General features: G+C 43.3%; 1 protein-coding gene and 1 long non-coding RNA gene across 6 annotated transcripts; one reads left to right on the forward strand and one right to left on the reverse strand.

The window, feature by feature from the left end:
* Positions 1-5,572: 5,572 nt before the first annotated feature.
* Positions 5,573-47,376, forward strand: LOC126997292 (nucleolar protein 16-like). 3 transcript variants are annotated; one of them, XM_050858293.1, is made up of 7 exons: positions 5,573-5,739; positions 9,741-9,858; positions 18,441-18,546; positions 38,310-38,369; positions 44,735-44,857; positions 46,240-46,384; positions 46,482-47,376. In XM_050858293.1, exons 2-6 carry the CDS (start codon positions 9,752-9,754, stop codon positions 46,369-46,371), a joined length of 528 nt encoding a protein of 175 aa, XP_050714250.1. In that variant the 5' UTR covers positions 5,573-5,739; positions 9,741-9,751; the 3' UTR covers positions 46,372-46,384; positions 46,482-47,376. The 3 variants fall into 3 exon arrangements, with proteins under 3 accessions (XP_050714250.1, XP_050714249.1, XP_050714251.1); XM_050858292.1 differs by having other exon boundaries at positions 46,240-47,376; XM_050858294.1 differs by having other exon boundaries at positions 5,603-5,723; positions 46,240-47,376.
* A 155-nt stretch (positions 47,377-47,531) lies between these two features.
* On the reverse strand, positions 47,532-51,681 carry LOC126997293 (uncharacterized). 3 transcript variants are annotated; one of them, XR_007751993.1, is made up of 3 exons: positions 49,153-51,681; positions 49,091-49,121; positions 47,532-49,028 (listed from the first exon to the last, which is right to left on the reverse strand). It is a non-coding gene; the product is annotated as an uncharacterized LOC126997293 (long non-coding RNA). The 3 variants fall into 3 exon arrangements; XR_007751992.1 differs by having other exon boundaries at positions 47,532-49,059; XR_007751994.1 differs by having other exon boundaries at positions 47,532-49,121; positions 49,153-49,183; positions 49,277-51,680.
* Between the last annotated feature and the right edge of the window lie 20,408 nt (positions 51,682-72,089).

Consider the following 72,089-nt stretch of genomic DNA (forward strand, 5'->3'; position numbering starts at 1 on the left):
AGAAGAGGAGGAGATAGAAATAGAAGTGACCAGTGGGATCAGACAGGGATGTATTGCCTCAACTACACTGTTTAAGATGATTACATTTAAAATAATTCAGGAGCTAGAGGAGCTAGACTGTGGGTATAAAGATGAGGCGTTTAGGATTACCTCACTCTTCTTTGCAGATGATGGCATGCTTTTGACAAATGGTGTAGGGGAAGCAGTACAGGTGATAGAGAAGATGGAGACTATAGCAGAAAAGCAATATTATCATTTTTAATATGGAAAACAAACCAGAAAGTATAGGGGGCATTAGTGTTGGGGATAGAATTAGATATTTAGGAATAATAGTTAATGACAAAAGAAACTGTTTTCAAATGCAAAAGGAAGAAATGTTTAGGAAAGCGAGAAGGCTAGCAAATATGACATACAATGTAATTGAAAAGAGCTGTTCAAAAATGTTAACAGGAAAGAGTTATTGGAAAAATGTTGCACTGCCATCCATCCTGTACGGTGTAAATATAAGAAACATAACGAAGACAGACATAAGAAAGTTGCAGAGGGTAGAGAATGCTCAGAGTGGGGTGTACAGGAAGATTTTGAGGGCACCAATGGATGCACAGGAAGCAGCTCTCAGGGGGGATATGAAGCTCCAGTGTAAAAAACAGGATAAGGGAGGGACAGTGGAAGTACCTAAGGTATGTTCTAGTGCAAGGAAATGATTTGGTGAGAAGGGTGGGAGAGGAGATGATAGAGAAGAGACAAAGTAGGTGGGTGAAAGATTTGCTGAATGAACTGAGAGCAACAGAGGGACTGAGTGTGAGTGTGAGGAATGAGACAAAGGAGAGTATAAATTAGAGAATGAGAGAGTTGGATACAAGAGAGTGGAAGAGGCAAATGGATAAGAAATCAAGCCTTAAGATATATAGAAAATAGAGACAAGAGTTGGGAGGGCAAGAGGAGGTATACACCTACAGCCAAGACTCGGAGGTGCTATTCAGATGCAGGACAAACAACATGCAACTAAAAGACAGAAACAGACACCGGCAAGAGGAAACCAAGTGCGACATGTGCGAAGCTGAAAACGAAGACCTGCGGCACTTCCTGCTCTGGTGCCCGGCCTATGCAGAGGAAAGAAAAAAGTGTGTGAGGCTGCAGCAGCCATACGTGGAAGAAGAGGACGACACCATTGGAAATTCTTTATTTGAAAATGAACACACCGAAGAAACAAAAGTATCAGTACATAAGTTTTGGACAACAGGAGAAAAAAGAATGAAAGAAAAAGAAAAAAATAGACCCAGACAGTAAAAACACATCAGGGAGTGCCGTTAATTAGGGCGGACACACATTATACGATGCGGCCTGTCCGGCGGCCGAAAGTGGGCGGAGCCTTGTCGGCCGGATGAAGCACACACTATGAGGCGGCCTCACGGAATACCGGGCGGCGGCCGTCACTCTGAGCCCCACCGCCGCAGTGACGACAACACAATTTATGTTTATGTTCCACAAACATGGATGGCCCTTGTACAGATCAATAAAACAGATCCAAAAATCTTTATTTATCCAGACGTCAGACATCATGGAGCGTAGATAATGTGTACACCGTAGGCCTTGATACACCACGGCTGTCAGCGTCGCTCTGAGATAATTCCCGCTTCAAGGCAGCGCCGCAAGGTGACACACACTGTGAGGCGGCGGGCCGCGCCCGGACGGAATTTCAAACATAAACAGAAGGCCATCCGGCCGTATCGTGAGGCCGCGCCGCACAAATTACACGCACACACACACACACACACACACACACACACTGCCTCAAAACCTCTAGCTCCGCCCACTTTCCGGCCGCCGGACAGGCCGCATCGTATAGAGGTTTTGCAGCTGACGTCATTAGTGGGGGTGCGGGGGTAGCGCGGGCCTGCACGGCCATCTTGGTGGTCACTTATCAAAGCAAACCTTGGTGGCGGCTGCACAAGTGCGCTCTGTGTGTTCGTCATGGGATACGTATGTTGTGCGGTTGGATGTTCTAACCGACACGGGAGAGATTCTGTGTCATTTTATAGATTTCCAGCGAATCCAGAAAAGCAGTGGAAGTGGATAGCAACTGTGAGGAGGGAAAACTGGCGGCCGTCTGCTTCATCTCGACTCTGCAGTGCTCATTTTGTCAGAGGTAAATATTACAGGCAAGACTGATCAGATTATTACATGAGGTAGCCTAACACTCATTTAGGTATTGCCCCGGGTCCCCTAGCTTATTGTGTGGCGACCAGCCAGACAGTCAGCCAACCAACCAATCAGCCAGTCAGCCAGCCAACCAATCAGCCAGTCAGTCAACCACCCAGTCAGTCATCCAGTCAACCAGTCAGCCATCCAGTCGGTCAGTTAGACAGACAGTCAGTTTACCAATCAGCCAGCCAATCAACCCACCAGGCAACCAGTCAACCAGACAGCCAGCCAGCTAGACGGATGTAGGACATTTGACCACATTTTCATTTGACCAGAGTCACTTGACCAGGTGTGGAGTGTCACTTGACCAGGGGTGGAGTGTCACCTGACCAGGTATGGAGGATCAATTGACCAGATATAAATTAAGAATTTCTGTTACTCAAATATTATATATGGTTCCCAACTGTATATTGTTAGTCTGAAATGTGAAAAAAATGGTAACAAAAATGAAGTCCAAATCGGGCCAATCCTGCTTCATGTCTTTTAATATTATTATTATTTTTTTTTTTAGTATCATGAGCATAGGTTTCTCAAACTAGAATCTGATGCATTATGTCACAATTTCGCTTTTTTTTTCATTTCTTTTAGTACGTATAATTTTAGCTCCCAAAGGTGTATTTTTTCATTTGTTAGTATCATGAGCATAGATTTCACAGCTTATGGCTTCGAATGAAACTGAATCAAAGATGAAATATCGACACTGCTTTGAAATGTAATGGAGTGACACTTATGGCTTCGAATGGAACTGAATCAGAGAGGAAATATCGACACCGCTTTGAAATATAGTGAAAATTAATGGAGCTGAATCAGTGTCTACATAGGCCATAAGTGTTCTCCTTACACCATGAACTCCACTCTACCTACTCAGGGCCCAGATGCGGAATCTACTAGACTCCAGTCTCCTGCTGCTCCACCTGCTGCTGCCAATGTGGTCGACACTGACACTGACATCCCGGTGGATGCTCATCCGCCAACTCTGCAGGATGACTTCGACATCTCGGTGCCATTTGTTGCTGCTGACCAGCCGGTGGAGGAATCCAGCAATCATCCGCTATAGATGTTCCTGAGGACGAGGAGGTTAGCTACGAGGTCCTGCCAGGGGCCTCACGTCGGGGTGGCGAACTACTTGCTGATACTCTGGGCTACACGTACGTCATCTGGACAGCGGGCAAATGCAAGACGACCTAAATCCGCTCTCAGCGTAACAGCAAGGGTTGCGAGGCAAAGGTTGGGTTCCGAGACGGTTTCTACATTCGTGAAGGTCCCGACCACACTCATGCTCCAGAAGTTGCGTTTGCCATACGTGATAAGCTGGGCAAGATCATCCGTGAGGCGGCGAGGAAGGATATCTTCAGACATGCCGGTCCCATCGTCGATGAGGCTCTTGACCAGTTGCCTCCTGGGGTCCAGCTTCCTTCAATTGACAACCTGCCGCGCGTGCACCGTGCGCCCCCGGCGGTCTTCGGCTGACTCACCCACAAGACAGGACGGACTTAGAACATGCCGCCATGTCTGGCGACTTTCTTTCGCGAGATGTCATGCACATGAGGGGAGCGGTTCGGTTCCTGATCCGATTAAAGAGCAGAGCGGAGCTTCTGACTGACTAAGGCGTGGTTCACTGATGGCACACATTAAAGTGCAGCAAGGAGCCATCTCTTCATCTGGCTACTTCATGGCGTCTGGTGTGCGGGGTGGAGACTTACCATGAAGCCCAGTGTGCTTGTCGCAATGCTGCGCCGCATGAAGGCAGACTAACGCTACAAAGCTGAACGGTCTACCATCGCACACCTGGTCGCCGGTCTGACTTCAAGTCTGCCGTTTGGTCAGCAGTGCGCTCTGTCCTGAAAGTCCCAGTGAAGGGCTGCTAGTTCCACTGGAGCCAGGCTATCTACCATTGCATCATCAATGCTTGTCTTCGTGCTGCCTACCGGAAGCCTGGCGAGATCCAGGCCTACGTCCGCTACATGATGGCTCTACCTCATCTGCCTCATGAGCACATCCCCGGTGCGTTCCAGCAGCTGAAGGACCGGTGCCCTGCTGACGAGTGTCTAGCTGAGCTGACCAACTACATCGAGGTCAAGGATCAACCACAAGCACCGTAAGCCTGACTACCTACCATGACAATGCATTCCAGTAATCGACCCCCCTATGGCTAAAGAAATATTTTCGTAAATCCAACCTACACCCTTGTTTCCTAATTTTCCTATCTGTTTTCCTCCTCGAGTGTAAAGAAATTATCCACATCTAAGTAATCGCAATCTGAATTTTTTTTATATAGCTCTATCATATCCTCCCTTAGACATCTCTCAAATGAAAACATATTTAGGTGTAACATTAACTAACTTCTAGTCCTGAGGTATCTATACGTACCTAAGTGATCTATTAAAAATTAAACTTTAAGTGCCTCAGTAACACTATCTACACCCTCCCTAAGTACCCTAGCATGCATCTCATCAGGACCACTTGCTTTCCTAACATGTACTAATTCTAAAATGTACTTCCTAATGATCCCCATTTCTATATTAATAGTATCTAATACTTCTAATTAAGCTACCTATCATGTTACCTGAACCGAGGCTTCCTATATTTTCCTTAGTAAATACTGAAGAAAATTGTTCGTTTAATAATTCTATCATGCCCTCATCCTTATCTGCTACTACCCCGTCCTTCCTAAGTGGTCCAATCGTATCCTGATTTTTCCTATCACTGACCTAGCTTATAATAACTAAATAATGTTTTGAGATCTTTGCTCCCATTTCCAGCTAATTTAATCTCTGACTCCCTTTTACTTCTCTTGATAATCCTATTTAGGTCGTCCCTAATCTGTCTGTACCTAATCAAGTCAACTTCCTCCCCACTGTTCTGTAACTTACTAAAAGCCCTCTTCTTCTCTCTGATTTTCCTACCTATCTCCAGAGTCCACCACAATGACAACTGCTTCGAATGCGTGCGCTGGTAGGGGGAGGGGAGGAAAGGGAGGGACGGTAGACGCCGGAAAATCTGGCGGGACAGTATTGCACCATCGTGTGTAATTATAGTCTGGGGGGGGGGGGGATATGTTATGTTATAGGTTGTGATTAAGGATACCTTCTTACATATCTATGATGGCCTTATAGTGACTTATAATTACTCATAACTACTTATGCTCACTTATAACTACTTGTAATCACTTATAATGACTTAACCTACGTCTTTTCCTTATACTTCTAAGTTTCTTCTCCTGCCTTCACATCCCGGCATCACACTAATACTACAGCACGTCGCGCCTGTATTGGCAGCCGCGAATGGCCAGGTGTAAGGCCGCCTTTAATAACACAGAGAAGAAACAGTGCACGAGATCAGGATGAGCCGTTGCAAAGACAAAGCCTCTGAGGCTCTGAGCCAACATCAGATCATCGTCACCATCAGGCCGCTCCGCCACACAACAACGTGGTCCTGCTGGTCCTGGGCACGCCTTACACGGGTCACCTGAACCAGAGAGGCTCGCCGCGGCCCAAAACAACAACAGCACAAGAGAGGCAAGAGGAAAGCACAGTAAGCACTACATTGGCATTACCATACGGTATTATTTGGGCCGAGGTCATCCTCAAGCTAGACAATTCTTACCTGTCGGTGTAGATTTTGTGATTCTGAATCTTTTGCGTCCTATTATATTAGTCCGCGTGCCGCCCTAGCCTAGCCTGCCCCGCCACGGGACGACAGCGGTGTAGCGTGAAGCCTGCCATATGTACTGATCGTAAAAAAAAAAAAAAAATAACAACCTAACCAAACTTATTGTTGCTAACATGTCGGGTATACCTATGGTAAGTGTGGGCTGTCTGGCTTCCCACACACATTTCATGGCTATTTTCGCATTTCTTTTGATCTCAACACTTACTCATCTGACATTCTTTTCTTGTGGGCCTCCCAGTATTATTCCAGAACATCACCCAGGTAAAGATTCGTTTTAGGTCCATGCCAGTATCTCATAATTTACTTTATGAAACATCATTATCTCTTCATATATCTTTTCTACAAACCTTCAACAGTCATGGAAACGCTTTGAAAATCCAATTCAAGGCCTTTTTTTTTACTCTTGAAAATAGGGAATAATGTTTACGTAAGCGCGTCGCCTCCTCTGGCGGCAGCCGCGGCAACGCTGCAGTCGCCGCGGCCTCAAAATAGCTCACAGAGGGCTTAGGGTCGAGGAGCATATTTAAACTACCAAAAAAAGTCCTTGAATTGGATTTTCAAAGTGTTTCCATGATTATTGAAGGTTTGTAGAAAAGATATATGAAGAGCTACTGATGTTTCATACGGTAGGTAATGAGATACTGGCATGGTCCTAAAACGAATCTTAACCCATCACCCGCCTCATAACAAAAAATACCTTGGTGCTATATGAAGTTTTTATTTATTTATTTATTTATTTTTCATACATGTACGCCTACAGCGCAGGTAGGCTTTCTTGTGGGGCCTGGATGGTAGTCGGCCCCAGTCCGTCATGGCGCAGGTAAGTGTTTATAGTGGCGCCATCTTCTCTTGGCTCACGCTGCCCCCCCTTCTTGATGCCCCTGCCCCTCCCTCTCTCCTCTCATGGCAAAGTGTGAGGCTGTTACATCCCTGCCTTAGAAATCCATTTTTTTTTTATTCGATCGTGATGGTAGAATGAAACCCTATTTTCCCTATTTGATTATAGTCCCGTCGATCGCAGATTCGCGGATCATGGGAATCTCGCGGAACCAAATACCTGTAAACGGCGGGGGGCTTCTGTATATAAAAATCATTTTACATGTAATTTCACAGAATTAAAGTAATTTTAATAACAAATAGCAATTATAAATAATATGGAACATAATCAATGTGTTACGGTTGTTACGGAGACTCCCACAATTGCTAGCTACACTCAAGGGGTAGGCTTCTCCCCGGGATTTAGCAGCTGCAGTTTCCCTATTCTTGAGGCACCGGAACTATGTTCGACCACCAACGTGAAGCTAACCTGATGTATCGTCCGAAATGGAGGGTGAACGGGAGTCACTCGCGTCCAGGAGGGCATACAAGATGCCAAGGCTCGCCCCCTGTTCCTGTTGCGAGCATAGTATTCACCTATCCTGTTTTTTCTTTGCAGCACCATCCCTTTTAACCATCTTTCTGAGGGACTTTGTTAAAGCACAAAGAACTTACACTGTAGTGCTGAAAACATGCTGTCGTGCTGAAAACATGACAAGCGCACGGATGCTATTTCTACAAGTTTACAACGTGGACTGAGACTAGAGCCGTCTTCTGCCGGTCAAGAATTACCCTAGGCCGAGCAAGAATTAACCCCAAATCTTGCAAAATTCTTGTTTCTTGTTCTGGTGTATCAGATTTTAAAGAATTCCCCACAATTTTGCATGAATCGTGGGTCCTGTGCAAGTCGCGGAGGGGCTGGGTACGGCCACTGTCTTTCTTGACACACCTCCATAGGCCTGTGGCGATGGCCATTTCCTGAGCTTCCTATGGGTAACCCTGCCAGGTGGGGGTGGACATAGAGTTCACGAGGTTACTGTTGTGTTACTGTTGCACCACAGACCATTTTAAAGCATCACTGTAGGATAAGTAAGAACTTCCCGGTATGAAAACATCATCGTCATTGTTAGAAACAAGGAAGTGAAACGATGCCATTTGTCAATATTTTGTAGAGAAAAAGGACATTTTAAGATACTCCATCGCATGCAATGACGCTAAGTAGAAATGTGTGAAATACTCCTAATGAACTGCAAATCCCGCAACTGTGACTACATTAACGCATTTTGTCCTTGAGTGACAAAATGAGAAATATTGTTGATTCATTCAATCATATGGACAAGATAAAGTGCTCTGGTGGATCATGAGAGGGAGGTTAAAAAGTCTCAAGAACGGGGTTTCGTTCAAGAAGGCCATATATCGCTAGATGATGCCTTAGGGTTGCAAACTTGCCACCCTTTCCTTAAAATATGGAATGCCATTTGTTCCGCATTAGCCTGTTTGAATGGTTAAGCCTATAAAATTCAGTATTTTAAAAATGTAGTGAGCCCATTTTTCAGCGAACCACAAAACCAGTCCATGAAATTATGTTTGTCAAGGGTCGTCCTGAAATACATGTAAAATATGCGTCATAGTGTCTCTTACCCCCTTCCTCTTGCCTTCATTAGCAGTGGCTGTCAGTCATGGCTAGCAGAGAAGTTATAGGGTTGCCATCAGTTCCTAAAAATAAGGATTTGTTCTGTATTGGAGGATGGGATGTTGCGTTCCTTATTTGTTTTAGATCAAGGTGGCTGCCCTAACTGAGGCTCTATTGCCATTGTTTTCTGCTCTGAGCACTCTCGTCTTGCAGCGAACAAAGGGAACCCACGCTAAAGACTTCGACTTGTACAAAGAGACACGCCAGTCTTCGTCGAAATACCGACTTGGTCGGGTAGGCTGATGTAAGTCGATAGAGTCGGTCTATCGGCATCATCCCCTCCCCTTCATGAGCCATCACCTGGCAGGGGTTTGTGCTTGACCATGACGGCCTCCATATAGCCCGTGTCCCCCACCCAGGTGGTGGTGACCAAAAAAAAAGGAACAAACAGGATACTCGTATACCAAGTCACCGCTCGTAAATCAAGGCATTTTTGGTGGGATTTTTTTGCTCATAAATCAAAACACTCGTAAACTAAGGCAATTGTAAACTGAGGTGTGACTGCATTACCTGCATAGTCCGTCAGTGCCGATTTTGGCTATACGGGCTTGTGGCACGTTACCCTGAATCTGACCTTGCTCTTTGGGTTGTCTCTGTGAGAGACAGTCCTGAGTGGAGGAGGCCAAGGAAACACCGATGGAGTTAGTGACTTGAGCAAGTCGTTGGATCCTGCCGAGAGGTACTCAGGATGGGAAAGGGGCCTGCATGGAGACTTGCCCGGAGGGATCCCCAGACTTGGCGTCGTAGGGTGGATGAGGCGTTGCGCTCCCCGGTGCATTCCCCCATTGAGTGATTGTTTGGGTTAAGTCTGTTTAGTATCCTAACATTTATTGGTAACTGGATTTGTGCTTATTGAATATTGTTACATCCCTCACCAAGAACATTTAGTAAGAAGAAAGATAATTTCATTCAGACCTTTGTTACATGTGTAGTGCAGTGACGGCCTGATGAGTGAGCCTCCCATTACCCATTCAGTGAATGGGATACCTCTTTGGCCGACTCGGTAAGGAGTGGCTCTCCCGTTACGCTGGTCGCGGGTTCAATCCCAGGTAGCCGGGGAATACCCTCTCTTAGTTGTGATTAATTTCTCGTGTGTTTTGATACACGCAGAGGACGTGTGGGACCGAGAGAGTAATAGAAAAAGAGAATAGAAAATCTCTTCATTAAACTTGCATCAAGTAATGTTAATTCAAACACTGTTAGCTCGTGTATTCCCAAAATTTGTGCACTATTCTAGAGCTGACTGTGATTTTATACAATTTAAATTTTTCTAATAGATTTATGCTCTTTTTTTCATCACTCTCCTCCTATCATCTTCCTACTGTGCAGTAATTTAATAAGCCTTTTTTTCCAGTACCTCAAGTTATGGGTGTAAGGTCAAGAAAGAAGTCTCGTAACAAGTCCCGATATCGCATCGCCTCTAAGAGACGCAAAGCAAGTGCAAAGAGAAAGATTAACCCAAACATAGAATGGTAAGTATATTGAGTGAGTCATATGTACAGATCTGAAGTAAAGTGAATAGGTTGTTTCTTTTAACATATACAGTTGAGCCTCACCTTTGCATGGCTGGCAGGCACACATTGGATGCTGCTTCTTCAGGGTGTACAGTAGTCCCTCCATATGCACGGCTCAGCAGGCTAGGGGAGGACAGAATGGAGGAGGTGACTGAGTTTAAATATTTAGGGACAGTTTTATATAAGCATGGAAGTATGGAAGGTGAGGTGAAGGAAAGAGCAGTGAAGGGCAGACAAGTAGTAGGTTCATTGGAGAGAGTTATGAAAGGAAGAAGTGTGAGCATGGAGGTAAAGCTCATGGGCCGTATGCACCAATATTCTAAGAATATTACTAAGCCCTGCACTTAACAACTTTTAGCTAAGCATAGGCCCTTAAGTATTACTTAGAATTCCCCTTAGCGGACTCTAAGTTAAGTATTATTTGAGCAAAATATCGGTATGAAGTGCATCGCCTAGCAAAACGACCACATGCAAAAGCATTGTATATAGCTACCACAGTACATATTATGCAAAGATGAAATAGCTATAATGAATTCAACATGTTATCTATCTGTACACAAAAGCTTGTTTGGAAACAATAGACACAACAATGGAGTAAATGATCGACATAAACGAGCCTTCTTCTTCTTCCTCTTGTGGTCTTTATTGCCTATGATCGTTATATAGGTGCATCTTTTCATGTTTCCGGTGTACCTCCACTATTCTTTTATGTCTTTTGGTAAAATATGTATATTACTGCCTCGACGTCGTCTCCTCAGCTGCCGGTGACAACAAAGGCGTAGCGCGAAGCGTATCACACGGAATTACCAAATAATAAAAGTAGACAAGTCAAAAACAAACTAAATCTAACCAGACCTGACCAAACCTAACTATACCTAGCCTATGACCAACCTAACCTGACCCCTCTACTTCCAAAATGCAATGTGCTAAGATGCGTTAATTCACACTCTTCAATAGTTTGAAGTTTCTTCAATATTCAAGCTGTTTGTCACTGTACTGTATTCAGAGACCAACATACAACACATAATGCATTAGCCTCACGTGAGATGGCTACCATAATTTCAGTCTCGTGTGTTCAGTGACTTTCTTGTTTATTTATTTTGATATATATCAACTTTCAGTCAGGTTACTCTGGTATATCTTTGCCTCAGTGGGTCAAGGCACACAATCACTAGTACTATTATAAAATGTTCTAATGTTTCCCGAGCTTCTACACCTATCTGCTGTACTATAGATAGGCATAGGTACTTCTCCATTCATGGAGGCCACTCTTCTCAACTATCTTTGACAGGTCTTCCATGCACATTGTTTCACTCTGCTCCAGTGTCATCATATGCTTTCCCTCTCTGTATATTTCCTTTCTCCAAAGGGGATTATCTTGAATTTCTTGTGTTATATTAATTTGGCCCACTGGTGTTCACTCATTTCCTCTCTTTGAAACTCAGCTTCCCCTTTGTTAACCTTTCTCAGAAGCTCCACCCCATTTCCTGAGAGCATGTGAACATTATCGTGCCAACTGGTTTTGAATGACTTCTAATCTCCCGACATCTTCAGTGTTAGTCCTGCTGACCCATACAAGATAGCTGTGGGGTTACTACCTTCCCCATCCAAAGGCAACTTCCATATTCATACTGGCTAATTTCCCTCCTCTGCCACTGATGTTAACACCCGTCATTTTCCTTACCTTGGCTTCATTTATTTTTCTTTGTGCCTTCTCCTATGGCCTCCTTGCTTATCTCAAATGCTAAATAACCATGTGTTTCTATTACCTCTAAGATATTGTTTCCCAGCATTCACTGTCCTACTGCTGGTGTGAATTTCCATTATTTTGTTTAAAGATAAGTTTCCATTCCATACCAAAGTCATTTAGGATCAGGCAAAGTCCTTCCACTAATACTACATCATCTGCATAACCTAGGCAAAGCAATACAACTTCTGATGTGTGGGACTTTATTACTTTTGCCTATAATATCCACATACACACATGGAGGAGGGGGAATGATTATGAGCAGAAAGGATTAATTGATTATGTGGCAGTAGATGGAAGACTGAGAAAGGATATTTGTGACGCGAAGGTAGTAAACGGAATGTTCGATGGCTCTAACCATCTTGCAAAAGTGGGTGTTTGAAAAGAAAGGTGAAGTAAAAAAGGAAATACTGAAGATAGAAAAGTTACAGGAAAAGAAATAAAAGATGAGTATAACATGAAATGGCAGAGGCCTTAAGTGAAAAATGGGAAAGTGTGAAAGATAGTACAGATAGATATTGAAAAAGTTTTTGGAACATTCAAAGTAGTGTTAACTACAACAAAAAAGTGGTAGGAATGAAAGTGGTGAGGGATGGAAAAATAAAAGGAAATTCATGGTGGAGAGAAGATAAGGAGGATAGTAAAAGAATAAAGGGAACTTTTTAAGAAAACTCAAGAAAGAAATGTGGCTGAGCAAGTAAAAAGGGAAAGGTAAAAGAAATATAGAGAATGCAAAATGTAATTAAAACAAGCAATAAAAGAAAGCAGGAAGAGAGATGACGAAGACTTTGGAAAAAGACTAAGTGAAAAATATAAAGGGAACAGGAAATCATATTGGAAAGAAGTAAAAAACGAAAGAAATGCATCACCCCAATAATATCTCCCCAAGGAAAATTAATGAAGTTATGGATGAGAATGAAAAGATGTTGAAAGACGGGGAAGCTGTGAAAGAGAGATGGAGAGAATATTTCAAAAACTTAATGAATTTTGAGGATGGACGTCCAGCAGCTGTAACAACAACAGTTTTGAGTGGAGGTAGAGGAGGAGTATATAAAGAAAGAAGTATAATATATGAATAAGTAAATCAAGCAATGAAAAGATTAAAAAATGGAAAAGCAGCAGGAACTGATGGAATCAATCAGATATTTTCCTTCAGGATGGTAGTAGAGAAACTAATAGCAAAAGGAAAGAAACTATACGCTGCCTTCATGGACTTAGAAAAAGCTTATGACAGAGTCAATTGGATTGGATTGCATTTCGGGATGTTTTAAAGATTTATGGTGTGGGAGGAAAACTGCTTAGTGCAATAAAGTCTTTCTATGAGGATGCATCTGCATGTGTCAAAATTAGTGGAGAAACAAGTGAACATTTAGAGTTAAAAGTGGGCTTAAGGCAGGGGTGCGTCATGTCACCATGGTTATTCAATATCTATATGGATGGTGTCATGAGAGAAATGAAGGCCAAAGTTGAGGAAGTTGGAGTAAAAATGTATGCTGAGGGGAGGAAGTGGGTGATGAATTCAATCCTGTTTACTGATGACACGGTGCTCATTTTGATAGTGTCTGGAAAAGGAGAAAGCTGAAGGTAAATGTCAACAAAAGTAAAGTGATGGTTTGTGAGGGGAGCAGAAGTGAGGTCCCAGCAGACTCGACAAAAGCCATCATGGTCCCAGTTTACAAGGGGAAGGGCAGGAGAGGGGAGGTGGGAGTTGAAGGGGTATAAGTCTGCTGAGTGTAGGCTACCCGGAAAGGCATATGGAAAAGTCCTAATTGAGATTGTGCAAAGACTTACAGAAGAGAAAATCAGTGAAGAACAAGGAGACTTCAGGGAAGGAAGGGGATGTGTGGATCAGATATTTTCGTTCAAGATGGTAGTAGAAAAAATATTAGCAAAAGGAAAAAATACTATGCTGCCTTCATGGTCTAGGTATTCTTGAGAAAGTTTATGACAGAGTCGATTGGCTGGCATTGTACATGAGACATCTTAAAGATATATGGTGTGGGAGGAAAACTGCTTAATGCAATAAAGTCTTTCTATGAGGATGCATCTGCATGTGTCAAAATTAGTGGAGAAACAAGTGAACATTTTGAGATGAAAGTGGGCTTAAGGCAGGGGTGTGTCATGTCACCATGGTTGTTCAATATTTATATGGATGGTGTTATGAAAAACGAAGAGCAAAGTTGGGGAAATTGAAGTAAAAATGTATGCAGAGGGAGGGAAGTGGGTGATGAATTCAATCTTATTTGCTGATGACACAGTGCTCATTGCAGAACATTAAAGTGACTTACAAAATTTGGTCAGTGTTTTTGATAGTGTATGTAAAAGGAGAAAGTTGAAAATAAATGTCAACAAAAGTAAAGTGATGGTTTGTGAGCAGAGTAGAAGGGAGGTTGTAGATTTTGTATGCCCATATAGAGTGGGCATTGAATGTGAAAAAGAATGCCAAATAATTTTGAATGGTGAAGAAATGGAGGAGGTTAATGAGTTTAAGTATCTTGGATCAGTTATGTGTAAGCATGGTGGTACAGAAGGAGAAAAAAGAGAAAGGGCTTTGCAAGGATTGATTGATTGGAGAAGCTGCAGATCCATCTCTGGCATGCCATCTCATTGTTGGGGGCTGAATTTCTCCACGGCATGGACTGGACCTCTGCCGGACAGCTGGAGAAAGCTGCCATGGCACAAACCCGACTGGTGGAGACAACTGATTTCTTCTTCCACATCATGTTTGGCCCTGAAATATGAATACAAGTTCAAATAAACTATATAATATATATAAATATCTATATCTATCTATATATCTATATCTATATATCTATCTATATCTATATATCTATCTATATCTATATATCTATCTATATCTATATATCTATATCTATATATATATATATATATATATATATATATATATATATATATATATATATATATATATATATATATATATATATATATATATATATATATATATATATATATATATATATATATATATATATATATATATATATATATATATATATATATATATATATATATATATATATATATATATATATATATATATATATAAAACTTTAAGCGCGTTTTTCCGCATTTAAAAAATGGCGCTTTATATTTTTTTTTGCTCGACCTCATATTATATATATATATATATATATATATATATATATATATATATATATATATATATATATATATATATATATATATATATATATATATATATATATATATATATATATATATATATATATATATATATATATATATATATATATATATATATATATATATATATATATATATATATATATATATATATATATATATATATATATATATATATATATATTAATTGGTATGTTTTTTCTTGATTAGTGTACTATACTAAAAGAGGTTAACCTGGTAGCTGCAGGGATCATGTTTCTTAAAGGACCCTCCGAGCAAGAAAAATGAGAAAAAATCATCACTCACGCAAACCATTTCATAATATGTATCAACGCATTTGTGATCAGTTTATGCATCATCTATTTTGGGAGGTTTATATCATGGCAAAAATGTGGCCTGTCGCTGGTACACGGTAAAGCCACAAATTTGGCCTGTTGCTGCTACCAGGTTAAGCTGGACTATGAATGGACAGATGTTGTTTTAAGAGCATCTGAAATAAACTTATGGGAATGATATATGATAATTAAATCTTTATTATTTATTAACATGTGTGATGTGATTTAATTGGCAAAGAATTGCAAAACAGAAGCTTAGAAAATAAAAGTATTGAACTGACTGACGTATTGACACAGGAAATGGTAGTCGGAGAAATAAGAATGGATTAATAATTAATATACCCGAAGCAAGAACTAAAAGACATTGCATCGACATAAGTATGTGATAGAATAACAGGCATTATCTACATGAGTTAGTTACTGCACAGTGCACACTATATGGGCTGGCAACATTGTCTTATTTTCTAGCAATTGAAGTTTCTTATATTGTGCATTATATCCTTGCATGGGAATGATTGCTTGATGCTGGATGACGAAAACTAAATGATTAAACAATAATGTTATGTGGTGAATACCAGCTTGAGGTCACTCTAGGTCTAGGAGGACTTGCTCGTTGTTGTCAATGTCATCACGATCACTGCAAATAGATACATTACAATTAGAAATGCTTTGGTACCTGGCCTATATCTATATCTATACTTGTCCAGAAGTCAAAACTCTTGACTCATGGACCAATTTGCAATTTTTTGGGGTTCATAAAGATTTTAGCATTGTTGATTGACTTTTATAGCTATTTGGGAGTAAGACTAAGAATAATCATAAAATTCACTTTTAGATCTTCATAAGAAAGGAAGCTGCAAATAACAAAAGCCATAATATACTGTGAACTAATTAATTTCAAATGTGAAAAAAAGACATGACCAAAACAAATAAAACAATACTACAGTGCTAGCTAGCATGGGTATTAGTATCATTTTGCAACACCCAGGGATTCCTGGGAGGTATTTTACAGGAAGGATAGCTGCTGTTCATTAAGTAGGATCAATGAGGTCAGGTGACGTTTATGCTTTTTTGTTAGGTTAAAATAAGGCAACATCCTGAATGATAGTTAGTTTGGTAAAAAAAACTTATGTCCAAAATCATAATGTTAGGTTAAAAAATAGTCAGTAACACAAATTAGAAATTTATCTGAGTTAGGAGAGGTGAACTTATATTAAGTTGGGCTTGTCAGAGCAAGGTTTCTAAACATGTTGATTTAGGATTAAAGGAAAAAAGTCATAAGTGATGCAAGCTTGAGTACTAGAGCAAGTTCGCTTTAAGAGCTACCGGTACGTCAGATTGATTTGGTTTGGTTACTAAAAATAAGCAAAGGAAGGTAATTTTGTTAGGACACTTCTGACATTTAAGTTAGGTTAAAAATATCAACTTTTCTAAATAATAGTTGATTTGGTTAAAACTGGCTATCTTAAATAACAGATTAAGTTGAAATAACTATATGTCAATGATAAATTTACCCAGGTTAGGTTAATATGATATGGGAGGTTAGTCAAGTAAAAATTAAATAACAGACACTAGTGACCCAAATAGGTATTGTTTTGGGTTTGGTAAGGTTGGTGGGAAACATTTGTTGAAGTCAGTCACAAGATTAACAGATGTGTTGGCTTAAAAGAGTTGAATATTGTAAAGGATAAGTCTGGGGAGGTAAAATATTGGCTCACCTGTGTTCGTTCCTTGGGCGGGAGTCTGTGTCTGCCGGTGTTGATCACAGGTAAGATACACGTGCACCAGTGATGACTGGACCTTCACAGACTACCTAAGGTGAGTGATAACAGACACTGAATGTCTCCAGGCGATGGCTGGGGACTGTATAACGCCAGCCACACACTGCGGCCCGCGGGCTTCCAGCAAGGTTACTCCCAGGGCTCCTTGTGTGACAGCCTGTGGATGGTGGCAGGCGGTCACCAGCCATCGCTTGGAGGGTCTCCAGTGTCTGTTATCACTCAATCTCTGTCAGTCTGTGAAGGTTGCACCTGTTTTACCTGTCGGCGAACACTTCTTCAGTCGTGATGGCCATGTAGGTGTTTCCAAGGTCTGCCTCGCTGAACCACTCATCTCAGCACTGTCAGCACAGTCCACAGATATTTCAGGATAAGTTTCAAACCATTACACGCCTCCAATTTGTCTTGACGAGGGCGATATGTTCGGAGGTGATGCCTTTCCTCCCGCTGTAATCAGCCATGTTGTAATACTTATGCCTTTCTAACGGTGCTATGGGAGCCTTCTCCCCACCTTAAATTTTTCGCCCGATTAGTGTGGCAGCTCCAGTGCTTAGCCGTTAAGTGCACTTAGCGATGCTAAGAACGTTTGTGTATACTGCCCCTGGGTAATAAGGAACAGTATCATCCTGGCAACTCTGTCGTATGCATCAGAGACGTGGACATGGAGTGCAGCACAACAATCGAGAACACGTGCAGTGGAAGTGAGTTAGTATACAAGAGGTGCATGTGGTGTGTCAGGATGGGATGGAGAAAGTAATGAAAGCGTGTATGAGAGGTTTGGTGTGGGTGTGACAGCAAAAGGAGTGGAGTGTGGAGTGGTGGAGTGGGTGAAGCGTGGTGCGTTGAGATGGTTTGGACACGTGATGAGAATGAGGGAGAACGAATTTGTGAAGAGAGTGTACGAGGGAAGGATTGAGGGAGGGGGTGTCAGGGTAAGACCACCTGTGAAGTGGATCAATAGAGTGAGTGAGTATTGGAGCGAGAGAGTTGGAAGTGGAAGGAGTGAGTGTTGTGAGAGGGAGTGCCAGAACAGGGAGAGGTGGAGACACTTCAGTTGCGGCCACACCCTGGAGGGAAGTTCCCATGAAGGAGCGGTGCGTCGGAGATATAGACAGATAGATAGATAGATAATTGTCAGTGCATAGTAGCGAGACTAAGCTACATGCCTTTCCCTAAGACAATGAACTGGATCATGTATTTTGCATTTTATCAAAAATCTTTTTTTGGACAATTTCTTATAATTTTAGGTCTTTTCAGAACTTTGCTCATTTCCTAAGAAAAATGTAGTCTTTTCCTGATGCCAGCACGGAAAGATGTACAGTGTCAAGCTCAACTGTGTCAGAGACTTCCTTCTTAGGATATTGAGTCTCAATTAGCCACAGCCATTGCCATACATTTATGGCATAATTTATGACAAACATGTTTCTAAATGTTACATTACTTTTCATGCTCAAATATTTTGAGTTTTGTTTTTACACTTCAACTAACCCAATATCTATTTTCCTCCTCTAGTTCAGCCGTGCGGGCAGAATGGGACAAAAGAAAACCAGCCTCCACCAATGTGTCTAACATGGGGCTTGTCTACAACCTAAGCAAGATTGGTTTATCAGGAATTAAGGTGAGATAACAATGTAAAGAATCTATTTGTATTGGGATTGTATTTATTTGTATTTTGTATTTATTTGTATTATGTGTCTTGCAGTCATTTCTACTGTCAGTTTCCTGCTTATACTAAATGAAAGAACTTGATAAACTTGAGTGCTGAGTGACTGAGTAGTTACTGACAACACTTGAATATGAGAGGCTGCCACCACTCCACAGAGAGAGAAAAAACGAGCACTCAGCCAGCAGAATGACACTAATCAAGAGGTAGCGTGATCGCGGCGTTGAGCAATAAATGTGAGGCCGTGAGAAGGCTTTTCCTGTATTATACACAAATGGAAGGGATTTAAAGTAAAAATGTGATTTAACCCTTTTAGTGCATAATGCAGCATGCGCACTGGTGCCTATGTGTGCGGTTGGGCAGGGTGGGGGGGGGGGGTGTCTCTTTTTATCTCCACATCTCTGTAACTGTGCATTGTAGTAGACATCCAAGCATGTCACTGGAAAGAACAAGGCTAGTACTAGACAACTGGCTTAACCCTCTCGTGCACCGTAAGTTTCCAATAAGTTTCTGTTCCACTCACCATGCATTTCTCAGGCCCGACTGGCCTTTTTTTGCCGCCGCGATACTCTACATTCCTGGACGTATTTTACCCTCACAGATATATCATACCTCAATAAATTTGGTATCAATGGCTTCATAAAGATTTTTACTAGAACATGTGCAAATAAAAATAGAGGAAAATTTATATATAAACAATACAAACTTGTTTAAGTCTCCGTATTGAGTATTGTAGACAATAAATCGAAATTTTGTGGGCCAACTTTTTTAGCCGAATATATGTTTCAAAGCGGAATTTAGTGAGGATTCTTATGGTATCCTCAAAATCCTCATATGCCCATTAGTTCCCGAGTTACACCGAGAAAACTGTATTTTTCTCCTCTCCCGTCAGAGTAGGCTAACAAATAAAAACCGCTCAAAGCTCCTCATCAACGCTCCTTAGAAAGGTTGCCATATGTTACCATTAAGAAACCTATCCCAACAAATGACACACCCAAATTTGACGCACTTTCACTGAAAACTTAAATTTTAATAAATTTTTAAAAACTTTTATGACGCGTTCCCCGTCATCGTGCGCCAGGACCTTTTACCCTTTGATGACGCTAAACGCGTCATCGTGCAATATTTCAAATGATGACTATAGTCACACTGACCGTCAGTGGCGAGAGGGGGCTCCCTCACCTCCCCCTCAGAATGCATGGGATTGGCTATGGGTGGGTGCAACTTGGCCAATGGGAAGGCATGAGATAGAAAGTCATTTTTCCTACTCTGGCTTTTGTTTATAATCCCTATTCCTGCTGGTATTGTGGTTTCTTTGCTCATCCCTATTACTCTGATTTTCTCTCTCTCTCTCTCTCTCTCTCTCTCTCAGCCACCCCACTCCGCTCGCCACCCTGTACACCGCTATCAGGTCTCCTCTTTCTCTTCTTCTTTCCAGGGTTTTGAGCCCCATTCTATTGAGTCTCCCCTCATATGTCCGATCTTGAAGTTCCGGTACCATCATAGTTGCCACTCTCTGCACTCTTTCCAGCTTCCTTATGTTCTTCTTTAACTGAGGAGACCAGACCACTGCTGCATACTCCAACCTTGGCCCTATCATTGTAACTATTATTTTCTTCATCATCTCCTCATCCAAGTACACAAATGCTGTCCTTATGTTCCTCAGCAAATTCAGAGTTTGTCCCGTTATCCTGTTGATGTGTTTGTCTGGTGACATGTTCTCTGAGACAGTCACTCCCAAGTCTTTTTTCTCCACTCCTCTGCATATTATCTCACTTCCCATCTTAAAATCATATTCACATCTTTTACCACTCCTACCATATCGAAAGCCTTCGATAGAGTCTGGCACAAGTCTTTGCTTTCTAAACTGCCCTCTTTTGGATTCTATCCCTCTCTCTGTTCCTTTATCTCCAGTTTCCTTTCTAGCCATTCCATCTCTGTGGTGGTAGACGGTCACTGTTTCTTCCCCTAAACCTATCAACAGTGGCGTTCCACAGGGCTCTGTCCTATCACCCACTCTCTTCCTGTTATTCATCAATGATCTTCTTTCCATAACAAACTGTCCTGTCCACTGATACGCTGATGACTCCACTCTGCATTATTCAACCTCTTTCAATAGAAGACCATCACAACAGGAAGTACACGACTCCAGACTGGAGGCTGCAGAACGCCTAACCTCAGACCTTGCTATCATTTCCGATTGGGGCAAAAGGAACCTTGTGTCCTTCAATGCCTCAAAAACTCTATTGCTCCACCTATCAACTCAACACAGTCTTCCAAACACCTATCCCCTATTCTTCGACAACACTCAGCTGTCACCTTCTTCAACACTAAACATCCTCGGTCTATCTTTAACTCAAAATCTCAACTGGAAACTTCTTATCTCCTCTCTTGCTAAATCAGCTTCTTCGAGGTTGGGCGTTCTGTATCGTCTCCGCCAGTTTTTCTCCCCTGCGCAGTTGCTATCCATATACAGGGGCCTTGTATGGAGTATGCATCTCACGTGTGGGGGGGCTCCACTCACACAGCTCTTCTGGACAGAGTGGAGTCTAAGGCTCTTCGTCTCATCAGCTCTCCTTCTACTGATAGCCTTCTACCTCTTAAATTCCGCCACGATGTTGCCTCTCTTTCTATCTTCTATCGATATTTCCATGCTGACTGCTCTTCTGAACTTGCTAACTGCATGCCTCCCCCCCTCCCGCTGCCCCGCTGCACATGACTTTCTACTCATGCTCATCCCTACATTGTCCAGACCCCTTATGCAAGAGTTAACCAGCACCTTCACTCTTTCATCCCTCACTCTGTTAAACTCTGGAACAATCTTCCTTCATCTGTATTTCCTCCTGCCTACGACTTGAACTCTTTCAAGAGGAGGGTATTAGGACACCTCCCGAAATTGATCTTTCTTTCGGCCACCTCTTTTAATTCTTTTTTGGGAGCAGCGAGTAGTGGGCTTTTTTTATTACAGGTAAAAAAATTATTTACCCAATACACAGCAGAGCTCAGTTCTTGAACAACAATACAGTACCCACGCTGCCACGCTACTCAACAGTAGTACTAACTATGGTACAGTACTGGTACCAGACTGCTCGTGTACCAATACTACATTCATGGTGTCCCTCATTTCTTCCTCACACGAGTGAGGCTGAGACTGAGTGCCTGAGTGGATATCTCGATATGGATATTCTCTCTCTCTCTCTCTCTCTCTCGCTCTCTCCACTGAATGAAGTGAATAAGCATATTATTCCCACCATCACAGGTTATGACAGAGAACTTGGCAAGACACACATGCAGCTGTTTGTTGTGTGGTTTGTAAACAATGCAAATGGCGGCCTGGCTGGTATAATATCTCCTCGTGATGTACAGTTTCTGATATCATGTTTAATTATTCTCACTAATATTAATAATTAATAATGAACACATGGATATTTTTTTCCAATATGATTTTATGTAGCTTGTACTGCTCTTAAGTCATACAATCAAGACACAAGTGACATCCAGAACAAGATCATACAAATGGCTGAAAACGGAATAACAGCAAGGCATGGGCAATCCTCCATCGATTTCAATTTTGTATAGTAGTTATTAGATCGCCCTGTATTCTATGGTAACATATTATAAGACAGCTACGGACTATGAAGGATTATATGCAATGATAAAGGAAAGTTTAAAACAGAAAAAATCATTAAAATTTGTACATTCATAACAAGGGCGCGGGCTAAACTTTCAGGCATTTTTTGAGAACCTACCTCTTGTTTGATTTAATCGAGAGTTACCTGTATTGTTTTCCTTTTTTTGTGCCCTTGAGCTGCCTCCTTTGTTGTAAAAAACAACAACAACAAAAAAAAAACACCTCCATTTTATTACATTTCCCAAGGTTGAACTCCATCTGCCATGTACCCTCCACTCCCAAATTCTATCCAGGTCCCTCTGCAATGCCTCACAGTCCTTCACATTTTTCACTCGTCTCAATAGCTTTGCATCATCTGCAAACAAACTCACATAGCTGGTCACTCTGTCCACCATATCATTTATATAAACAGCAAACATTATTGGCGCCAACACCAAACCTTGTGGGACCCCACTCCTCACTGGGCACCAGTTGGAAATCCTGTCCCTGATTATTGTCCTCATTTATCTGTTAGTTAGGAAGTCCTCCAACCACTTAATCAGTCCATCACCCACTCCACCCATATTTATAATTTTCCAAATTAGTCTTCTGTGCCGTACTTTGTCGAATGCCTTTTTCAAATCCAGGTACACTCCATCCCCCCAGCCTTCTCTCTCTTGTATTAAATCTGTCACCCTTGAGTAGTAACATAAAGTTGGTGACACAAGATCTCCCTCTCCTGAATCCAAACTGGCAATCTGAGATAATTATCTCACTTTCTAAGAAATCCGACCACCTGTTTTTAACCAGTCTCTCACATATCTTCGCAACCACACTAGTGAGTGATACCGGTCTGTGATTTAATGGGTCCTCTCTCTTGCCTCCCTTAAAAATCGGTACAGGGAACTCGATTTATGCGAGTTTGGTTTACGTGTTTCTGAAATAACGCAGGGTCCAAAATCCAAATAAATGCTTAATTTCCACATTTTTTTCACTTATAAGCAATATTTTATGAAGTGCCCACCAGATGTCTCATGCAACTGGACTCACATGGCGCCGCGGCCACACAGCTGAGCTCAGTTCTTCCCGCGCGCCACTTGAACAACAATACAGTACCCACGCTACTCAACAATAGTGTTGGGCAGGTACCGATACCAGTACCGGTACTAACGGTACCAGCTATACGGTACAGTACCGGTCCCAGACTGCTCGGTACCGGGACCAATACTAGCCAGTCGCTCATGGTGTCCCTCATTTCTTCCTCACACGAGTGAGGCTGAGACTGAGTGCCTGAGTGGATATCTCGGTGATATGGATATTCTCTCTCTCTCTCTCCACTGAATGAAGTGAATATTTATTTTTCGACAGAAACCTACCTCTTGTTTGATTTACATTGTTTTTGATTTACGCGACCTCTTCAAGGACACAATACTCGCGTAAATCGAGTTACCTGTACTATGTTTGCTCTCTTCCAATCTTGTGGTACCCTTCCTTCACTCAGGGAGGCACTCATTATGGAGTGCAGTTTCTCTGCAAGTTGCTCACTACATTCTTTCAAGATCCACCCTGATACTCCATCCGGCCCTGTCGCCTTTCTTACATCCAACTTGTTCGAGCTTTCTTTGACCTCCTGCACCGTTAACTGTATCTCCTGCATAACCCTTCCTCTTTCCTGGCCCGGGGGTTGTACAAAATCTCCTTTTGTGAAAACTATGGAAGCTGTTGTTCATCACTTCTGCCATCTCTGCTGGGTCCTCATATGTAGTTTCTTCCATCTTCAGTTTATCGATTGTTTCTCTATTCTTTAATTTGCCGTTCACATGTCTATAGAATAGTTTGGGTTGGTCTTTGCATTTGTCTATTATATCTTTTTCATATTTCCTTTTTTCTTCTCTTCTAATCTTTGTTTATTCATTTCTTGCTTGTTTGAAATCGTTTCACGAGTTGATTCTTCTTCGTCTCCTCCATCTTTTCCAAGCTTTCTCTTTTCTCTTTTTAGCTGCCTCGCATCTTTTGTTAAACCACTCCTTTTTACCAACATCCCTCTTGGTTACCTTGGGGACATATCTACAGTACCCTCTCGAGTTTCGCGATCCACGAGTTTCGTGGTTAGTCCTAAATGCTTACCATCCCGACTTTAGCGCATTATCACCCCGAGTTTCGCGCTGCTTTGACACGTATGAGTCACGACTACTTACCATCGGCGTCACGCACGCTACCTTTAAAGGTAGTATCACACTGGACATTTTCCTCTAAACACTGTGGCTATGGCAAGAGAGAGAGAGAGAGAGAGAAAACGGGAAGAGATAAAACGGGAAGAGAGAACTTGTCGTTTTGAAGCCAGAGTTGAGGGCGGCTGCCTTACGATCGGCTGCCAGTTCTGAAAACACGCTTGTGATTCGCTGGGAGTCTGATGACGTCATCGCCGACGCTCACACTATCAGCGGCTTCACTGCCTTAAGGCGGTGTCACAATGACGGTTTTCGTCCAACCAGGAGCGAGTTCACAGTTATCCGTAAGCTGGTGTCACACAGGACTTTTTTCTTCCCACCGCGTTGGCGCCACCTTGGGCAGTTGGCATCTCCAACTTTTCCGGGTGTACGTCACACACGGCCAAGGTCGGTTGCCTGTATCCACATCCACAACGTAAACAAAGCACTTGCCCTGTATGAACATGGCGGCGTCTGCTAAAGTAAGGGCTGTCATGGCTTGTGCTGCCATTACCCAAGTTATGGACTTGTTGCTGCAGTTAAATGGAAGGAAGAAGCTGTTGTGGGTGTGGCATGCCTGTGGTTCCTCCATGCCAGTTCTCATCGTCACCCCTGCGCGTGAGCGGCCAACCCACCCATCTTGACTCAACCACACAAACACATGGATCGAATAACAACGCACACACACACACACACACACCAGACTCATTAAGAACCATTGCAGATGTTTCTGACAAACTGAAACGACGTCACCATTTCTTGAGTGTGTTAGAACGTATTTGGTGAGTGGCTCACATGAACCAAACCAGGCTCTTGGCAAGAAGAGAGCAGTCGTCTTTAACACTGCTCTCTTCTTGCCATTGGGTATATTTGGTTTGTATGAACCACTCACCAAATAAGTTCTAACACACTCTAGGAAATGGTAAAGCCATTTTTGTTTGTGAGAAACATCTGCCATGGTTCATGATGAGTCTGGTGTGTGTGTGTGTGTGTGTGTGTGTGTGTGTGTGTCTTTGTAGTTACTCGATCCACGTGTTTATATGGTCGGAGTCTAGATGGGTGGGTTGGCCGCTCACGCGCAATGGTGACAATAAGAACTGGCAAGGAGGAACCACAGACACACCACACCCACAACAGCTTATTTCTGCCATTTAACTGCAGCAACAAGTCCATAACTTGGGTAATGGCAGCACGAGCCGCGACAGCCCTTACTTTAGCAGACGATGCCATGTCGATACAGGGCAAGTGCTTTGTTTACGTTGTGGATGTGGATACGGACAACCAACCTTGGCCGTGTGTGACGCACACCTGGAAAAGTTGGATTTGCCGGTTGCCCTAGCTGCCACCAACGTGGTGGGAAGAAAAAGGCCCAGTGTGACACCAGGTTATGGACAACCGACAACTCGCTCCTGGATGGGCGCACAGGCGTTGCCAGTACCCACAATAGTTAGAGGAAAATGGCCAGTGTGACACTGCCTCAAGGCAGCGAGGCTGCTGACCGGGTTAGCGCCGGCGATGACGTCATCGGACTCCCAGCGAATCACAAGCGTGTTTTCAGAGCTCAGCCAATCGTAAGGCTTCATCTGTGGCTTTAAAACGACCCGTTCTCTCTTCCTGTTTTCTTCTTTTTCCAAGGTAAGTATTAAGGGAGTAAAGGAGGAAAAAAGTGAGCTCCCGGGGCAGCATGAGACAATTATAATGGCGCCACTATAAACAGTTGCCTGTGCCATGACGGGCTCGGGGCCGACCATCAGGCCCAGATGGATAGTCTACCAGTGCCATAGCCCACGTAAAAAAAAAAATCTCCACGGGTCGGAACAGATAAGCGCTTTTTCAGTGTTTTCAATACCTCAAGTTTCATGATTCTCGAGTTTAGCGCTGTACCTTCGGAACGAAGTGAGCACGAAACTCGAAAGGGTACTGTATTTTCGGCTTCCTTTTTTAGCTTTAAAACTCCTCCCATCCTGTGTTTTCTTGGCTTTGTACAGCCCACTCCAATTTGCTTTTTCAAAAAAAGTTCTCATGCTAACAAAGTCTGCTGTACAGTAGTTGCTTCTCCCAATTTTGTGAGCCTCTTTTCAGTCAATCGTTCTCTTTTCTGATACTTCAAATTCCACAACCACATGGCCACTCTTCACTATTGGACAATCTATTTTAAGATTTTCTATTATATCCGGCTCCTTACTAAATACCAGGTCTAGTCTTGATGCAGCACATGTTCCATTGCCAGTTGCAGGAGTCTTCCTCCCCATGACTCGTCTGCTCCCTGCGTCTGCCAGTTCTCCCATTCTACCCCCTTGCAGTTGAAATCACCCATTATAATTATTTTTTTACACTCAACATTCCATCCAGGCAACTCACTGTGTCTTATATCATTTGTTCATATTCTTCAAACTCCCATGCGCTTGTTCTTGGGGGCACATACCCTACTACGTACTGCCTCCTTCCTTCAGCACCCACAATTTACACTTTCAACACCTCTGCCAAGCCTTCACCCTCAATCACCTCTTCCACCCTAATGCCTTTTTTAACTATCAACATCACACCTCCTCCCTGTTTTCTCCCTTTCTCTCCTCCATATATTGTATGCACCTTCTCCAATCCCCACCACCTCAGTTGGGTCACACAACTTAGTTTCCGTCAGCCCCATAATATCAGGTTCTTTGTCTCAAATAGTCGTTAAACTCTATCCACGATGAAACTATTCCATTAACCCTTTCCTTGCGCGCGGTGCGGACGCGACTATCCCCTCAGGCGCAGTCGGGGAGGCCAATGGGGGGTCTCTTTTAACCTCAGTATCTCAAAAACTCTTCATCACAGCTAAAAACCAAAAACACCATTGGAAAGAGGAGGTTCAGATCTATAGGAGTCGGTTATGTATGCCTCTCTTGTGAATGTACATGCACGTTCAGGGAGTGTTGAATGTTAACACTTACATCAGTGCTTGCGGGATGATCAGCTTTATTGAGGGAAATGCAGACATGTTTTCTTCAGATTCTGGCAAGGGAGTATTGCCAACTACAATATTTACAACTACAGTAAAACCCCGATTATCCGAAAGCGGATTATCCGAAAAACCGGATTATCCGAAATTGATCTGGATAATGCAATTAATTTTTTTTTTCTATACTAAAACGTTATAAAACATCAAAAATAAATAAAAGTAACTACATATGTACTATATTAACACATTTAAAATTGATAATAAAATTTAAAATGAAGATGCTTTCTAACACGATGCCGAAATAGCTTGAAACGAATAGATCAATGTATTAGACAAAAACATTAAACAAACTCTCAACAACACCACGTCCGCACCTTCGCCCCAGCAAGGACGAGGTGCGCGAACGAACAAACTACTGCACGACTACTCTCACACTGCATTCTCAAGACAACGACACAAACACGACTCCCCTCCACTCCATGCCACATTCCCCTTCCAACATACGAAGGCGCGATAATATGAGTCATCATACTGTGTCTCCACCTGCACGATGCATCAAGGTCACACTTGCAAGCTTGCACAACCATTCACAATCGCACTCTGCAACATTCACAATTCAGATCTGCAACGCTCACAAGTATCAACATACACTGGTCCAGACAAGGAGACACACAGACAAACATACAATAAAACATTTACATCACATGTTTTAAGCGTACTACTTTGTTTAGCGTAGCGTGTGTTTGTTTGGTTTCATTGTTTACATCGTCAGTCGGCGGCAGTCGCGTCACACACTTCACACTGGGCAGTCGCATCGCGTTCTACCTGTGCTTCGACCTCACTTCTTTCTACATCACCATGCTGAAAGAAACCGGGAAAAGGAAGAAAGTCACAATGCCGACGATCAAACTGGCGGCGATCAAAATGGCGGCCATAAATCCGGATTATCCGAAAAATCGGCTTATCCGAAAGAGGCTTCCCCCCTTCCATTTCGGATAATCGGGGTTTTACTGTATTTGGGTAAAGAATCAGTCAGGTGATAGGTGAAGCTATGCAAAAATGCCGCTATATTGGGCAAGAACATCCACCAGTTACTCGTCCATACATTTGCCGCACAGGGCTGATATGATTTTCAACCAAATTTAGTGAAGAATCCACTCAATTGGCAATCCTGTGTTGTGAGAATTAGTGTTGGAACACTCATACGCTTGAGATTTGAGTGCGGGTGGAGGTCGCAGCGAGCGTTTAGCGCCACCAGCAAATACGCCTAACGCCTGCTGCAAGCGTTTAGCAATGAAAGGGTTGATGTTCGTATATATCACATTGCACCCTTTCTCCTTTTAGATTCTTTCTCTCCTTCCTCTCATCACTATGAACCACTTTCTCACTTTCATATCCATTACTCTCCAAAGAAAACTCCCTCCAGTGGCGTAGCTAGGATTTTTCCCATGGGGGGGTGGCGGGTGCCTTTTTTAGGGGGCGCGAGTTAATTACCTAACTAAGCATAGTGCCACCATCGGTTAGCATGGAGTGTACAAAGGTAATTTTAGATACAGTAATCCCTCGCCATATCGTGTTACACTTATCGCGGTCTCGCTGTATCACAAATCTTTAAATTGTAAATATTTAGGTTCGTATCGCGGATTTTTCGCTATATCGCGGGATTTTGTGGTATAGAGGTATTTTAATATATTTATTATGTTACATATTTTGCATTAAAAGAAGCATTTTCTAGCCCCCCAAAATTGTAAACAATATAAAAAATTAAGAAAGTATTAATAAGAACATTGAAATAATATTAAATTGAAATAAAATATGTAGCGCACAGCAGATGGGTAGACAAAGACTTGCACATGTGTAAAACACAGCTACGTCCGCTTCCGCTTGAGCTAGTTTGCCCACGTGTGATCGTACACGGCACACTATTGGCTGATGGATGGGAGGCGACCAACCAGAGCACTGTGTTCTGTATCCTGGGTGCTGATTGGCTCAGCGACCGTAGCATTTGTTGGTTCGTTAGTGGTTAGCTCGGAGATAAAGGGAGAGTGTGTTACAGCTTGCTACCGTTAAATGCTCGAGAACTTAGCAGTGAGGACCCAGACAGGATGAGGCAATGACTACACTTGAACAAGACTCAACATGATTACTCCAAGCTTATTTAGTTTCGCATGAGGCGGACGTCACTGGGATTACAGCAACAATCTTTGTGACTTGATATAGCTCAAAAAAGGCATCTCCTTGCATGCTCGTCGGTACCATCTCACCCTTCCCAGACTTCCTTTCAATGAGTCTCTTTACCTGAAGGACTTTATGCTTCAGGTCCTGCTGGTTGATCCTGTACGTCTCCTGGAGAACTTGGAGACTGTCTAGATCCAGGAAGCTCTTGCTCGTCGGAGTCAGCGCATCAATACCCTTTATTAGTCGTTGATTTGTTTCACTGAACCTTCTCTTTAGTTCCTGGAGTATCCTGTCAAGCACCGGAAACATGAAGTTGACTTTGAAGTCGACTTTATGGGTTATGCACTCCCGTTGACCAGTGGTCTCTAGCACATGGTACTCACCCATATGCCTCAATGGCTGTAGAACTCGCCTTGTTCTGGAAGGTGTGATCACTTTGATGTCATCCTTGCAGTTCTTGACGACGTGATTCACGGTATTCCAAATGTCATCAAGACCCTCCTCATTGGCCCGCAAGTCTTGTAACTGCTGAATGACGACTGCTGCTAAGTTACTTGCTTCAGACAGGTCCAGGTCTTCTCGCTGGAGCATGCTGGAAAGTGACTGTTTTCTGTAACAACTCGAGGTATTGAAAACAATGAAAGAGCACCTATCTGTTCCGACCCGTGAAGGTGTTTTTTTTTTTTTTTTTTTCATGTGGGCTATGGCGCCGGTAGACTATCCATCTGGGCCTGATGGTTGGTCCAAGCCTGTCATGGCGCAGGCAACTGCTTTTAGTGGCGCTATTATAATTGTCTCATGCTGCCCCCCGGAGCTCACTTTTTTTCCTCCTTTACCCCTTTGTATCTCGAGATACATACCTTGGAAAAAGGAAGAAAACAGGAAGAGAGAACGGGTCGTTTTAAAGCCACAGATGAAGCCTTACGATTGGCTGAGCTCTGAAAATACGCTTGTGATTCGCTGGGAGTCCGATGACGTCATCGCCGGCGCTCACCTGGTCAGCAGCCTCGCTGCCTTGGGGCAGTGTCACTGGTTGTTTTCCTCTCACCGTTGTGGGTACTGGCAATGCCCGTGCGCCCATCCGGAAGCGAGTTGTCGGTTGGGCCTTTTTCTTCCCACCGCGTTGCTGGCAGCTTGGGCAACCGGCAAATCCAACTTTTCCAGGTGTGCGTCACACACGGCCAAGGTTGGTTGCCCGTATCCACATCCACAACGTAAACAAAGCACTTGCCCTGTATCGACATGGCGTTGTCTGCTAAAGTAAGGGCTGCCGCGGCTTGTGCTGCCATTACCCAAGTTATGGACTTGTTGTACAGGTAACTCTCGATTTACGCGAGTATTGCGTCCTTGAAGAGGCCGCGTAAATCAAAAACATTGTAAATTAAACGAGGTAGGTTTCTGTCGAAAAATAAATATTCACTTCATTCAGTGGAGAGAGAGAGAGAGAGAGAGAGAGAGAGAGAGAGAGAGAGAGAGAGAGAATATCCATATTACCAAGATATCCACTCAGGCACTCAGTCTCAGCCTCACTCGTGTGAGGAAGAAATGAGGGACACCATGAGCGACTGGCTAGTATTGGTACTGGTACCAAGCAGTCTGGTACAGGTAACTCTTGATTTACACGTTTTGTTTTACGCGTTTTTGAAATAACGCGGGGTCCAAAATCCAAATAGATGTTTAATTTACACGTTTTTTCACTTATACGCGATATTTTATGGAGTGGCCACCAGATGTCTCACGCAACTGGACTCACACAGCACCGCGGCCGCACAGCTGAGCTCAGTTCTTCCTGTGCACCACTTGAACAACAGTACTGTACCGACGCTGCCACGCTACTCAACGATAGGGGTGGGCAGGTAACGGTACCAGTACTGGTACTAACGGTACCAGCTATACGGTACGGTACCGGTACCAATACTAGCCAGGCGCTCATGCTGTCCCTCATTACTTTCTCAAACGAGTGAGGCTGAGACTGAGTGCCTGAGTGGATATCTCGGTGATATGGATATTCTCTCTCTCTCTCTCTCTCTCTCTCTCTCTCTCTCTCCACTGAATGTATAACATGAACCGTTTTCACATAAAAAATGCCTGAAAGTTTAGCCCTGCGTGTTATACGCCGAATGTACAAATTTTTAACGATTTTCTTCTTTGGAGTGTTTTTAAGGGTCTGTGTTTTGTCTTATCCAATAACAACTGCAAACTTACCTTTATTATTGTTAATGATCCTTCATAGTCCATAGCTGTCTTATAATATGTTACCATAGAATACAGGGCGATCAAATAACTACTATACCAAAATTCAATCGGTGGAGGATCGCCCATGCCTTGCTGTTATCCCGTTTTTCCGTCGGGCGCCATTTGTATGATCTTGATCTTGATGTCACAGCTGGCTTACGATTATATGACTAAGGATCAGTACAAGCTACATAAAAGAATCATATTGGAAAAAAATATCCATGTGTTCATTATTAATATTAGTGAGAATAATGTGGTAAATATGATACAGGTAACTCTCGATTTACGCGAGTTTGGTTTACGCGTTTTTGAAATAACGCGGGGTCCAAAATCCAAAAAAAAAAATTTATTTACACGTTTTTTCCACTTATACGCGATATTTTATGGAGTGGCCACCAGATGTCTCACGCAACTGGACTCACACAGCGCCGCGGCCACACAGCAGAGCTCAGTTCTTCCCGCGCCCCACTTGAACAACAATACAGTACCCACGCTGCCACGCTACTCAACAGTAGGGGTGGGCAGTTACCGGTACTAACGGTACTAGCTATATGGTACAGTACCGGTACCAGACTGCTCGGTACCGGTACCAATACTAGCTAGCCACTCATGGTGTCCCTCATTTCTTCCTCACACGAGTGAGGCTGAGACTGAGTGCCTGAGTGGATATCTCGGTGATATGGATATTCTCTCTCTCTCTCTCTCTCTCTCTCTCTCTCTCTCTCTCTCTCTCTCTCTCTCTCGCTCTCTCTCCACTGAATGAAGTGAATAAGCATATTATTCCCACCATCACTCGTAGGTTATGACAGAGAACTTGGCAAGACACAATTCACACGTTTCTGGTGACACGCGCCATGCAGCTGTTTGTTGTATGGGTGTGGTTGTGTGGTTTGTAAACAATGCAAATGGCGGCCGGGCTGGTATTGCGCGAAATATCTCCTCGTACAAGACTCATGATGTACAGTTTCTGATATCATATTTACCCCATTATTCTCACTAATATTAATAATTAATAATGAACACATGGATATATGATTTTTTATGTAGCTTGTACTGCTCCTTTTTTTAGTCATACAATCAAGCCACCTGTGACATCAAGATCAAGATCATACAAATGGCACCCGACGGAAAAACGGAATAACAGCAAGGCATGGGCAATCCTCCATCGATTTCAATTTTGTATAGTAGTTATTAGATCGCCCTGTATTCTATGGTAACATATTATAAGACAGCTACGGACTATGAAGGATTATATACAATGATAAAGGAAAGTTTGCCGTTGTTATTGGATAAGACAAAAAACAGACCCTTAAAAACACCCCAAAGAAGAAAAAAATCATTAAAATTTGTACATTCGGCGTACAAGGCGCAGGGCTAAACTTTCAGGCATTTTTTATGAGAAAAAGGTGTGCGCTATACGCTGAAAAGTACGGTATTTATTTTTCAACAGAAACCTACCTCTTGTTTGATTTACATTGTTTTTGATTTACACGACCTCTCCAAGAACACAATACTCGCGTAAATCGAGAGTTACCTGTATCAGAAACTGTACATCATGAGTCTTGTACGAGGAGTTATTTCATGCCCGGCCGTCATTTGCATTGTTTATAAACCACACAACCACATCCACATAACAAACAGCTGCATGCCGCGTGTCACCAAAACCGCGTGAATTGTGTCTTGCCTAGTTGTGTGTCATAACCTACGGGTGATGGTGAGAATAATATGCTTATTATGATATCAGAAGCTGTACATAATCAGTATGTACGGGGAGATATTTCTCGCAACACCAGCCCGACCGCAATTTGCATTGTTTGAAAACCACACAACCACATCCAAACAACAAACAGCTGCATGCCGCGTGTCACCAGAACCGTGTGAATTGTGTCTTGCCAAGTTGTCTGTCATAACCTACGAGTGATGGTGGGAATAATATGCTTATTGTGATATCAGAAGCTGTGCATCATCAGTATGTATTTCTCACAACACCAGCCCGGCCGCCATTTTCATTGCTTTACTCAAGGACACTTGTTAGTTCAAGCAGTACAGGTTACACCAAAAATATATAAATTTCAGGAAACTGTACATCGTCAATGTTCTTTAACCCGTACATATTTCTGACCATTTAGAACTTATTTTTTTCAAAATTGTTATCTTAAAGTTTGGGGTGCGCGTTATACGCCGCAAAATACGGTATTTAATTTTCGACAGAACCCTACCTCTTGTTTGATTTACATTGTTTATGATTTATGTGACCTCTTCAAGGATGCAATACTCGCGTGAATCGAGAGCTACCTGTACCAGCACCGTACCGTATAGATGGTACCGTTAGTACCGGTACCTGCCCACCCCTATTGTTGAGTAGCGTGGCAGTGTGGGTACTGTATTGTTGTTCAAGTGGCGCGCGGGAAGAACTGAGCTCAGCTGTGTGGCCGCGGCGCCGTGTGAGTCCAGTTGCGTGAGACATGGTGGCCACTCCATAAAATATCGCGTGTAAGTGGAAAAAATGTGTAAATTCAACATTTATGTGGATTTTGGACCCCGCGTTATTTCCAAAACGCGTAAACGAAACTCGCGTAAATCAAGAGTTACCTGTATCAGTTAACTGGCAGAAATAAGCTGTTGTGGGTGTGGCGTGTCTGTGGATTCTCCTTGCCAGTTCTTATTGTCACCATTGCGCGTGAGCGGCCAACCCTCCCATCTAGACTCCTACCACATAAACACGTGGATCGAGTAACTACAAAGACACACACACACACACACACACACCAGACTCATCATGAACCATGGCAGATGTTTCTCACAAACAAAAATGGTTTCCCCATTTCCTAGAGTGTGTTAGAACTTATTTGGTGAGTGGTTCATACAAACCAAACATACCCAATGGCAAGAAGAGAGCAGTGTTAAAGACACCTGCTCTCTTCTTGCCAAGAGCCTGGTTTGGTTCATGTGAGCCACTCACCAAATACGTTCTAACACGCTCAAGAAATGGTGAAGTCGTTTCTGTTTGTCAGAAACATCTGCAATGGTTCCTAATGAGTCTGGTGTGTGTGTTGTTACAGGTAACTCTAGATTTACGCGAGTTTGGTTTATGCGTTTTTTAAATAATGTGGGGTCCAAAATCCAAATAAATGTTTAATTTACGTTTTTTTCACTTATACGCGATATTTTATGGAGTGGCCACCGGATGTCTCACGCAACTTGACTCACACGGCACTGCGGCCTCACAGCTGAGCTCAGTTTTTCCCGCGCGTACGCTGCCACGCTACTCAACAATAGGGGTTGGCAAGTACCGGTACCAGTACCGGTACTAACGGTACCAGCTATAGGGTACGGTACTGGTACCAGACTGCTCGGTACCGGTCCCAGATGGCTTGGTACTGGTACCAATACCAGCCAGTCGCTCATGGTGTCCCTCATTTCTTCCTCACACGAGTGAGGCTGAGACTGAGTGCCTGAGTGGATATCTCGGTGATATGGATATTCTCTCTCTCTCTCTCTCTCTCTCTCTCTCTCTCTCTCTCTCTCTCTCTCTCTCTCTCTCTCTCTCTCTCTCTCTCTCTCTCTCTCTCTCTCTCTCTCCACTGAATGAAGTGAATATTTATTTTTCGATAGAAACCTACCTCTTGTTTGATTTACATTGTTTTTGTTTTACACGACCTCTTCAAGGACTCAATACTCGCATAAATCGAGAGTTACCTGTATTCGATCCATGTGTTTATGTGGTTCAGTCAAGATGGGTGGGTTGGCTGCGCATGCGCAGTGGTGACAATGAGAACTGGCATGGAGGAACCACAGGCATGCCACACCCACAACTGTTTCCTCCTTCTGTTTAACTGCAGCAACAAGTCCATAACTTGGGTAATGGCAGCACAAGCCGCGACAGCCCTTGATTTAGCAGACGACGCCATGTTGATACAGGGCAAGTGCTTTGTTTACGTTGTGGATGTGGATACGGGCAACCGACCTTGGCCGTGTGTGATGCACACCAGGAAAAGTTGGAGTTGCCGGTTGCCCAAGCTGCCGCCAACTCATTGGGGAAAAAAGCCCTGTGTGACACCAGCTTACGGATAACCGTGAACTCGCTCCCGATTGGGCATATGGGCGTTGCCCATAGCCACAACGGTTGGACGGAAATGGCCATTGTGACACCGCCGTAAGGCAGTGAGGTCACTGATCGGGTGAGCATCGGCGATGACATCATCAGAGTCCCAGCGAATCACAAGCGTGTTTTCAGAACTTGCAGCCAATCATAAGGCAGCCGCCTTCAACTTCGGCTTCAAAACGACCTGTTCTCCTCTCTCTCTCTCTCTCTCTCTCTTGCCATAGCCACAGTGTTTGGAGGAAAATGTCCAGTGTAATATTACCTTTAAAGGTAGCGTGTGTGACGCCGATGATAAGTAGACATGACCCGTACGTGTTAAAGTAGTGTGAAACTCGGGGTGATAATGTGTGAAAGTCGGGATGGTAAGAATTTAGGACTAACCGCGAAACTCGTGGATCGCGAAACTCGGATAGCGCGAAACTTGAGAGGGTACTGTATAAGGACATTGTTATTGTTTGTGTATAATTTGGAGGGAGGGGGGTCAACAGTTCTATTTTTTGTGGCAGAATGATAATCACAAACATTGCTCAATTATTTTTATTAAAAGCACCATAACAATAATTGCTTGATAAATTAATGTTTTCATGAGATTCAGTAGGAATTTATTCATTACCCCCAAAACACACACTTCTCACAGCTCCTTGGCATATTTTTTTTCCACCAAAATTGTGCATCTTTATGGTTGCTATCAAGCCTGGCAGTGCCATACTGCCATTTCCAGGGATCTGGGATGTATTACAATCTAATTATTTAAAATTACCTTTGTACGCTCTGTGCCAACCGATGGTGGCGCTATGCTTAGGTAGTTAACTCGCGCCCCCTAAAAAAGGCACCCGCCCCCCCAGCGCCCCCCCATGGGAAAAATATTAGCTATGCCACTGATGGAAAAGCTTTGTTCCTTTTAAGTTGGATGTGCTGATTTCACCTGAACTTCCAATAAGTAAGACAAGTAAGTTAACCATAGTGTTGGGTGTGCTGTAATTTCACTAATGTAAACCTACTGGCCTGTTTTGGGTAGGGGCACCTTTCATGAGAAAGTAACTTCGGAAAAAACATAAATGAGGTGAAAGGAACACACACACACACACACACACACAAAAAAAAAAGTCAGGATGCTGTAAACCAATATTTACAGTTTGACCTACTCTAGTTATGGCATAAGTAAATATTACAAAGCTTTAGCCTGCCAGTACTTGTTTCGTAAATAATAATAAATGCAAAATAATGAATTTGATTGAGTGGAGTGAAGTGTTGTGGGAGGCGGGTGTAGGGGTGACAAAACGGACGACGAGTGAATGCTTGGTTTATGTGGGGAAAGGAAGACACATACCTCATTCTAGCTATTCTTCTATGAGCTCATCTGTCTGTCTAGCTATACATGTCATTGCATGTTCATTGCAACTCCCTATTGGGACCTGTGATGCCAAAACTCATCACTTGCCTGTTACGACTTTCATTTTGTCTTTTGACTTCCCTTGCTTTATGTAGATCCTTGTCTGTTTGCATTGCTGCTTGTTTGGCCGAGGCCGGGTTTGGGGGCCTGGGTTTGCACCCTTGAGATACCTGCCAATGCAGGAGCCGGACCACCACCCGGGATGTGTGACACAACCCCTGTCCGACTCCCGGTAACCACTTACTGCTGGGTGGACAGGGGCACAGGTCAAGGGAGACTGCCCATGTATCTCCGCCCCACCCGGGATTCGAACCCAGGATCATCTCGGTTGTGAGCCGAGAGTGATACCACTGCACCACGAAGCACCCGTGTTGTCATGGGCCCCCTGTCCCTGTCTATCCACTTATTTGTTATAGACTACAACTTATCCAATCGCAAACACAGTGAACCTACCACATCACTTGAAGGAGGATTCCCGGCCATCTTGCGGCAGTAGGGTAATGCACGGTGATGAGGTGTGGAGAGGCCGCTTGACTGGTGTTCTGCAGCCAGGGCAGCGGAGCGCTGCTGTCCTGTGCTGACATCACAACATGGTGTCGGTAGATTTAGAGCACACAAATGTTTACGTAATTAAACTGGCTGTAACATCAAAAATACTGTTCACATTGAAAATTCAACCTCACTACCCTACTATATGGGTCTGGAAGATTTCCAATCCATCGTTACCTCAGGTTGAGTAAACAGGTCTGTTGAGCTGGGTTGCTTCCCTGGTGACTGGGTTTATAAGGCAACCCTTGAACCTCAGAATTATAAGCCCTAGTTTAAGGGTAGTTTTATTCACCAGATATACAATCATAACCCCTATATCCTATTAGTAAAAAAGTAATCCTTGCCTCTGTTAAGGGTTTGCTGTTAATAATTTCAATGCTTTACTCTTAGTGGGTGTGTGAAGCAAAATTATTTTAAAACATAGTATATGAGTATTTTTGTAATATGAATTCTAATTTATTCACAATTTGAAATAATTTTATATTTCTTTCCAGTCTACTCGAGAAGCACTCTTAGGTGGAAGGTCCAAGACAGGTGGAAAACCAACAACAGCTGTAAGTTCACTTCTGTAGTTTGAACATTTTATTGGGATCTTTCTTAGAAAGTGATCTTTCTAAGAAAAGATAAAAACTGAACTAAATATAAAATATACTGATCATGTAATAACCTTCCTCTGTTTTGATTAGGTGCCACTCTGGATATAATTATGGAAAATACTTTCTACCTTTACTTTTCTGAGTATTTCATTATATCGGGTGTCAAACTCATGGCCAGCGGGCCACATTTGTTGCCCGCAGGAATTTCTGTCATGGCTGAAAATGGCTGATACTTGTACACAGTAATTATCCTTTCTCAGTTTTGTTCCCACTTAAGTTTCAACTCTGTTGTGATTTTTGACCCATTTCAAATTGATTCAGAGATATATCCTTTGACTGGATTTTTATTTGTTTTTAGTCCTCATAATGGGAACAGATAGATGAGGATATTATTTCAGATTGATGATGATTGATCCTAAGCTATGAGGAAGAGAAAATTTAAATGTTTTTCATAAAAACATTTAAAAAATGTGACATTTGTTTACTGTTCTCATATAATACCTACAAAAGCATATTGAAGCTGCTTGAAAATACTCTACTGATGATGCTGATTCTGTCACTTACTAGTAGTTGAATATTCAAAATGACATTATTGTTGTATATTCAGTTTTATGTGTGAAAACCGCGTTTTTCAGGAACGAGCATCAAAGTTTTTGTTCATTGTATCTGATCCCCTTTTATTATCTTCCATGGCATTGGCATGGATTTTGAAAGAGTATCATAGGGAACCATCCTATTCACTGTTGCCAGGTTTAGGACAGGACTATATGCCACAGTATCCACCAGGAGATACAATGGTTGGAAGTTTTCTTTTCTTGGTATGTGTTCTTGGGGAGAGGCAGTCTTTATCTTGCATCTGTAGTTGTTTGATTGCAGGATGGGTTGTAGCTCCTCTTAGTGATGTATGTGCAGCTTCATACCCAAATATGTGTTCCAGACCTGTAACTTATGCACAGAACCAAATTCTATCACCTGATGTAAACTTTGCCTTTGAACATTTAGCCCATATCTTGGAATGAAAACTTTCATCAGGGTTCTGTGTTCTCCCTTTGAAACATTTCTCCAAAAGTTCAGTAGAGGTGAGGCCTTTGATATATGTCCAGGATGGGTCTACGCTGCTCACTGTGGATCTTTGCCAGGAAGGGCTTCTTGACTCTGTGACTCGGATGACTCCCAGCCATTTGCATACATGATTGATACGTTCCTCCTTGCACACTTGAACATCATAGGGACCCACACCATAATTCAGTGTGTGTACAGCATTGAAAGCGATGGAGTCACTATCTCCTACAAATGTTGTATACCTCAGATGATGTTACTGAGAACTGATTCCAAATCCTCACTGGTGCTTCGACTTCCATGACACCTGCATGTAGTGCGGCGACTATGCCTGATGAACGAGCCTCCCATAACCCACTTAGCCAGTGGGGTACCTCTTTGGCCGACTCGGTAAGGAGTGGCTCTCCCGTCATGCTGGTTGCTGGTTCAATCCCAGGCAGCCGGCGAATACCCTGATCTTGATCAATTTCTCATGTGTCTCGATACACGCAGAGGACGGGTTGGAAAATAGAGGAAATAGAAAAAGAAAATCCCGGGGCATGACATGCATTGCCATCAAAACTCTTCCCACAGGTGGCTGAAGTATCATGTGCCTCCTTCCAGATGAGATGGTCTGAAGGTGACAGTTTCTTCTTGTGTTTGGTGAAAGAACTACAGTAATTAGATAGTACAGTACCCTCTTGAGTTTCGCAATCCTCGAGTTTAGCGCTTAGTCCTAAATTCTTACCATCACGACTGTCGTGCATCACCACCACAAGTTTCGCGTTGCTTTGACATGTACGGGTCACGTCTACCTACCGTCAGTGTCATGCGTGCTGCCTTATAAGGCGGTGTCCAACCATTGGGGCTATAGGCAACTGCGGTTGCCCGTATGCCCAACCGGGAGCGAGTTGTTGGTTGTCCTTATGAGTGGAAAACGGTTGTGAGTACGAGCGTAGGTACGTGGGTACCAAACAGCTGCATGTAAACAAACAGACGATGGCAGTGGCTGAGGAGTGAGGAGCAGTGTAAGATGGCCCACCAAGAGACTCGTAAAATGGGCTGGCAGAGCTGCTTTGCTTACTACTTGATTAACAAGATAAGAGAACACCCCGTGCTGGGGAACCACAGTCCAAATTTTTTTTTTCTCAAGTCTATGAAAACTGTAGATCTTCCTGTGTTGTTTTCCTTTTCTTCTTCTTCTTCTTTTTCTTCTTCTTTTGACCTGTAGTGCATGGCAGTGACGGTGAAAAGTAATAGTGAAAAATTGCAGAAGGGCATAGAAAAGCAAAATCAGCAAAATCAGGGAAAGAAAAGGACAGAAAACACCTAAGTTCAGGGTGAAGTGTATCAGTGTGCACTGTTAAGTAACTAAGGGCTACTTTCACAGTCACTTTGTTTGTTTTGATCGTTACCAATGGCGGCGCCGCGGCGATCGTCACTTAGTATTTCACATGAAACTGGCCGATGGGGTAGTGGCTGCTGCAGACGAAGCGAGAGATGTTGAGAGTGTGTGGTAAGTGCGGGGCTAGGCTAACCCCGCAGCCGCCACTACCCCATCGGCCAGTTTCACGTGGAAATACTATAGCGGCGATCGCCACTATTGGTAACGATCACAACAAACAAAATGACTGTGAAAGTGGCCCAAAGTGCATGTTGTGAAGTATAAAAGTGTGGAGGAGGAGGACCTAAGAAGTGATACAAAGCGTTACAGGTCAAAAGAAGAAGAAGAAGAAGGTCCACTACACTGGCCGGTGTTGCAAGAAATATCTCCCCGCTGAAATCAGTCATTCTGCTGTCCACCACACATGCGTGCTGTAGGAATACACAGCAGTAAAAGTATTAATTTGCCTGGTTTTGTTCTAGTCTGTCCGCTTGTGATCTTTGTGAGCGGTGAGGGAAACAAGGGAACAGTAAACAAGCTGAGCCTCTCTGCGAGCTATTTTCCGGCGGCGGCGGCAGCGGTTTACGCTCAATAGGTATTGAAAAGTCAATCATGATATTAGTGATTTCATGATTTTTAACAGAAAGAGTTAGCAGATTATTTCATAACACACAGAAAACTACTAGAAAAATATAGGTTTGTCCAACTGTCCCACGGGTGACCGCAAGCGACCGCCCTTACTTTAGCAGACGACACCACGTGGATCACAAGCGTGTATTCAGAACTGCCAGCCAATTGTAAGGCAGCCGCCTTCAACTGCGGCTTAAAAACGATTTGTTCTTACTTCCCATTTTCTGCCTATTAACAAGGTACATATTTTGAGATAACAAGGGAGTAAAGTCGAAAAAATTGTGATAGCAAGGGAGTAAATTCGGAAAAGTCATTATTTTCCACGGGTCGGAACCAATAAGTGTTTATACATGGATTTCAATACCTCAAGTTTTGCGATCCTCGAATTTAGCGCTATGCCTTCAGAATGAGGCAAGCACGAAACTCGAGAGGGTACTGTACTTCGAAGTCAACAACAATGCCAGTGTTGACTTCAATCGCAAGGCCAATGCCAATGTCATTTATGACCTCGTGTCATCCAGGTGCCATCAAATGTCACAGTAATACAATAGAAACTCATTTATCCGGCACGAACGGGGAAAAGCGTGCCAGATACACCACTTTGCCGTTGTTATGAGACTTAATCCTATAGAATTGCCAAAACCACCTTCCTTTTTTTTATTTTTATTTTTTATATATCTAGGCCTATAGGCTTTCTTGGTTGGGCCAGGTGGTCGGTCCAAGCCCGTCATGGCGCAGGCAAGGGCTTATAGCAGCACCATCAACTCTTGGGTGGTAGCGGCGGATTGGAACCCACATCATCCAGGACGCGGTGAGACGCTGAACCGGCCCGCTAACCACTCAGCCACCGCCTCCCCAATAGAATAAAACTCCTATCGAATTGCTAATAAATTAAACACATCCTATCCTACTGAGTAACAGGCCCAATGGTCCAGTAATAACGGTGAAGGGCAGGTCTGGTTATGGCGGCACAACGGGCTAGTCTTTGGCGTGGTGAGGAACACGTGCTGTTATTTATAAACAAGAAAAGACTATCGCCTTACGGCAGTGATAAATGTATAACCTATCTAATTACAAACACTACTTTACAGTGCCCATATTTCTTGACTGGATCATCATTTAACATTTATATATTACACTGTGGTTTGGCAGTGTAGTGGTCTCATGATGGAGATGGAAAGACTAGTAATGTTTTGGCTGGAGGGGCAGCATCAGTGGTGTACTCCACTGAGCCTGATGCTGATTCAGGTGTGTTCCAACTTGCGTCGAAAATCGGGTTACGACACGGCGTTAGGAATGTATCTCCATCGTAATCTGAGGACCTCTTGTATATTAAAAACATTGCATTAATAAGTTCCCAAAATCTTCCATAATTTACTCAAGTAATGAAGAATAGATACAAATAGAAATGACTGCATTATAATTGCATGCAAGTGCAAATGAACAAGCATGTCTGTGCTGGCTTCCCACCTCACAAACAGCCTGTCCCCAGACAGATTTTAACTTCCATACATTTGGTTTTCAAATAGTTTTTAAAAGTCATTCTACTTATTATTTGTCTGAAAATGTAAAGGTAAAGTTGTATTTTTTTACAGCAGAGAAGGCATCTCAAGGGCGACAAACACAAAAACTACAACAAAAAAGCCAGCTTGATGCTGCTCCAACAAAAGAAAATAGAACAAGAGGCCAAAAGAGAAGTTAATTTCATGTGGAGAGTTGTCTTGATACTCTCTTAAAAGAGTGAAGTCGTAGGCAGTAATACAGCGGAAGGAAGGCTGTTCCAAAGCTTACCAGGGGAAGGGATAAAAGAATGAAGATGCTGGTTAACTCTTGCATGAGGGATTTGGATAGTATAGGGATGAGCTAGAGTAGAAAGTAGTGTGCAGCGGGGCCACAGGAGGGGTGAGGCATGCAGTTAGCAAGTTCAGAAGAGCAGTCAGCATGAAAATATTGACAGAAGACGGAAAGAAAAGCAACACTGGCAAAATTTAAGAGGTAGAAAACTGCTAGTAAGAGGAGGGAAGTTGATGAGATGAAGAGCCTTTGACTCCACTCTGTCTAGTAGGGCTGTGTGAGTGGAGCCCCCCCACAGGAGATGCATACTCCATGCGAGGGCAAACAAGGCCCCTGTATACGGACAGCATCTGTGGGGGGAAAAGAACTGGCAGGGATGATACAGAACGCCCAACCTCGAGGAAGCTGATTTAGCGACAGAAGAGATATGAAGTTTCCAGTTAAGACTTTTAGTTGACCCTTTCATTGCTAAACGCTTGCAGCGGGCGTTAGGTGTATTTGCTGGTGGCGCTAAACGCTTGCTGCGACCTACACCCGCACTCAAATCTCCCGCATATGAGAGTGTTCCAACACTAATTCTCACAACACAAGATTGCCAATTGAGTGGATTCTTTACTAAATTCGGTGGAAAATCATATCAGCCCAGCGCGGCAAATCTACGGACGAGTAACTGGTGGATGTTCTTGCCCAATATAGCGTCATTTTTGCATAGCTTCACCTATCACCTGACTGATTCTTTGACCAAATAGTTGTAAATATTGCAGTTGGCAATACTCCCTTGCCAGAGTCTGAAAAAGAGATGTCCACAGTTACCTCAGTGTGGCTGATCATCCCGTACGCACCGACGTAAGTGTTAACATTCAATACTCCCTGAACGTGTATGTACGTTTGCAAGAGAGGCATACATAACCGACTCCTATAGATCTGGACCTCCTCTTTCCAGTGGTGTTTTTGGTTTTTAGCTGTGATGAATAGTTTTTATTGTATTAGCGAAGAGCGGGCCTTCACCTCCTCTTCGTCAAGAGAGGAAATTAGTTCATTTCTTTCCCGCTCGCCGCTTCGCGCGCTGCATCAAAGACACTCCTCGTCACTGAGCATACCATTTGGTCCACGAAGCCTCGTTTCCTCGCGGGAAGGGGGAAGAGAATCACTGAGAATACGGCCGTTAGACTCCACTCTGTCCAAGAGAGCTGTGTGAGTGGAGGGGCCCCCCCCCCACACACACATGAGATGCATACTCCATAAGAGGGTGGACAAGGCCCCTGTAAATGGATAGCAACTGTGCGGGGGAGAAGAACTGGCGGAGACGGTACAGAACGCCCAGCCTCGAGGAAGCTGATTTAGTAAGAGAAGAGATATGAAGTTTCCAAGACATGTGGAGTTATTTTCATAAATTTCTCATAAAAAGTGCTCAGGTTTAGGTGAAGGTTAGATTTTCAACCATTTTAAAATTACTTTTTTTTTTTTAACTCAACAGGTGAAACAGCTGGAGGAGGAAGTGTGCAGTAAAGCTCAGAGTGAGAAGCCTGGCATTCGCCTCACTAATGCACAGGTGGAGTATGCCACTGCCATGCTGGACAAATACGGTGATGACTACAAGGTAAGATTAATGCTTTCAAATATGTTTCTGGCTGATCAAAGTTACTGGGGACAAAATGATGGTGTTTTTAGGATGGGGTAATAGTTACATAGTGTCAGTATTTTAAACTCCTATTGTTAATTCTACTCAAAGAAATGTATCATGGTTAGAGTAGAAAAGTTACTATTCAGTGATATGGTGAGGGATCTACATAATGCAATTTTCATACAGTGATCAGATTTGTCTCATAAATAGAAATTGCTTGTGAAATCTGGTCGGCTACACTGGAGTATTTTTTGTTTCCATCAGCTTCCTGTGTTCTTTGTGATCACATATACCTGGTTGTAGTTTTACAGGGCCTGGGCTTCAGCTCCGTATCTGTAGTTGTCCAGTTTTTCCTTAAAGTTGTGCACACACTTCGCCGATACTACATCCTCACTTAGTCTGCTCCAAACCTCTATGTTTCTTTGTGAGAAGCTATATTTCTTTATGTCTCAAGCATCTTCCTTTTCTCAGTTTTCTACTGTGTCCTCGTGTGTTGCTGGTGTTTCTTACTTCTCTTAGTAGTAACTCCTCATTTTCTATTTCTTAGAAGAAAAAAAAGCAAAATAATTTTGAATGGTGAAGAAACGTAGGAGGTTAATGAGTTTAAGTACCTTGGATCAGTTATGTGTAAGTATGGTGGTATGGAGGGAGAGACAAGAGAAAGGGCATTGCAAGGAAGAAGGGTGGTAGGATCCTTGGGACGTATCATGAATGGCAGAAGTGTGAGCATGGAGGTAAAGAGGGATTTGAGAAATACAATAATAGTACCAACCCTCACCTATGCAAGTGAAACATGGGCCTGGAATGAAAGTCAGAAGTCTAGAGTGCAGGCGGTGGAAATTAGTTATTTGAGGAGTGCTTGTGGTGTGAGTAGAATGGATGGAATGAGTAATGAAAGTGTGTATGAGCATTTTGGAATGTGTCATGTGGGTGAAGGGAAGAAGTGTGGAGTGATGGGAGAAGTGAAGCGACAGACTTTAAAGTGGTTTGGTCTCATGTAGCGAATGGAGGAGAGTAAGATGACCAGAAGGATGTATGTGAGTGAGATAGAGGGAAGGAATGTTAGAGGACGACCTTCAGTGAAATGGAGAGATAGGGTGCAGGAGTATGTTAGGGAGAGGGGGGAAAGATCTTTGAGAAACTTTGAGCAGGCAAGGAGGGAGTGTCTGGATAAAGATGGAAACTCTTCTGCTGTGGCCATCCCCTGATGGGAGCTCCTAGGAGCAGGCGTCGATGAGATGATGATGACGATGTCTACTTCTTCCATTTTATTCCACAATTTATAAATTAGTATAAATTAGTATATAGTCTCTGCATTAGAGAGAAAGCACTGACTTATATTTTCTTATGTATTTCAGGCAATGACAAGAGATCCTACCAACTATTTCCAGGACACCTCAAAGCAAATTGAAAGAAAGATAAAACTGTTTACAGACAATCCAAGATACTTTGTGCCATACTTGAGGAAGAAGGGGATGCTCAAGTCATAGCTTTGAAACTAATGTAAATGTCTTGAGTTTGCAAGTTTTTGTTGTATCAATATTCTGATGCATATTTCTTATTATAATTTAATAATTCTGAATTTTGTGGTTATCTCCAGAGAAATGCTTCCTCTGATGACAGTATCAACAGTTGAGGTAGACTTGCATCCCTTGTGTAAGTAATGATATTGTTATTGTCATTGAATATTGATTTATTGCAAGAGAGAAGCAATCCCACTGAAATTCCTTTTGTCAGTAACTTTTTAATTAAAGAGAGTGCCTTCTTTTTCAAGTTAGTATTAAATAGAATAATATTGTGCTTTTTAGCATGATACAGCAATAATCAGACCTGTATTTCACTCAGAATATTATCTTCTTGCAATAATCACTGTTTTCTGTTATATTCTGTTTTATTCTGACTTTTTCAATGAGATTTGATTAAATATTTGAATTGTACAAAGGCAGTGGCTTGCATAATTTTCCACCAAAGAGATGGAAGAGACTTCTGCAGAAAACTTGTTGCTCTGAGGCCAAGAAAATATCAGACTAACACCAAAAGCACCTAATAGAAGGGAGAAGAGAAAGCAGATATTTAAGTGAGCAAAGTGATGACTTGTGTCCTGGCAGCCTTTAAGTTATGATCATATATAATTTCTGAGAATAAATCATAGACTGTGTAAGGTAGCACATGTGATGGTGCCTTGTGCTGCCATCACCTGTGAGTGACTACTATCCATTCTAGGAAGGGACCAGGTGCCTATTAACAATGCCATGAAAAATAATATCCCTGAACATTTTATAAATTATATCTCATAATAGATCTTGTTATGTTACCAATACATACACATGCCATTATGTAAAAGTTAAGTTGCTGATTTCTCAGAACATGTTATTTATGTAAACTTCTTTCAGGCAGTCTAAATATGAACCAATTATAAAAAGTAATGTATCTCCAGAAAGAGCATTGAAACATGAAAGAGATTTATGGAACAAAATACATTTATAAAAAAATAATAGTTTGGTAGACTTTGTATACAAACCTTTGATTTATATTAAGATTATATTTGACACTGGTGAGAAAAACACTCATATTTTAGAGATATTTTTTTGTGTTTTTTGTTTCTTGAAAACCAATCAACAGTTTGACTTGAAATTAGCAAGATAATCTTCATAACATTTTAAAATTAACATAATGTATTTGCCTGCATCAAAGACACACCCCATTTTCAAGTGCTGCATTTTGGAGAAAAATTCCCGACTTTTGTCAATTTTACTACAATGATTTGTTGGTTCTTTCATGACCTGTAGTGCATATCTGTCATATACTACTGGATCAGCACCATATTCTAATATTTGAGTATATACCATGTGTGAAACTTATTCCATCTGTATATATTGTGTATTATTATTATCAATCTAATGATACTCAATTAGAATTAGGAAACAAGTGGTAATAATAGAGTACCACAAAATAATTAGAAGTGGTGAGAAGAGTGTTCTGAAATGTCATCAGGGGTTCAATTGATGACGTGGCATTTGCTGATGTGGCAATGCTAACTAACCTGAGGAGCTTGAATAACCAGCGCCTTTATCTCTGATGCAAGGCTTCATAGCAGAGCATCTTCACCTGTTCTGTTAAATTCTCTTAATTTGAGAAGTAAACCAAAGGAAAGGCCATTAAAGGGTCATTCCCAGAATATGCCTGACTGCCTTTCACCTTGGACCACGGGGATCAAACTCAGCCTTCTGCCACCATCTGGGTTCTACTTGATACCTCAACATCTTTCTCCCAGACCTCTGGAATCCACAGCTAAGTAACTGACTAGGGTTGGTCAATTCTGTTTGTCTTAGCCTGAGATAGGAGTATGGGAGTATAGCAGGTAAATTCACTTCCTTGATCATAAAGTGGTTTTTCATGTTAATTCTAAATTTATATTATATCCACATTGGTGTCCCAAGTGAGGAGGTAAACCAGTGATGTACATGTGACTTTTGCTGACCATAGTTTGGCTCCTTTGGTCATTAAGTTGGAAGGATGTGGCATGTAGCACCACGGGGCATCCAGCAAGTAACCCCTCGTGTTTACATTACATGCGTGGCTCCGGGATCTTGCGGCCCCACACCATATGTTTCGTGGGGTGGCAGCTATAGACAGTTATGAATGTAAAGTAAAACTAAACAATGCATAGCATTCTGATCCCATAATTGACCTCAATATTAATAATTTGTTCCAGTGTTTGTTTCAACTTGATATATTGGTGTGAACATAAACTAATCTAAACTAACTGTGACCTAACTACTGCACTAACACCCGCTTGCCCCACACCTCATAGCTAACTAAATGTGGTGGAAGAGCCTGCTCAAAGGTCATTCTGTGCTTTGCTGAGCCAAATAGCTATCCGGTTCTCCACCTAACATAACATTAGGGACCATGTCAGCCAAATTGGGGTGGGTGACACACCAATATGAGGCTTGCAAGCAAATATTGAAAAGAACACCCCTAGATCAAGAACTAAGAACTCATCTCAAAATATTGAATAACTATTAGGATAAATAACAGGATGCATACCTGTTTTTGGAGAATGACTTACTAGCAGATGAAGATGAAAACAGTCTTAAGTATCTGGTAGAGCAGCAGTTCCCAAACTTTTCAGGCCATGCGCCACCTACCAGGATGTGACTGAGTCCACACACCACCTACCAGGATGTGACCAAGTCCACACACCACCTACCAGGATGTGACCGAGTCCACACACCACCTACCAGGATGTGACCAAGTCCACACACCACCTACCAGGATGTGACCGAGTCCACACACCACCTACCAGGATGTGACTGAGTCCACACACCACCTACCAGGATGTGACTGAGTCCACACACCACCTACCAGGATGTGACCAAGTCCACACACCACCTACCAGGATGTGACCGAGTCCACACACCACCTACCAGGATGTGACAGAGTCCACACACCACCTACCAGGATGTGACAGAGTCCACACACCACCTACCAGGATGTGACCGAGTCCACACACCACCTACCAGGATGTGACTGAGTCCACACACCACCTTCCAGGATGTGATCGAGTCCACACACCACCTACCAGGATGTGACAGAGTCCACACACCACCTACCAGGATGTGACCGAGTCCACACACCACCTACCAGGATGTGACAGAGTCCACACACCACCTACCAGGATGTGACCGAGTCCACACACCACCTACCAGGATGTGACTGAGTCCACACACCACCTTCCAGGATGTGACAGAGTCCATGCACCACCTTCCAGGATGTGACAGAGTCCATGCACCACCTTCCAGGATGTGACTGAGTCCACACACCACCTTCTAGGATGTGACCGAGTCCACACACCACTTTCCAGGATGTGACAGAGTCCACGCACCCCCGCTAAGATTCAAGCAGTACTAAGGTCCCATTGATTTCCTGAAATTTCATCCATTATTTACCAATTTTGTGCTCGCAAATTATGAGGCTCTGAGCAATGGCTATCAAAACTGAACGAAAATGTACCTGGGGGGTGGATGAATGTGCTCAGAGTCTGGGTAAGTTTCAAACAAAAAACAGACAACTCCGCTGAAGCGTACATCATACGTTAGTTTTAAAACAATACCAGTTAATGATGTGTTTGAAATTTTAATGAGACAAAGTTCGCCATTACATATTTTTTTCTCCTTATGCACTCTTAGTGATCAGCTCGCGTGCACCACACTTTGGGACCTGCTGAGGTAAAGCAAGATAAATATTTTGAAGGCATAAAGAAACTTGAGTCAGTGCTACTCAAGCCTCAACTTCAACTAGCCTGAACTAACATGGAAGGAGTCAAACCTAAACTAAAAATTACCTACCATTTCAATAGAACCCTTTACTGGGGAAGAAAACTGATACTCCTTCTGGGATATATTTGAGGTCTTAATCCACCAGAGAGAAGACCTAACCAGTGCAGAAAAAGTTTAATGGGATATTTGAAAGAGCAGATGCCTTGCTTTCAGAACTATCTTTAGAGGAGAAGAATTATGAGGCAGCCCTGCAGATTTTGAGAAACAACTATGAAGGTAAAGATCAAATAATACAAAACTCATAAATAAGTAGATTTACCTCATTCGCAACACTACTGCAAGGTCCTAAGTGATTTCAGATTAGCCCTTAGTTGTACTGTCGGATCGACTCATAACTGATCCACTAGTGAGTGAAAAAATGAATATGTTTGACCGATGAGTTTAGTCTCCCGGAGGCACTTAATCCGCAGGTAGCCGGGGGGGAGGGACGCGGGGTCACTCCGCCCACATCCAGGATGGAAGCTGGCCTGGCTGTCCACTCAAACTCTCTCGACCCACGCAGTGACAGATGGTCCACTTACTTATTCCTCATTTCTTAATTTTATTAATTATACTGAATCTTATTATGAAAAGAGATATACACAGAATGTATAAAATTATCTTATAAGCAGAGAGAGAGAGAGAGATTACAACTACTAATACTAATACTGCTACTACTAATATAACTGCTACTTATATTACTATTACTACTACTGCTGCTGCTGCTACTACTGCTACTACTAGGTATAACTACTACTACTACTACTACTACTACTACTACAGGTGCCGCTTTAGCGTGCGGTATAACCATCCATTTACACTTCAGCGTGCAGGCTACCACCATATTAATACAATTCATTGTGCAGTCTTCCTCAACTACAGGAACCTTACACTGCATAATAAAGCAAGTTGAATAGTGCTGAATAATGTTTTATAATTATCCAGAAGACTCTTCTCGTCAAAATGCGACTGTTGTTCCTTCGTCAAAATGGCACGTCTATAGAAATCATTTACCATCATTGCAGTCATATAGCAGAATGAGTTATGTCGATGTTTTCGGTGATGTAAGGAGGATAGTGATGTGGGTGTTCGATGACTGTCCTTTTATACAGACCGGCCAGGAGCACTCGGCTACAAAACAACACAAGCTGATGTCTCCGGAAACATGTCAGGTCATTACATAGCTTAGACTACAGTAACTGAACTGGACATTAATCAGGTCAGGAGCACTCAGGTAACAATCAGGTCATTATGTGGCTTAGACTACAGATACTGGCCCATGGGCCTATACCCTACATACGCACGCTGTAGTAGCATCCTTTTACTACCAGGGATTAAATGATTTTGATTGTTAAATGATTGAAATAAAGTTTATTACAATGTAAATTATATATTTTAATAGGTATGGATTGACGAAGAAAAAAAAACATTTGTCAATCTTATTACATGGTTTTACATTTTGATAATAATTGTTACCAAGTGAATGATGAGCTAGACAGAATATTTATTACTCTCTCTCTCTCTCTCTCTCTCTCTCTCTCTCTCTCTCTCTCTCTCTCTCTTTTTCGTTCGTGCATTTTGACCTAATAGCTCGTCCAGCCTCCATTTTTTTCAATCACCTCTCTTACCCTTTCAGGCATTGACTCAACGATATTTTGAATGATATGAGGCTTCTGTTGTAGCCCCTCCCATTCCCTCTCTATTTGTTCCATTAACTGCTGGGGTTGTCTTTCCCTGGCTTTATCCCAGCTGTTCACGAGGTAACCCAAAACATTTTCAATTGGGTTGCAGTCGCAACCCTTAGGAGGCCATTCTAGTAAAATTATTTCATCGGAGTGGTTTTGAAACCACTCCCTTACTATCCTGGCCATGTGAATAGGGCATCTATCTTGGACGTAAACAATTGGTCCAGGCCTTAAAGGAAAACTTCTCCTCAAAGATGGCAAAAGGAAGTCATCTAAAATTTCAATATACTTGGCGCCTGTGAACCGACCTTCGATTCTTGTTATGTCACCCACACCATCCATGGATATCCATCTAAAAATGTTGCAAGTGATATGACCGCTCCTCGTTTCTTCATATATGTTTCTCTGGTCATGCCGAAAAGGAAGAGCAGATGTATCATTAATGAAGTTACCTGAAAGGATATGTTTTACACCATCAAATGATGAAACTGGTAGCAACGCTTCTTTGTGGCGACTGTGATTAATTCAACAAAGTAAAATTTCTGTGGAATGGCCTTGAAGAATAGGAAAACCTTATTAATAGCATATTGAACCAAGAAAAAAATATTGCACCTGAGTGAAAACATACCGAGTGTTGTCTCTTCTCCAGACGCGTAGTCTTCCATGGTCGGAGGAGCGAAAAGTTTTTTCATCTGCAAACACAACCTTTGACCAAAAGTCAAGGCCTCTGTGTTCATGCAGATTGGCAAACTCCAGTCTTGCAGCTCGATGTTCATCAGTAAGAATTTCTTTCATGGCGGGGACCCTACAATGGATCTTGGCATCATGGAGACGGCTCCTGATGGTTTCAACCACTCCCAGTTGCAGCCGCTCCCTCAATTCCACAGCGCTGGTAACGGGTTCTCCACCATCCGCCATCGCCACAATCATTGCATCTTGCTCGGGAGTAGTGACACGAGGGCGTGGCTGTTTCGCTGATAATATAAAGCATATTATAAGTAATGAAAATTAAACAATTTATTGCATCAACTAGTACTTCAGAGAGAGAGAGAGAGAGAGAGAGAGAGAGAGAATGGGGATGTGTGTGTGTGTGTGTGTGTGAACAAAACAACTTATACTTACGCAGGTTGGTCAAATCTCCGCTCGTCATGACGCTTGAGCCACTTCTTGACTGTCTTGGACACCGCCAAATCCTCGGCGATGGCCCCGTAACTTAACTATGTTGGCGCGAACAACTAGTGCGATGTCTCGTCTGTTCATCGTGAAGACTGAACAGAGACTGACCAGACAATTGCCGATCACAACTGCTTTCCCACTCTCCCCATGGTTTTATACCACCTGACATTCGTTTGTGTAGCCTCTCGAGGGAATCTCTAGAGCATTAATTCCTCCGAGCCACCTCCTTCGTGTTTACAAATTGTCTCTGAACCTCCACAGAAGACAGGACCCGGAAGTTTGCAGACAAAATGCGACAAGGCAATATTGCGTCTGCAACACGAGCCTTGTCAGAAAATTCCACACGGGGTGTGCTTCCACTCACCAGGGACACGATCAATCAACTCAAGGAAAAACATCCTCCACCGAGTGACCTGAAGGGACTGAGACTGGCAGGATGTCACCAACCACCGAATCCAGTTATATACGAAAGGATAACAGGAGAGATGGTGTGGAAGAAGGCCCTCCAGACTCGTGGCAGCGCGGGGCCCTCAGGACTTGATGCACGGGGATGGCGAAGCTTGCTGAGCAGCGCCAACTTTGGCAATGCAGCCGGTTACTTGCGCAACACCATTGCAGCACTGGCAAGAAAACTCGCCTCCTCCAGCTGCCACTATGTGGACGCCCTGACGGCATGCCGCCTCATTCCCCTGGACAAGAGGCCGGGATGTAGGCCTATAGGAGTCGGAGAAGTCCTGCGGCGCATCGTAAGCAAATGCATCATGGCTGTCGTCAAAGATGTGAGAATGGCGGCAGGGAACCTCCAAGTTTGTGCGGGGCAGCAGGCAGGAGGAGAAGCAGCAGTCCATGCCATGCGGGAGATATTCGACCACGTGGAGTGCGAAGCAGTGCTTCTTGTTGACGCCAAAAATGCCTTCAACACAATAAATAGAAAGACTATGATACACAACATTAAAACCAAGTGCCCTAGCTTAGCTATGTATGTCGAAAATACCTATACATACCCGACCGACTTCTACATAAATAGCCACAGTGGAAAAGTGAAAGTGTTAAAATCATCTGAGGGAACAACACAAGGTGACCCAATAGCCATGGCTATGTATGCCCTGGGCCTATCAGTCCTCCAAAATGAAATTGCGTTCGCAGAAACACGGGTGAAACAGGTGGCTTATGCGGATGACCTCTCAGGTGCTGGTCAAATCTCAGACTTAAAAGGGTGGTGGGACACTGTGAACACCGCCGGCCCTGAGATAGGATACATCCCTAACGCCACCAAGTCTGTCCTTATTATTAACATTATGACCATGCCGCAGAAACTTTTAGAGGAAGTGGCGTCATTGTGACAAAAGACGGACAACGACACTTAGGTGCAGTGATCGGGACAGAGGTATATAAGAAGGAGTACGTGGGAGACAAAGTAGCTGAATGGGTGAAGGAAATAGAAGCTTTGTCTGCCATTGCCAAGACTGAGCCACACGCTGCCTATTCAGCGTATACCCACGGCATCCAACATCGGTGGACGTTCCTGATGCTCACCATCCCCGGCATCAGTCCACTCCTCCGACCACTGGAAAATGCCGTCAAGAATGTATTCTTGCCGGCGCTGGTGAAATCTCATGCTTTGGGGGAGTAGGAGAGGGATATGCTAGCACTTCCCCCAAGACTGGGTGGGATGGGGATCACCAACCCTGAGAAGCTGGCAGATAAGGAGAACCAAAACTCCATCAGCCTTACCAGGTCACTCATCAACAGGATCATCGCTCAGGAGGCAGAGGGTGAGATAGACCAAACAGAAATAAGAGATATTAAAAGAAAAATCTCAGAAGAAAGGCAACAGGCCCAAAAAGACGAGCTGGACCGTCTTACACACCACCTGTCCCCAGAAATGGGTAGAAAAATACACACAGCACAGGAGGCAGGCGCCTCTAACTGGCTAACGTCATTACCAATCAGAGCAAAGGGCTTCAGCCTCAACAAACAAGAATTTGTCGACGCCATTGCTCTGAGATATGGCTGGCCGATTGAGGGACTGCCTGATCTCTGTGCATGTGGATCACCAAATCATGTCACCCACACCATGACATGTAAAAAAGGAGGCTTCGTCTGTATTCGACATGATGAAGTGAGGGTTCTGACAGCCAGCATGCTCGGGGAGGTATGCCAAGACGTCACTACCGAGCCGGCACTGCTTCCCCTGCACGGCGAACACCTTCGGTACAGGACAGCCAATACCTCACAGGAGGCACGGGTTGATGTTAGTGCCCGCGGATTCTGGGTGCGCGGACAGCGGGCGTTCATGGACATCCGCATATTCGACCCGATGGCTGCCTGTCACCGTGAGCTGCCCCTGCAAGCCGCCCACCACAGGAACGAGCAGGAGAAGACAAGGGCATACGGTGAAAGAATCCAACATGTGGATCAGGGCAGCTTCACCCCCCTCGTCTTCACCACATCCGGCGGGATGGGTCCCAGGGCCCAATGCTTCTACGCACGCCTCGCGGAACTAATCTCAGAAAAGAAGCATCAGCCAAGGAGTCACGTTGTCGCCTGGATGAGGTGTCGCCTCTCGTTCTCCCTGCTCAGGTCGGCCATCCTATGTCTCAGGGGCACCAGACACTCTGACCAAAAAGCCACCAACATCTCCAATATGGACTATGAAGCCACAGTGGTGGAGAGTGACATTAGGGTGGGTCGGGAGTGACTTGAGTAGGGAAGGAAAGGGGGATCTAGACGTAATGGATGATAGGTGATTTAGTGTCAGGTAGTATTAGTGATATGGTTGGATGCCACGGTCATTAGCGAACAGAGTTGGGGCTAATGACCTCCAAGCTATGGAGCCCTCCATGATTATGTGTCAGGAAAATAAACATGGGTGGAGGTATCATTTATGTAGTAGAAAAAAGTTGTAGTAGTAGTTGTAGTAGTAGTAGTAGTAGTAGTAGTAATAGTTGTAGTAGTAGTTGTAGTTGTAGTAGTAGTAGTAGTAGTTGTAGTAGTAGTAGTAGTAGTAGTTGCAGTAGTAGTAGTAGTGGTAGTGGTAGTAGTAGTAGTAGTAGTAGTAGTAGTAGTGGTGAATAATAAGAAAATTATCATACCATTATTTCATCTATTCTATCTATTCAGTCCTGTCCTGCCACACGTAGATTACTAGTAGTAGCGGTAGTAAACAGCCTCTCGAGGGAATCTCTTGAGCATTAACTCCTCCGAGCCACCTCCTTCGTGTTTACAAATTGTCTCTGAATCTTAGAATTTGTAAATTTACCTATGTTCCTACTTTCTTCCTCCTCATCCTGCTCGTTTCCTGACCCTCTCACTCGTTACCTGACCCTCCCACTCGTTTCCTGACCCTCCTCAGTCGTTTCCTGACCCTCCCAGGCTAAGGTCACGACCCCTGCTTGCTCCGGCTTGCGTCCACGCTCTCACACCATACTTCCGTGATTTAGTGTTCACCATGCTACCGTGATTTAGTGTTCACCGTGCTACCGTGATTTAGTGTTCACTGTGCTACCGTGATTTAGTGTTCACCGTGCTACCGTGATTTAGTGTTCACCGTGCTACCGTGATTTAGTGTTCACTGTGCTACCGTGATTTAGTGTTCACTGTGCTACCGTGATTTAGTGTTCACTGTGCTACCGTGATTTAGTGTTCACCGTGCTACCGTGATTTAGTGTTCACCAAGTGTGCTGTGCAATCTTTATACGTCATCGAGGATTTTAACTGTAATTGATATTACTTGAAGAGGCTGTACATCGTTCATCGGTAACTTCATCGTCGCTTCACTGCTGAGCAGACATCACCGCCGCTGTGGGACGATAAGTGTTGTAATTTTATTGCTACCCGTACCTGTCGCAGGGCAACAAAGTTTAGTATTTCAACAACAGCACACAAACTGTCTAAACACAAACCCGAGTGATACATTATTACTTATTATAGCGAGTATTTTATTTATTTTATTACTATAGTAAACGGTCAGATCACAACTCACTGTATTTTCTTGTTCGTTGCCAATTGCCAATCGTTCCTGAGCCCCGCCCTATTTATTCCCAGGGGTATAATTACTCCCGGTACCGCCCGTTAAGTCTGAAATTTTCCGGGCTTAGTGAGGTCGGCTAATCTTTTCACCGGCACTCCCTCACCAAGACAGTCAGGTGTTCACACACCAAGACAGTCAGGTGTACGCGGTCAGTTTCTCAGGTGTTCACACACCCGCCCAGGTGTTCACACACCCACCCATATCCCACAGCCACCGAGGGCTTAACGAAGGAAGCCACCCGGCACTCCATAAATAATCCTAAAATTGCCAGGGTCAACACAGGTGTTTATTTTAATCACCTTCCCTATTCCTCTTTCTCCGCCCATACCCATATTTCCTTCTCCTCCTCCTCCTCCTCCTCTAACTATTTCTTCCTCCTCCTTTAACTAAATAAGCCTCTCTGCCGTCCAACTAATTACCCCCCGCGGGACTCGACCCGACCCCTACCTAACTCCTTCCAGGTATCGTAACTGTAAAGTTTCTTGCTACAGAAAAAAAAAAAAGGAATTGTAACCATGCCCAAATATTTCACTTGCGGTAATTGTTCGCAGAAATTTGCCACGATCCACTTCCACCTCGGCGAGTCTAAATGTAAATATTGTGTCTTGGATTTGCGTATCCAAGCACTTAGCTCGATAAACAATGATCTGAAGCGCTCAGATGCCCTGTTATGGGATATTGTGACGTCATTCCCCGCCCTTCCCACTCCTGGTTCCTCCTCCTCAACCTCATAAATTATTCTGACGTTCTGACCCAATCACACACCTCTGCCTTGCCTGAACCTGCCTCCACCCTTACTATTCCTTCCGCCCCATCCACCACCCTTCCTACCTCATCTACCTCCACTACCGCACCCTCTTCCCCCGCTCTCTCTTCCTCTCCCTCCACCACTCTGGACTCCTCCCCTATCCTCATCACTACTCCATCTTCCCCTTCCACCTCCAACACGATCTCCTCTGCCTCGCCTGAACCCGCTTCCATCCTTACCACTCCTTCCACCCCATCCACCTCCCTTCCTACCTCATCCACCTACATCCACAGTACCACTCCCCCTTCTCCCGCTCTCCCTTCCTCTCCCTCCACCACCTTAGACTCCTCCCCTATCCTCATCACCACTCCATCTTCCCCTTCCACCTCCAACAAGACCTCAACCTCCTCCTCCTCCACTTCTGGTACCACATCCCCCTCCCAACACACCTCACCCTCCACCCTTCCCCAACCACCCACTACTGTCAGTCTGTCACTACCACCACTTCCAAACCCACCTTCGCCCGCGCTCCCTCTTGTACCTTGCATCCTTCCAAAAGAAATCACAAGACCATTCTCCCAGCTGTCACTTGTACGAACCAGACGCTATTTCCTGGCATGGGCAAACTGACTGCTAAAGTCAACTTAGTTGGCGATAGTCTGGTGAGAGGCCAACTTACGGAGTTTTGCGATCGGAATACATTGACACGGCAGCGTTTCTGTATCCCCGGAGCCAAACTGGACGATATTGAATCAGCTGTCGATGCAGTTTCAGTAAATGCGAAGGACGACACAGTGTATCTGATTCATGCGGGAACCAACGACCTTCAGTCAACTCAATCTCAGGAACTGTTAGCAAAATACCGTCAAGTCATTCGGAAATACAAGACCAAGTCCCCTCACATCATTGTCTCTGGGATTCTACCGAGAGTCAATACGTTCGCCGGATTTAACAGTAAAGCGTACGGCGTCAACACTAGTCTAAAACAGTTATGTAACAATGAAGGCGTAGCGTTCACGAATGCGTGGCATCACTTCAATCAGCGCCCAGATTTGTTTTGGGAGGACGGACTCCACCTGAGCAAGGTTGGTTCGGTGCGGCTTGGAAGGCTCCTGAACGAGGCAGTTGAAAGCTTCTCGAAAAGCTATTCAAAAAACTGCAAACGAGGGCAAGGCAAAGGCATCCCTTGATCAACCGAACCGTACGTCGATGCGGCTTGCAAGAAACTGTGTAACCAACGACACCCCCGACAAGCGAACTCACTCAACACGACGCGGCCAAACCAGGAGTCACATTTCCATTTTGTACACAAATGCACGCAGTCTATTACCCAAAAAGGACGAAATTAGGACGTATATTGCAACTGAGAAACCAGATGTGGTAGCCATCACAGAGACTTGGGCCAACTCTGCACATCTAGTAAATGAACTGTCATTTCCCGGGTACGAAAGCTTCCAAAAAAATCGAATGCACAAGAAAGGAGGGGGAGTAATTTGCTAAGTAAAAAGTACGCTCCCTGCCATAAAAATAGACAAACAGGACGCAGAGAGTTACGACTCCGTCTATGTGGAAATAAGCGCAAATAATAGAAACTAACACTTGCGACCGTATACAGGCCTCCAAAACAACAGGCAGCCGACGACACTGCCCTGTACGAAGAGCTTCACTCTTTAATACAAAGCAAAGAAGCAATAAAAATTGGGGACTTTAATTGCCCTAACATTGACTGGGGACTGATGACTGGAGATCAAGAGGGTAACAGGCTGATAGATATGGTGGAAGATTTGTTCTTCACTCAAGTTGTAACTCAACCGACAAGAGAAAACAATCTGCTGGATCTGGTATTAGTAAGTGACCCCGACCTCATTCGCGACTGTGAAGTTGGTGAAAAAATTAATGGTTGCGATCACCACTTAATCCGTTTCAATGTCAACATAAGTCACAAACTCGTAGACAATCCGTCAGTGATACCAGACTACAAAAAAACAAATTTCAACCTAGCCCGTGAGCTGCTTCCCACTGCGACCTGGAACCAACTTCACCTAACCGACAATACAATCGACAACGTGTGGAACAACTTCAAAGATAAGCTTTTGCAGGTAGAGAAGGCTACAGTGCCTACGAAACCCAGGCGAGCAAATGGTACCGTGGATCCACCGTGGATGACCAGAGAAATAACAAGGGCGGTAAACTTAAAAAAAAGGAATTATAACCTAATGAAAGAAAAAAAGGAGACAAAAGCGTTGCATTAAACTACAGGCCCATAAGTTTGACATCAGTGGCAGGAAAAATACTCGAAAAGATTATTAGAGACAAACTTGTGAAGTTTTAAGAAGACAATAATGTAATCTCCGACACCAAGCATGGCTTCAGAAACAAGCGCTCCTGCCTAACGAATTTATTAGACTTCTTCCAAGGTATATATAAGAACTGGGATGCCCACATACCCAGTGATGTTATATACCTGGACTTTCAGAAAGCCTTTGACAAGGTACCGCACGAGCGACTCCTTAAGAAACTGCACTCGGCAGGCATTGGAGCCAATCTGATCGCGTGGATAGAAATTGGCTCACCGGCAGAAAACAACGAGTACTACTAAACGGACAGCCTTCCGATTGGCTTCCAGTTACTAGTGGAGTGCATCAAGGGTCAGTGCTGGGACCCATTCTCTTCATCATATATATCAACGACTTCGAATCAGGACTGAAATCAACAATATCGAAATTTGCTGATGACATCAAGGTGGGTGGAAAGGCCCTCACAAAGACCGGCTGCGAAATCATTCAGAAAGACTTCAATCACATTATTGAATGGTCGGAAAAATGGCAAATGTCCTTTTTAATGTTGACAAATGCAAAGTCATGCACATTGGGTCCAGAAATAGTAACCACACATACATCATGAATGGAAAACCTTTGCAAGCGATGCAGGAGGAAAAGGATCTTGGAGTCACTATAAGCAGTGACTTGAAACACGCGAATCACTGTAAAAAACCCTATAACAAAGCCAACACTATGCTCGGGTTCATAGCGAGGAACTTCGAGTGTAAAACGCCAGACGTGATGCTAGCCTTGTATAATTCCATGGTAAGACCGCACCTCGAATATACAGTACATTTCCGGTCTCCTAATTACAGAAAGGACATTGATTTACTGGAAAGGATTCAACGACGCGCCACGAAGATGATACCAACCTTAAGGGCTCAACCGTACAATGAACGACTCAAGCGACTCAATCTTTTTACATTGGAGAAAAGATGCCTGCGAGGAGATATGATTCAAGTCTTCAAGTATCTGAAAAAATTCAATAACGTCGATTACTCCAAATTCTTTGAACTGCAAACCAACCTAAGAACTACAAATAACGGTTTACCCATTCAGTCTAGTCGATGTAACACAGACATCGGAAGGAGTTTCCTTTCAAACCGAGTCATCCGTCACTGGAACAATCTTCCTTCAGAAGTAGTAAATGCGAATACCATCAACTCCTTCAACTATAGAATCGACCGTCATTTCGCTGCGTCAGGAGTGAACTGAATATTGAGGTGCTTTCATCTGCTCCTCAATATCGAGGTACTTTTCATCTGCCCCTCAATGTCGAGGTGCTTTCATCTGCTCCCCAGGCCCCAAGTGGCTATCGAGCAGATTAAATCACCAAAGCGGGCAACCTCGTAATGAGCCAATAGGTTTTCTGTTTGTCCTCATTTCCATGTTTCCATGTTTCCTCCTCCTCCTACTACTACTACTACTATTACTACTATTACTACTATTACTACTACTATTACTATTACTATTACTATTACTATTACTACTACTACTACTGCTACTACTGCTACTACTACAACTATTACTACTACTAATATTACTACTATTACTATCACTACTATTTCCACTACTACTACTACTACTACTACTACTACTACTACTACTACTACTACTACTACTACTACTACTACTAGTACTACTACTACTACTAGTACTAGTAGTAGTAGTACTACTACTACTACTACTACTACTACTACTACTACTACTACTACTACTACGTCTACTTTTTTATTTTTATTTTATTTAACATTACAAACTTTACTAAACATTTTATTTTTAAGCTAACAGAGCTTGTGGTTGATACGACTATCAACCACCGTCGACTCAAAGTCCAGGTCAGCAATGCGGGTGGTTTTGGGTGCAGGTGACCTGGTTCCTCTCAGGCAGACCAAGGCTGACCTCAGGAGGGAGAAGGACAGCCTGCATCTCATCCAGGCGACCACACTGCTTCTTGGCTGCTGTTTCTTATCCGCCAGTGTTTCGGCGAGTCTTGCGTAGAAGCTCTGCGCCCTTGGTCCCATCCCTCCTGCCGTCGTGAATACTACCGGGGTGAAGGAGCCCTGGTCCACATTCTGTATTCTTTCTTCATATGCTCTGTTCTTCTCTTGCTCGTTTCTTCTGTGGGCTGCATCAAGGGTCAGGTCTCTGTGGCAATGGGTCATGGGATCAAAGATCCTTATGTCAAATATGCCCTTTGTCCACGAGTCCAAAACCCTCTGGCGCTAACATCCACTCGTGCTTCGTTCGAAACATTAGCGGTGCGTCTGGCGAGGTGTTCGCCTTGCAGAGGGAGCAGCATGGGTTCCACAGTCACGTCGTGGCAGACTTCTTTCAGCATCTGAACTGTTACGTTTCTTACTTCATCATGTCTCATGCAGACGAAACCTCCTCTCTTGCATGTCATGGCATGATTTTGGTTGAAGGGTGAGCCACAGTTACACATGTTTGGGAGCCCATCCACTGGCCAGCCATACCTGAGGGCAAGGGCATCAGTGAATTCTTTTTTGTTTAAGTTGAAGCCTTTTGCCCTGATTGGTAGTGTGGTTAGCCAGTTTGAAGCGCCCACTTCCTGTTCAATATCTGTCCTCCTCCTTGTGTCTTCTGGGAATTCTCTCATTAGGTCACTCAGAGTGTCTCTCTGTTTTCCTTCTCTGTTTATGGAGATTTCATTCCTTAGTGACCTAATATCTTGAGGGTTGTCTTCTCCCCTTTCATTTTGATTGGTAATGTATCCGGTCAAGGAGGCTGTGATTCGGATTGAGTTCCCGAATTCAGACTACTACGTCTACTACTATTACTACTACTACTACTACTATTACTACTACTACTACTACTACCAGTATAAATAATAATGACAATATTAATAGTAATAATATAACAACAACAACAACAACAACAACAACAACAACAACAACAACAGTAATAACAACAGTAATAACAACAGTAATAACAACAGTAATAACAATAGTATTAACAATAGTAATAACAATAGTAATAACAATAGTAATAACAATAGTAATAACAATAGTAATAACAATAGTAATAACAATAGTATTAACAATAGTAATAACAATAGTAATAACAATAGTAATGACAATAGTAATAACAATAGTAATAACAATAATAATAACAATTATTATTATTATTAATATTATCATTATTTTTATTATCAATACTAATATTATTATTTATAATTATAATCAATTTTATTATAATTATAATTATTATTATTAATATTAGAATTATTATTATTATTATTAATATTATAATTATTATTATTAATATTATAATTATTATTATTAATATTATAATTATTATTATTAATATTATAATTATTATTATTAATATTATTATTATTGTTATTAGTTATTATTATTATTGTTATTAGTTATTATTATTATTGTTATTAGTTATTATTGTTATTAGTTATTATTATTATTAGTTATTATTATTATTGTTATTAGTTATTATTATTATTGTTATTAGTTATTATTGTTATTAGTTATTATTATTAGTTATTATTGTTATTAGTTATTATTGTTATTGTTATTATTATTATTGTTATTATTATTATTATTATTATTATTATTATTATTATTATTATTATTATTATTATTATTATTATTGTTATTGTTGTTATTGTTGTTATTGTTGTTATTGTTGTTATTGTTGTTATTGTTGTTATTGTTGTTATTGTTGTTATTGTTGTTATTGTTGTTATTGTTGTTATTGTTGTTATTGTTGTTATTGTTGTTATTATTGTTATTATTGTTATTATTGTTATTATTGTTATTATTGTTATTATTGTTATTATTGTTATTATTGTTGTTATTGTTATTATTGTTATTATTGTTATTATTATTATTATTATTCTTATTATTGTTATTATTGTTATTATTCTTATTATTGTTATTATTGTTATTATTGTTATCATTGTTATTATTATTGTTATTGTTATTGTTATTGTTGTTATTGTTATTATTGTTAGTTATTGTTGTTATTATTATTGTTGTTATTATTATTGTTGTTATTATTATTGTTGTTATTATTATTGTTGTTATTATTATTGTTGTTATTATTATTGTTGTTATTATTATTGTTGTTATTATTATTGTTGTTATTATTATTATTATTATTATTATTATTATTATTATTATTATTATTATTATTATTATTATCATCATCATTATCTCCTTCCTCCCCCTTTAGCTCCTCCTACTCCCTTCCCTTTCCCTGGCTACCTGGAGATTAACGCTTCCTCTTCCTGCGGAGTGTCGAAATTCATCAGTGTTCTTCTTTTAAGTTTCACTCTCAAATTGCACAGATACGAGTCGAGGTGATACATTAACCCCTCTGTGGCAGAAACGGCCACTTGCCTTCCATGAGTCCGTTTTGGCTGCCTGGTCATGGCTGGGTCATAATGAAAACGGGTGCCCCGAGCTCTATTTACACAAGCTAGACTATAATATAAGCTTCCTCCACGCAATGCAGCCCCTATTGAGTGAAGTTAGCGGGCGGGTAATACGCGTGGCATTGAGGTCCGAGGGCAGGAGGATGTAAGCAGGAAATCAGACTTGTCGGAGTCAGTGTCATTACTTGCAGATATGGTTTGAGGAGAACAGAGACTGACAGAGTAGCCAAACTAACTCTTGGGCAGAGTTCCCAATGAATGAATTTTAAAAATCAGCAAAAAGTAGCTCAATTTGGTTTAAAAATATCAAGGCTGTTATAACCGCCTCCGGCCCTCGCCTGGTAAAGTGGCTATAGCCACCTCCGGTCCTTTAGGGGCTAAGGGAAGTACATAAACCTACCTGTGATGCTGACCGGGTCTTGAGTCATCTAATACATTACAATTTGCCCAGTCAGCTTTGTGATCAGTTAAACCAAAGACATGGTAAGAATTGCTTCACTTGTCCAGAAATTGAAGTGGGCTTCATGACAGCGTAAAACATTTACAGAGGTTTAACAAACTCCCTCAAAAGAAATTTAAAGAAAACTCTCCAAATGCCTTAATTAAATTTTTTTTTTTTACAACAGTGACGGCTCAAGAGCAACAAAAAGAGCGCAGAAAAAAAGCCCGCTATTTTCCGCTCCTACAACAGACAATCTTCCTTCATCTGTATTTCCTCCTGCCTACGACTTGAACTCTTTCAAGAGGAGGGTATCAGGACACCTCTCCTCCCGAAATTGCCCTCTCTTTTTGGACACTCCTTTGATCTCTATTCAGGAGCAGTGAGTAGCGGGCTTTTTTTTATATATATATATATTTTTTTACGCCCTTGAACTGTCTCCTTAGCTGTAAAAAAAATAAAAAAATAGAGTGGCCAAAAGAGAGGTCAATCTCGGGTGGAGAGGTGGCTTGATACTCTTCTTCAAAGAGGTCAAGTTATAGGTAGGAGGAAATACAGACAAAGGAAGGCTGTTCCAGAGTTTACCAGTGTAAGGGATGAAAGAGTGAAGATGCTAGTTAACTCTTGCATAAGGGGTTTGGACAGTACAGGGATGAGCTTTAGAGTAGAAAGTTGAGTGCAGCGGGGCTGCGGGAGGGGGGTAGGCATGCAGTTAGCAAGTTCAGAAGAGCAATCAGCATGAAAATATCGATAGAAGATAGAAAGAGAAGCAACATGGCGGCGCAGTTTAAGAGGAAGAAGACTGTCAGTATGAGGAGGGGAGTTGATGAGACGAAGAGCCTTAGACTCTACTCTGTCCAAGAGAGCTGTGGAAGTGGAGCCCCCCCACACATGGGATGCATACTCCATACGAGGGCGGAGAAGGCTCCTGTATATGGACAGTATCTGTGCGGGGGAGAAAAACTGGTTGAGACGAAACAGAACGCCCATTCTCGATAAAACTGATTTAGTGAGAGAGGAGATATGGAGCTTCCAGTTGAGATTTTGAGTTAAGGATAGACCGAGGATGTTTAGTGTAGGAGAAGGTGACAGCTGAGTGTTATGAATACAATTAACTGACGCTTAGGGGTTGAATTAATTGTGTTGAAAAGAGAGCTAATTGTGACATAACAATTGTAAGGTTAATTGTAAGGTGACATTCAACTTAATGGTGGGTGAAGCATCAATGCCGAGAGTCACGAGTCCTCGAGTAAGTGAGCCGGTGCTTGGGGCTTCGAGGATTCGTGCGTGAATTAGTTATTGATGAGGTGATTTTGTTTGATGGCGCGCTTCGAGGCTCGGCTGGACGAGGGTACCATAACATCCCCCTGCTTAGGAACGACGTAACGATCGGAAGAAGTGTGGTAGTGAGGCGTAAGGATGGTGGGACCCTCGTCATTAGGCATTAGGTGGGCGATAAAGGGCGTCGGCGATGCAGTTATCACGCCCCTTGACTAGCATAAGACACCACCGGAGGAGGCGTAGGTTAGAGAACTTGTTGCGATGAAGGAAGGTCAGGGGGTTATGGTCTGTATATACATGTAAAGGCTGGCTACCGGCTTGTAAATAGTGCTCATACTTCTGGATGGAGTTCATGATGGCCAGAAGCTCTTTTGCCACGGTGCTGTAGTTCTTTTGATGGTTTTTGAACTTAGTGGAATGGTAGGCTATGGGGTGTAGGATGCCTTCTTTTTCTTGGAGCAGGACGGCACCTGAGGCGATGTCACTGGCGTCGGTATGCAGGACGAAGGGCTTGGTGAAGTCAGCAGCCTGCAAGACCGGTCCTTGAGCCAGCATATTCTTGAGTTGGTTGAAGGCTTGCTGGCAGTCTGGGGTTCACTTGTACCCAACGGTTTCGCTTGTGAGCATGGTCAGAGGGGCAGCGGCTTCTGCGAAGTTGGGGCAGAAGCGGCGGTAAAACCCTGCCATGCCGAGGAAGCGACGCAGCTCCTTGCGGGTAGCGGGAACCGGGTACTGAAGGACGGCAGCGACGTTGGCGGTTTTGGGTTGCACGCAGCCGCTGCCTACCTAGTGGCCCAGATAGGATACAGTTGCTGCTCCAAACGTTGATTTTGCCAACCTGACCGTGAAGTTCGCCTCTTGTAGCCTGTGGAGCACTTCTTTGATCTGCTGTAGATGGTGTTGCCAGTCGCTTGAAAAGATAAGAATATCGTCTAAGTACACAGATACCCTATTTAAGCCTTGTAACACCAAGTTCATTGCTCTTTGAAATGTGGCTGGACAGTTTCTCATTCCAAAGGGGGCTAAAAGATATTGAAAGAGCCCGAAGGGAGTGATAAAGGTGGAGATGAGTTGAGCCTCTTTAGTAAGGGCGACCTGATAATACCCTTTTAATGAATCCAGCTTTGATACATACTTAGCATTACCCACTTCATCTATGAGGTCATCTACCCGAGGAAGAGGGTGGACGTCTGGCATGGTTACGGCGTTCACTCTGCGGTAGTCTGTGCAGAAGCGGAGCTGACCGTCCTCCTTGGCAACGAGAAGACAGGGAGACGCCCGTGGAGAACTGCTGGGGACGGCCAAACCCTGTTCGAGTAGATAGTCCACCACCGCGGTGTGAGGCGTTCTGTGCTTCTGTGAACTGCTGCTGTACTGGAGGACTACAAAACCAGGAGGATTACCCTGCCTTCTACTACAAACCGCTAAGTGTTATGATTTAGTATTTACTTAGTTAGATAGTGATTCACAGTTACTCCTAGGACAAGTGTATTAAGCTTCCCACATCTACACTAAATTCAACACTCTTTCACGCCAACCCAGTGCTACACGGTTTTATATTGCTTTTGTGTTTTTTATATTGCTTTTGTGTTTTCTTCTCCTTCTATTATTAGGATACTTTACTGTGCTGTGATAATAGGACCACGTGAATCAGGCGCGCCAAGCTACGTTAATTTCTAAGTCCACACAAAACACTAGATAATCCACTTTCCGCGCAAACCTAGTGAACACAGTTATTATCTTCTTTACGTAAGTGATTTCTCAGTATATTAATATTGGCCTATGTTTTGTCTTGGTGGGTAGAAATAACCGCGCCTTTTTACCCGAGACACACCCTTTTCCTCGGGGAATTGACCTGACTGCGACCTCACAGCAGCTGTTGGTTTGTTTTCCTAGATACACATTTTTGACCTGACGACCTCACCGCAGCTGTTGGTTTGTTTTCTAGATACACATTTTTGACCTGACGACCTCACCGCAGCTGCGTACTTTGTTATCGTCTTAACGCGCCTAATTGTTTCCGTCTTGCCTCGCCCATATCTTCACCATGACGTCCCTCAAGCGTTGTTCTGGGTGTGGCCTTCGCATGGCCAAGCAGTACTTTCTTTCCAAGGACGTTTGTAGGTTCTGCGTTAAGACTCAGAAGGATGATCAGAGGATCATAGAGTTAGAAAATAGGGTTACGACTCTCGCCGTCCAGGTACACTTACTGGTTAGTGCAGCAGCAACAAGCCCCGCCTCCTCCTCCTCCCCTTCCTCTTCCTCTTCTTCCTCGTCCTCCTCCCCTCTAGTATTGTCTTCACCCACACAGCAGCCCCTCCCATCCTCCTCCTCCTCCTCCTCGACCATCTCCGATCTCCCCGCTTCCCACCCCTCCTTCTCCTCTTCTTCCTCCTCCTCCTCCTCCTCCTCGCCTTCCTCTTCCGTCCCCCCTCCCCCCTCTCCCCGCCCACCCTCCTCCTCCTCCTCCTCTCCCTCTTTCTCCTCCTTGTCCTCCGCTCGTCCCTCCCTCCCACACCTGTCCTTCACCTTCCCCTTCCCCCTCTTCCTCCTCCCTCTCCTCGTCCGTCCCTCCCTCCCCACCTCACTCTCCTTTCACCTACTCCTCCCTCCTCCTCCTCCTCCTCCTCCTCCTCCTCCTCCTCCTCCACCTCCTCCTCCTCCTCCTCCGCCTCCAATTCCTCGCCTTCCTCTTCCGTCTCCCCTCTCCCCTCTTCCCGCCCACTCTCCAACTCCTCCTCCTCTCCCTCTTTCTCCCCTTGTCCTCCGCCTCGCTCGTCCCTCCCTCCAACACCTGTCCCTTACCTTCCCTTTCCCCCTCTTCCTCCTCCCTCTCCTCGTCCGTTCCTCCCTCCACCACCTCACCCTCCCTTTCTCCTTCTTCCTCTTCCTCCTCCTCCTCCCCCTTTCCACCTTCCACCTCTTCCACAATTTCTCCTCGTTCTTCACAGCAGGTCCCTCCCCACCCCTCCCCCTATGCCCCACCCCCCCGACCCACCCCTCCTGGCCCCCCTTCCGACCGTCGGGTTCTTGTTGTTGGTGATAGTCAGGTTCGTTATGTTGACAGGTATTTTTGCTCCAAGGATAAGAACAGGACGAGGGTGTGTTTCCCAGGGGCAGGGGTGGGCCATATATCAGACAGGATTGAGGCGTGTATGGCAAGCGAGGGATCGAACCCCATTGTCTTTCTCAGCTGTGGCGGAAACGACGTTTCTCGTGTGCCAAGCGAGGACCTTCTCAGGCGTTTTAGAGAATTGTTAGGCAGGATACGTGACGCTGGTGGGTCGCCAGTAGTGTGTGGCGTCCTGCCAAGGAGGGGCGTTGGCGATGGATGGCTGTCCAGGGCGATAGCAGTGAACAGCAGACTTGCTGAGCACTGCGAGCGCAATGGGTGGCTGTTCGTCGACAATTGGGACCACTTCTTTGGCAACGACGCCCTCTACGCCCGGGACGGGATACACTTGACGTTAAAGGGTGTTGAGGCTCTCTCAGACTCCTTGAGCGAGCACTTGGTACCCTGAGGATTTTTAGTATAGGCGAGGGGAGGAGTAATGGGAGCAATGGGAGGAGTAATGGAGGGACATCTAGCTCATAATATAACCAGGCAGCTTAGAAGTAATTCTAGAGGAGTAACAGAGGACGGGCTAAGAATCTTCTATACTAACAGCAGGAGCCTCAGAAACAAGATAGACTTACTAAGGGGTGAAGCTTGTTCAGAAAATTTTGACATAATAGCGATCACTGAGACATGGATCGCTAATAGAAATTTTAGATCAGAATTTGAAATAACGGGTTATCAGATGTTCCACAAAGACAGAAGGGGCAGAAAGGGAGGTGGAGTTGCGCTATATGTTAAAGAATCACTTAAATGTTTAGTTAACAACTCAGTCAAAACTAACATGGATTCAGAATCAGTTTGGGTAGACGTTTACAAAGGGAAAGAAAAACTAACTCTAGGAGTTATATACAGGCCACCCAACCTTAACAGGCAGGACACGAGTATATTACTACAGGAGATTGGCAGGGCGAGTATGAGTAGAAATGTCTGCGTAATGGGGGACTTTAATTATAGGAATATAGACTGGGAAGATCTAGTGGGTGACCTGGAAGCCGAGGACTTTCTTGAAGTTATACAAGATAATTTCCTTAAGCAGGTAGTTACTGAGCCTACCAGAGGAGATAACATATTAGACTTAGTCCTAACCAATAATGGGAACTTGCTACGTGAGTTGGAGGTGGGCGGAGAGTTAGGAAATAGTGATCACAGAACGGTTCGTTTTAGCTTAGACTGGGCGGTAACTCGCGACCCAAACCCAGTGTTAGTGCCAGATTTTAGAAGAGCAAACTACGAGGGGCTTCGAAGACATCTTGAAGGGGTAAACTGGGATAATTTAGGGATTCATGAGGGCCAGAACTGCGGATTGGAGAGCCAGGAGAACCAGGTAGAAATGTCTTACAATAATTTAGTTAGAGTAATAGTAGAGGGGCAAGAACAGCATGTACCACCGCGAACACTTAGAAAAGAAAACAATGATCCTAAGTGGTTGACTCGTGGACTAAAACACGAGATTGGGTTAAAGAAGGGAATTTATCAGAAAATAAAGAATGGGGAAACACATCTCAGGGGCCGGTACGTCGAACTATCTAGATTAGTTAAGAAAAACACCAGGATAGCAAAAAAGAACTCTGAGATCAAAGTAGCAAATGAGGCGAAAAGTAATCCTAAGGGCTTCTTTCAGATGTATAGAACAAAAACACGGGAGAAAATTGGACCGCTGAAAACAAACACAGGGGAGCTAGTAGAAAATTACGAAAATATGAGCACATTGTTGAACGACTACTTTCTTTCAGTATTCACACAGGAGGATCGAACGACTATACCGGAAAGGGTTCAGGTGTACGAGGGGGATGGCGATAAATTGAGGGATATAATCATTACCAGGCAACTAGTTCAGGATGAGATAGATAAGCTTAAGAAGAACAAGTCGCCAGGTCCTGACGGGATATTTCCGAGGGTATTAAAGGAGTTAGGTGATATAATCAGTGACCCACTAACCGACATCTTTAAGATGTCGGTAAATACTGGCTATGTGCCGAGCCTATGGAAAGTAGCTAATGTGACGCCGATTTTAAAAGGGGACAGGTCAGTTGCTTCAAACTATCGCCCAATTAGCTTAACATCGGTTATAGGGAAGATGCTGGAGTCCATAATAGCCAGGAACATTCGGGAGCATTTAGAGAAACATAGCTTAATTCACGACTCGCAGCATGGGTTCACAAAAGGTAGGTCATGCCTCACCAATCTCTTGTCCTTCTACAATAAAGTATTTGAGGCGGTTGACAGAGACGAAAATTATGATGTAATCTATCTTGATTTTAGTAAAGCGTTTGACAAAGTTCCTCACCAACGACTGTTGCTTAAATTACAGGCTCACGGAGTAGAGGGTAAAGTTTTGAACTGGGTCAAGGCGTGGCTTAGCAATAGGAAGCAAAGAGTGCAAATCAATGGTAAAAGATCTGACTGGGGATGTGTTACGAGTGGGGTCCCACAAGGTTCGGTATTAGGTCCACTTTTGTTTATTATTTATATCAATGACTTAGACACAGGAATTAGTAGTGATGTTAGTAAATTTGCAGATGATACCAAGATCGGTAGAGTAATTGAGTCGGATCAGGACGCTAGTATTCTCCAAGGTGAACTCAACAGATTATATGACTGGGCGGATAAATGGCAGATGGAGTTCAATGTAGGGAAGTGCAGTATTCTGAGTGTAGGTAGGAACAACCCCT

Source organism: Eriocheir sinensis, chromosome 12, assembly GCF_024679095.1.
Source record: "Eriocheir sinensis breed Jianghai 21 chromosome 12, ASM2467909v1, whole genome shotgun sequence".
Taxonomy (NCBI): Eukaryota; Metazoa; Arthropoda; class Malacostraca; order Decapoda; family Varunidae; genus Eriocheir; species Eriocheir sinensis.

Bases quoted from the DNA above. Each gene is read 5' to 3' on its own strand.
- LOC126997292 (XM_050858292.1), top strand. From the start codon at position 9,752: ATGGGTGTAAGGTCAAGAAAGAAGTCTCGTAACAAGTCCCGATATCGC. The intron at 38,370-44,734 runs GTAAGTTCACTT...TTAACTCAACAG, and splicing joins GTGGAAAACCAACAACAGCT to GTGAAACAGCTGGAGGAGGA. The intron at 44,858-46,239 runs GTAAGATTAATG...TATGTATTTCAG, and splicing joins AATACGGTGATGACTACAAG to GCAATGACAAGAGATCCTAC.